This window comes from Nicotiana sylvestris, chromosome 11 (assembly GCF_000393655.2).
Source record: "Nicotiana sylvestris chromosome 11, ASM39365v2, whole genome shotgun sequence".
Classification (NCBI taxonomy): Eukaryota; Viridiplantae; Streptophyta; class Magnoliopsida; order Solanales; family Solanaceae; genus Nicotiana; species Nicotiana sylvestris.
This window is the reverse complement of record NC_091067.1, coordinates 161,779,327-161,840,184: the sequence shown is the minus strand read 5'-3', so window position 1 is coordinate 161,840,184 and position 60,858 is coordinate 161,779,327. Positions and strand designations below refer to the sequence as shown.

The window sequence follows — 60,858 nt, the reverse complement described above, 5'->3', positions numbered from 1 at the left end:
TAACGACTGAAAGATGGTAATGATGATTGTGTTATTCAATGCTTCATATGCACAAAATTTGAGGGGAAAGAATGGATTTTAACATATATTTGTAAGTAAAAGTGATTGTATTTGTTAAGTTGCATGTTTTTTTTTTGTCTATTAATAAAGATAAGATAAGCGCTAAAAATTTCAAGTACTTATTTTAGATAATATAATGTTGAAATTATAGTTCATTGTAAAGTTTAAGGGTTTCATCATATAGGTAGTTACATTCGAGCATACTAAATTGATCTCCACGGATTTATGCACTTCATGCTTAATTAAAAATAACATAAATATCCACAATCTACCACACATTAAAGCGTATTGTTACATATTCGAACTCAACCATTGAACAAAGATATATATGCAATCATGTTTTTCTTCTTATGTCCGAAATCATATGCATAACTAATCCACATTCGTACCGCGTACAACTGATTTGATAGATTTATCCAGTTGTTAACCTATTATATCAATATCAACCTCTACTTTATTCCTTTTCTTTCCTTTCTTTTTGGGTTTAAACATTAGTCTTACCCAAAAATCAAGGACCAAAACTGAGTTGTAGGAAAAATTGGGGGCTCAAATTGTACCCACTTTCTTGTGATTTTCCTTTTGCCAACTCATATTCTTTGCTACCAAAGCATGCAAATTTTGCTCGAGAAGTCCTCATCATATTAGAAAGTTCAATCCAGAACTTGGTCAGGAATTTGGACTTTGTATATTGACACACAATATACAAAAATAAAAATAAAAATGAAAATAGTAAACTTGAAAATAAAAGAAATTAATACCCACCTCTCGCTTTATCTCCTGTACTATATGTATACAACAAAACCAAAAACAGAAGTAGAGAACTACTTTTTCATCGACATTCACGCGTACACAGATCGTTTTCTCTTCAAACAAACCCTAGCACCAAAAATCTCCCCAAAAAAATTCCCCCTTTTGTTCCAATTTTTACTTCTTATTATTTTTTTTTGTTAATTAATTCAACCAAACTCCTTTTTTTTTTGGAATTTCTGAACCTAACTGATGATGTTGTTTAGGGTTTTGATGAAGAAAACACAGTGATGTACAATTCGGATTCGGGTTGTTGTTCGATTTATATGGGTAAAAAAGAATGCCGGAGTTGCGGAGTGGGGTTGTACGTAAGCGCAGTGGAGCTCAAGTAGCAGCGGCGAAAAAGAAAAGAGGCGGCGGTGGTGTTGGTGGTCGGAGTTATATTAAGACTCGGGCTGCGAAGGCCAAAGCAGCAGCAGCAGAAGCTAAAAAGGTGGTTGAGGTGAAGGAGAAGGAGAAGGAGAGAGTAGAGGTAGAAGAAGTTGAGGAGGAAGAGGAAAAGATGGGGGATGAGAGTGGTGGTTTGAGTGCTAATAATAATAACAATAATAAAGCGACTGCACAAGAAGATGAGAACGCTAATCTTTTTCCTGAACAGGTGCGTGATCATACATTTCTACCTCTGAATGTCCAGAGGTGGATCCAAAATTTCAACTTTATGGATTCCATTTGATTTACTGTGTTTGAAATATATTATTATTGCTTATTTAGTAAATTTTTTAACACATATACAAGGTTTGAGCTAGTGATGATTCGTACCCAACTTGTTTGGGATTGAGGCGGAGTTGCTGTATATACATGGTCTGAGCCAAAGTTATTGGTTTTAGATGAATCCATAACTTTAATACTACCTGCTCCTGGTTGGGGTTGGTTATATGAATTGCTTATATGCTTTATGCAGGCATCATTTTATACCCCTTATGATTTATGCGGGCATCATTTTATGTCCATTATGCTCTATGCGGGATGAGAAGTTCTAACACTTTTTTATTTGTACTTGCATAATATTGGCATGAGATGAGTTTAATTGGAGTAACATGGTTAGTGAGTATTCATGTAATTGACCCTAGTTGCGATGTAGTTGTTGTTGTTACGCTCTATGAGGTGTAGTGGTTGTTGTTATGCTCTATGAGGTGTAGTGGTTGTTGTTGTTATGCAGCTCTATTCGTGCATCATTTTGTTGAAATACTCAAGATTTGTCTTCTATACAACAAATGTCTGTCTAATTTATATATGTCGGATCTTCTTTGTTTTTTGTTCGTTTGAATAATTTTGATGTTGCAGCGTCTTGTGCATGTTTCAAGGGATTTTGTGTGTTTTGAAGCATGAAGTGACCTATTTCTCTGTTAATTTAGGACCATTATCGGGAAAAAGTAAAATTCGTATTTTGTAGACCTCGAGTGCATTGTTCTTGACTGCATAGATGTCATTGGTCCTACTCACATACATGTTTTGTATATATTTGGTCAGTAAGTACGTGAAGTAAATAAGGAGAACACTAGCATCCGAGCCCTAGAATTTATGAATCCTAACAAAAGGTACTTATTAGATCGAGTGTACCTGTGTAGTTATGCCTATTATATTAGGTGAAATTGCTTGATCCAGACCTAGGACGTGCATTTCCCTAGGATTTCCAAGTGATTCTCATACTCACTAATGCCTTCTTTGGCTGAAACATGACATGCGTGAAGCACTTCTACTACTTGCAAATTACACTGCTAGATATTGAGCTTCAATGTGGTTGTGCTGTAAGAATCATTTTTTGGTTTCTGCATGATTTCTGTCTTCAGGTGCAAGTAGGAGGATCACCCCTTTATAAGGTTGAAAGGAAGTTAGGTAAAGGTGGTTTTGGACAGGTGTTTTTGGGTCGCCGTCTTACTGGCGGGAATGAGCGTGGTAACGGTCCCTTGGCTATGGAGGTAATGTGGTTGCTTATGAATCCTCTAGATTTTTCCCTTCTTGGCATCCTTTTTGACAAGGCTAGTTTATCCGTCTACAAGTGATAATTGTGTAATCCACATTGGCTCTCTGTTATGGCTTTAGGTTGCGCTGAAGTTTGAGCATAGAAATAGCAAAGGCTGTAGCTATGGTCCTCCGTATGAGTGGCAAGTTTACAAGTAAGGATGTGATACTTTTGAAATTACTTTGTGCTTATGTTGAAATAAATTTGCAGGACTAAAACATGTGCTTTTTGTTGAGCAGTACTCTTGGTGGCAGCCATGGAGTGCCCAGAGTGCATTATAAAGGAAGGGCAGGAGACTATTATGTTATGGTATGTTTATGGAGGCAGATTTGCTATACTTATAGTAATTATGGAGGATAAAATAATTTGTTTTGTGGATATTCATTTTTAGGAGAAGCATTAGCATTGTGAGTGTGACAACAATTGCGACCTCTTTTGGCATTCTAATTTCAGCCTTCATAGAGAATTAAATATGCATAATATGCAGATGGCGTGATGTATTTCAAGTTATTAAGGCAGTCTCATTTCTGCGCTTTACTAAGCTAAGAATTAGCTTTACTGTTCAATGGGCGTCTTTAGTTTTTTTATTATTCACATATTCAGCCAGTTCTCTTTCAATTGAATGATCAAGACTGGTTTGGTAGTTACTTTCTTTCTTTTTGGGACTGAGTGGATTGGTCTCAGAATTTGTCTTTGAAGAATGTCCTCTCTTTTATTTACATTTGGTAGAAGTATCAATTTCCTTTAAAAATTTTACTCCGTTAATCCTATAATAGTCTCTTTATATTTTCTGTTCAATTTAAGAAAATTTGAAGCTTTTTCATGCTTATTCTTCTAATAGTCCTTGTGTAGTAAAATATCTGCTAGAATCGTCCATGCCTTTTAAAAAGTCATACCCATGTTCTTGCTGGTGAAGGTGGTTTTGGAAGAAAAAAGATTTAGTTCTTGAAATGGGATAAAATTTCTGGGACATGCCCAAAGAGAAAGAAGGATAAACATTTTCGGCTGGAGGAGTTACTAGCAAAGTTGTTGTTAATGATTAGGACCTTTTTAATGTGAGTGCAGGTCTATATGTTTTCCTGGAAAAGTGATTGCGGTTTTATATGTTACATGAGTGCTATGTACGATGATGTAAATTGACCATATTATCATGCATGCAGGTTATGGACATGCTAGGGCCTAGTTTATGGGATGTATGGAATTCCTCTGGACAATCGTAAGTAGCTAACACTATTATAATCATACTTGTTGAATAATTTTTTTTTGTTTTCCAATTGTCAGACCTCTTCACGGAAGTGCTGTTTTCACATTCTTTCAGTAATTAATTATTTTTATGATAGTAGAGATACCATAGTTCACTAAGTCACCAATTACTTAACATGAATTATGTAGTAATGCTAATATAGAACTTAACTCATAAACTGGTGTTTATGAAATGGACCTTGATATCCTCACACGCTGATGTTTTTCCTTGATAGCGATCAGCTCACATTGGTGTACAGTATAGATTCTGTTTTTCCGAGGTTTATTTCTAAGAACAGAAAAGATACTCGACAAACTTATTGTTGTCAATTAATCTTTTATAATTGTTCTCATGGAGTATTGGAGCATAAATTTTAAGACGTGCAACTCTAAACATGCTTCCATTGGTACTTCAACATTATAAAAAAAATGCTTCTGTTGATATTTAGTTAACTTAATTCTTAGGATGTGCAAATAGAAGATAAGCAGTGGGTGGTGACCGGAGTATGTCAAAGACTCATTAATTTATTAAATGAAGCATTCATAGTGTCATTCAATTGAGTAAACATCCTCTGTGCACCCAAAGGATCCGCTGTATCACTTCACTTCATTCCTATGTGTTTTTGTATAAGGTATAATTTTATTGATGCGGCAGACTTCGGGTAGACAAGTTGTGTACAAAAATAGAGATCTTACACCCTATCTGCCATTTCTTCTTACTATTAGAGCTCCAAAGTTAAACTAGAATTAAGTTAGTTTGTGAGATTATATGCCAACTTCAGAGCTCTGCTCATAAATCCTACTTTTGCAGAATGTCTGCAGAAATGGTGGCCTGTATTGCAGTTGAGTCTTTGTCAATTTTGGAAAAGCTGCACGCAAAAGGGTATGCACACACTCTTTTCCTTTCCTTTTCTTTTTGTTTTGGGGATAAGTAAGGCTATGAATGCGCTCTCCTTGCAATCATGTTGGTTCTTTCTGTTGCTGAAAAATTTGAACTACTTTTAATTTGAGATCCCTGTAGTTTTCGTTGAATTCTTCAAAGTGATTGTTTTTCTTGTCCTTAGATACGTGCACGGAGACGTAAAGCCAGAAAACTTTTTACTTGGCCAGCCATCAACGCCGCAAGAGAAGAAGTTGTTCCTTGTTGACTTGGGACTGGGTAAGAGAAGTTAGTTTTTGGTTTTTGTTCTGTTGATTTGATAATCCTTATTCCTGATTACTTTATCTACCAAGTACAGCCACAAAGTGGAGAGACACTTCAAAAGGGCAGCACGTCGGATATGATCAGCGTCCTGACACATTCAGGTGTTTCATGTTCTGCTATCCTCTGCCTTAGTTTTCTTACATATCTATCCAATATTAACTCCTATCTATCAATTTCAGAGGGACTGTCCGGTATGCAAGTGCGCATGCTCACTTGGGAAGGACTGCCAGTAGAAGAGATGACCTGGAATCACTTGCATACACACTAATTTTTCTTCACAGAGGGAGGCTGCCATGGCAGGGTTATCAGGTATCTGCTTCACCTGCTTCTGTCAAGTCGTTATACTGCAGACAGTTTGTTCCAGTCATATAGCTTTCCGGACATCTCTTTTTACAAGTTCATCTTTTGAGTTTCAGGGTGATAACAAATCATTTCTTGTCTGCAAAAAAAAGATGGCAACATCTCCGGAGATGCTGTGTTGCTTCTGCCCTGCACCTTTTAGAGAATTTCTTGATACAGTAATTAACCTGAAATTTGATGAAGAACCAAAATATTCAAAGTTAATCTCTCTATTTGGGAGCTTGCTTGGAGCTGATCCTGCTATAAGACCAATCAACACAGATGGTGCCCAAAAGGTAAGTACTCTAACTTTGATGTAAGCCGCAGTGTGTTAGAATTATATTACAGGCCATCCATTGGCTCATTATGTAATTATTACAGGTTATCCAGGTCGGCCAAAAGCGGGGGAGGCTGACTTTAAATGAGGAAGAAGAGCAGCCTCAGAAGAAGGTTCGCATGGGAGTTCCTGCGACACAATGGATATCAATTTACAATGCCAGAAAGCCTATGAAACAGAGGTAGCTATTTCACATGATTGGTCTCTTCTTGTAAAGCAGTTGATAAGTTTTTGTTGGCAGTGAACATTAATCCTTGAATTTTTCACCTCAAATGGGGGATGCGGGTTGGAGTTTTTTTTTTTGTCAAGTGAGTATTTTATGTAGTAGCACTGTAGAATAGAAATATTTTTGTATCTTAGGAAAATGAACAGAAACATTGTAGTATTGACCAAATTTGATATTTATGTGGAAAGGAGGAAATTTAAGCTTCTGCCAGTATGAATTTTGAACTCTTGGAAGGCTAGATATGGTGGTAGAAGAAATAAATATCCGCCAAACTTGCTACCTTAGTCAATTCACGTTGACATATTTTATTAAGAAGGATGAGTATCCTTTGCCTTCTAATGGCATAATCACTACATGATGAAAGATGATATTTTTTGTATTCATTTTTGCTCCATGGTATCAGGAGATAATCCTTTTTGATACAATTCATAATGGTGATTGAATAATCATCCTTTATTCACCACTTTCTTTACTTAATACACCATGACTTTTTTAGGTACCATTATAATGTAGCAGACCAAAGATTGGCACAACACGTGGAGAAAGGGTCTGTGGATGGTTTGTCTATAAGTTGTGTAGCATCGTGTTCCAGCTTATGGGCTATTATCATGGATGCTGGAACGAACTTCACCAGCCAAGTTTATGAGCTGTCGCCTTTCTTCTTGCACAAGGTAACTAGGAGTTTCATGTAGACTTCATGTCTGCTGAGCCATTTAACATCATGTGTAATTATCTTATCTTTCTAATGCATGCTTACAGGAGTGGATCATGGAGCAGTGGGAGAAGAACTATTATATTAGCTCTCTTGCAGGTGCCACCAATGGAAGCTCGTTAGTAGTAATGTCAAAAGGTGTGTTTTCTTTAACATGCTGTAGGTCAATTCTCTCTGCTTGTTTTGATCTTTTACCTGCCTTTAGACAATTTAGCTAGATATCTTTTCCCGCCTTATATTTTGAAATTGGTAATTTTGGTAGCTGATATAAACTTAGGTTCGTCTCACAGTTTTTCTACCATGCCGGGAATGTGCTTGAGACAAGAGTTATGGTATTGTGCCCTGTTGGAATCATATTAGTATTTGGTGTCTGTTTGTTTCTGCATTATTCTATTAAGTAGATATTTAGATTGCTTAGGTCACAGCATAATTTTCCATTGGGCTGTTTCTATTGCTGTGCCGGTTATACTTTCTGTTGGTTCGTTTTGTTTGGTCCCTTTGAAATTTTATCTTGCATTGAAAACTAACTCTACTGCTGGACCTAGATTTCATATCCTCCATTTTACCGATCAGACTATAACATGGATCTGTAACAAATTAAGTGTTTGCTGCTGGGGCAGTTGTTTTCTAGTGTAGTTCTGTTATCAAAAGCTTTTTATGTTCTCATAAGGCAAATCAGAAGGTATTAACTTTATTTTTATATATATAAAAGAAGGTATTAACTTTTTATCAGTTTGTATAATCCTTTCAGTCTGATGTGATTTTAGATGATGGATTACTTCTTTAGATGCTAAAACATTGCTCTACATGCAATGGAAATTTAGCCTTTTTCTCTTGCCAGTTTGAACTTTTTATTCAAGTCAAAACATTGCAAGATAACAATCATAGGGTGTTTTTGCTTCCTCTCTCAGGTTGTTACACCAACTAAAGTAGTTCAATTGAGATACACGAGTTTATTGCCTGAATCTGGAGGTTTTAGTTGGTGATATGTAGAAGCTATATCACTAAGTTGCATTATTTCATCTAATTGTTGTGGAGAGTATTTCTTCCTATGCAAAGGCAAATGCAGACTGTTATGCCAGCGTTGAGCTTTTTAGGTTGCAGCTCTAGGTTTTGGACTTTCTTTTATCTTTTGTATATCACAATTTTGACATTTTCTGCAGGCACACAGTTCACTCAACAGTCTTATAAAGTGAGCGAGTCGTTTCCCTTTAAGTGGATAAGCAAGAAATGGAAAGAAGGGTTCCACGTGACCTCCATGGCAACTGCTGGCTCTAGGTGGGCTGTTGTTATGTCACGCAATTCAGGCTTCAGTGACCAGGTTGTTCATCCCTCTCTTCTCTCTCTCTCTCTCACACACACACACACACCAAATTTTTTTTTTATCTAATATGGTTTCGTGATGTTATCTTGATCCCTTCTATCCCATGTCATCTTTTTTCAATATTTCCGTGCTGTTATAGCCTTGAAAAGTTGTTGAATAAATTTCCCACGAAGACAGACACTTGAAAGGAGAAGTGCAAATCTTCCAGTCAGGTTTTTTGATGTTAATAAAATTATAATTTATTGCTGGAGGAGCTAAAATGGTAGTCTCATTGAAGTTGTAATTTCTCGAAGGAAATGAAGTAGTTTTGTTTAATGTCCTCACTCATTCCTCTAAATATTTCGAAAAATATATAGTTCGTTTACGTTGGACCTTGCAGTTTTGTTGGATTAAGCTAATGCCTGGTTATGTATCGTAAACAAAGTGTTTGCATGGAGATCAAGTAATAGAAATGTTTCATTCCTTGACATATATGACAATTTAACTTAAATTTTATCCTATAAACTAATTGTTTGTTGTGCTTTTCCCACAATAGCAATAAAATTGCTGGTTTGTTAAAAACTAAAAACTAAAAACTAATTGTTTTTTTTAGAAGACATACAGAGAGTTAGGCAGCATACATATTCATTGATATATTAGGTAATCTTGATATCAAGTATGAACTTGTGAGGTTCTCATTGCTATATTCTGTCAAATGTGGCTGCCGGAATTGAACTTAAACATGGCACTTGGCATGTATAAATAGGTCATACTGAGTTAATACACAGTTTACACAGAGCGATAGTCCTCATCTGAAGTTGGGTGTCATAATTGGTGTCATACTATGGTTAGTTTCACTATCATTTAGATATGGTTAGAAGTAATTTTTTTTGGTTTCTATTTATCTTATCCATAATAAGGAGAAGATATTTAAAAGTGATTCGAGTATATTTCTGTTACGAATAATTATTTTGACAAGTGAAATATTATTCACATGAAAAGAGGAATGATAAGGTGGTGCACCACTGGCAAAGCGACCATAATTTTTAATCTGAAGATGACCTCGATTTGGCATTGAAAGAGTATAAACCTAACAACAGCTAATCCAAGTTACTCTCGGGAGTTGACTCTAGAATCTAAAGAGCCACTTTTGAAGATACATAACCTTTTCTTTTCTTTTCCCGGTTACCTCGAATAAGGTCAAAGTAAGCTGTTAAATGCAATGGTGGTTGTCATACTCGCTTGATTTGAATGTCAATGGATCATTGCATGACTTAGTTTCTCTTATAGTACCATTTGTTGTAGAGAACTTTGATCATCTGGTAAGACGTCCTATCTCCCAAATTAGTGCTAGCTTTAGTAACATTTAGATTGTTTATGTTTAATAGGTGGTAGAGCTCGATTTTCTTTATCCCAGTGAAGGCATTCACAAGCGGTGGGATAATGGTTATCGTATTACTGCAACAGCTGCCACGGCAGACCAAGCTGCCCTTATCCTGAGTGTGCCTCGCCGAAGACCTGGTGATGAGACTCAGGAAACTCTGCGAACATCTCAGTTTCCCAGCACACATGTCAAGGTAATTCTTTTGTGAAACTGTTTTCTCCTCTGCTTTGCCTAAATTGTTGATGAGCTAAGAAAAGAGTGAGCATTACTTGCTGGCTAATGCTATTTTAGCAGATTTTACCAGTATTATATTATCCATTATGAAGGTTTTTGTTATTCTTATTATGAACTTCCAGGAACTCTTTGTAAACATATCTTGAACTTTCATCCATGCCTCATTATAATATGTAGTATATCTTAATATTCTAGTTAATCATATATTGTAGACCTTTTGAGATCTTATGTTATTCAGAACTATACGGTAGGTTCTCAAAAGCTAGAGGTTCTCTCAGTCACTTTGTTATCCCTACCTGACCTGATATAAGTGTAACACCAGCACCTAGTCTTAGTTCGGACCAGTTTGTATTGCCTCTATGAATCTTTTGCTTTGATTAGGTTCTGTTGTTAGCAAGTCTGCAGTTCTCAGACTAATATACGATGAGACTTTATCATCTTCACTTTATTACGAGAAAGTTGATTTGTGTCAATTTTGGTTTTCATTGCAGGAAAAGTGGGGAAAGAATCTCTATCTTTCTTGTCTATGCTATGGGCGCACTGTATCTTGAAAAATTTGTGACCAATTGTTGTAAACCTGACAATGTATCTTATCTTCTCATTTTCTTTGTTTCATTGTCAATTGTAAAATCGATGGCTAGGTCAGATGCCTTTGAATGTCATGCACAGGGAATTTTAGTTATGTCCTAGCTGTTTATGTTAGCTGGCCTGTATAGCAGCTTTTTGCTATGATGTCTTTGATATCTAAAGTTACAAAAAAATTGTCCTTCGTGTGCTCGTATTGCTGGAAAAAGTATTGTATTTTAACCTATTGACTCTCTTGTTTGGTGGCATAGTAGTTTCCTGATAGTTTAAAAAAAGGTAGCTCAATTCAAAGAGGATAAGGATCTTATTGATAACAGGATCATTTCCCTAACGTAGTCATCGGCCTTTGTAAGAGGTGTGAAGGCGTATCCAATTTAGCAGGGTTAAGCTCCAAATGTGAAAATCTTCAGTTATATTGACATCTCCTTGATGTCTTATTTTTGTTTGTGTGACATTATAAGATTGAGAAGATAATAAATACTAAAAGAGTTAATATCCTAAAATCTTCCTAAATTGTCTGTTCCTTGCTTAAATTATTCGGTGTCCTCGAAAACCTCTTGAATTATATTGCCCTTCATATTAAAATTCTCTCCTTGCATTCTTAGAGGTGCGTCTAGTACGCGATCCTAATTGTCTAAAAACGTGCCATGTAGCACTACATGTGACTATTTAACTCGGTCTAAATGTCTAACTGTATTAACTGGTTTGTACAAAGTTTTTTATATAGTTTACTCATGATGTATTACTCTCGAATGATTGATTAATTCTAGGAGTTTTGGCCAAAATAATATATGTGTTAATTTTAGGTTTAATTGTAATTGTACTTTATGCTAGACTCCAATTGATAAGTCCTTATTTATATTCACTTTGTAGCGCAATAAAAATATAATATAAAGGCATATAATGTTGCATTCTTAAAAGTCATCTTATATTACATAAAAAAATTACACAAAATAAAATTTCGCAAATAAAACATTAATTGGCCAACAATTACATTCTCTAATTTTAGATTACATAAAGAAAGTTCAAGAGATTCAACTTTATTCTCTACAAGGTGTTGAGTTTAATAAGAAGATTTAAATTGATACTCTTCAAGAGAGGGATAAATTTTTCCAGAAGAAACCCATACGGAGAACTGAAAAAAGTTTAAAAAAAATGAAGAAGGTGAAAAATAAAGAAGAAAAGTGAAAAATAAGGAAGAATGGTGAAAAATGAGGAAGAAAAATGGATATAATTGAAATAAGGAGAATATTTATTAAAAAAATAAATTTGAAAGAGGGTTATGCTAATTAGCCATTATTTTCTGTCAGGTGGGGTATTTTGATGTTTTTTCCCCAGTTGTCATGCGCTCCTAAGCGAGTATTACACACGTTATGCTAGGTCAGCAACGAAGGGAGTTTTAATATAAAGGGCAGTATAGTTCAGGAGGATTTTGGGGACACCGAATAGTTTAAGTAGGAAACTAACAAAAATATATTAGTTTAAGGGGTTTTTAGGGTATTAACTTACACTAAAAGTATGCTGAAGTAAACAGCCTTAAGTAAACAAATTTTATTCGCTTAATCGCTCCTAATCCATAATTTTATTCTCTGAAATATAGCAGCGATAACAAAGAAAGTAACAATATCATTGTGCTACAAGTCTACAACTTTCATTATCATTAAAATTTTAAGGTAACTTAAAAGGTAATATTGGCCAACCAAACATATTATAAATGCCTAAAACGTTTTCTACCCAATTCATTAATATTTTTTCTAATACTAAAGACAATTACACAGTTATGACTTATGAGACTAAACTAAATTAAAAAGTATATTGAGAGAACTGACAGAAATGTAACATTTATTCTTTCTTTCAAGTGTATGAAACATACACGTAAATTAATCATTTGAGAATATAATCAGCTATTAACAATAAAGAACGACAATTATTTAATATTTGGGAGAGATATTTTTTTGTTATGGTTATTAAGGAAATATAGGAGTCAGCAATACAAATTGACATGCATCCTATGGTAAAGTTCATAAACAAGTTATTACTACTAGTAAATATTAGAGAATAGAGAGTTAGTAACTTAGCTTGAGAAAGTTTGAGAGTTTTGGGGAGAAATCAGTCATCTATCTAAACTTTAGGGGTGCCAAAAGGAATTAAAAATAACTTAAATACTCATAAAAAATTAGAGGATAAGAATCCATGTGGGAACATCCCTCTCTTTCATTCATAAAAATTAAAAACCAACAAAACCCAATATTTACCCATCTTGATACTATTTTTTTAGCTTTAAAATTTCAAATAACATCCCAAAAATCTTAATTACTCAAAGAGTATATATGTAGAAGTTGAGAGATAGAAAGAAAGAACAAAGAGAGATGGCTTCCCACCTCTCATTTCCCACTCCCTCAGCTCTCCACTGCTCCTATTTAAACTCCAAATCTTCTTCTTTATATCACTGTAAGTTGACGCACAGTTAGATTTTTAGTGTGAATTAGTTAAAGGTCATTTTTTTTGTTTTACTTTTCTTGGGATGTTTTGTTTAAAATTTGTAGTTTTCATGACCATAATACAGATGAAATCTCAATGTGGGGTTTTAGTTTCTATATGTTGTGTCTTGGTTTAAGGTCATTTTGGTTGAAATTTTATATTTTTTTCAAGACCCTTTTGAATTTATAGTGTGGAACTCCAGGTACTAAGCAGTTTAAGTTGATACACTGTTGAAATGAAATTGGGATATATATATATATATATTTTTTTTTGTTTGTTTCTTTTTGGGACTGGTTAATGTGATAATGTCATTCTTTTCTTGTTGAAAGTTAGCGTAGTACTTTTGAATACCCTTTTAGATTTTTGGCCTGAAATATATGTTGGGACTTGGGAATAATGTTTTTCTGGAATTGGCAGCCAATTTGAAGAAGAGGGTTGGGTTTCATGTGAGCTGCAGCTCAGAGAATGAGAGTTGTGCTTCATCTTCTTCTGATAATCCACAAGAACCTGTGGTTGAAAAGGTTTGTAATTTACAACAGCTTCTTGATGGGATGCTAATATTTTGAATTTAATGAATTATTGGTGATTTCTGGAAATTCAGCCTTTTTCCTTGGGTGCAAATTTTATTTCTTATTCCTCCATTAGTGGGAAGACCTGAAAATGGGAATTTGTATGTTATACATGCTTTGAAAATAGATTGCTTGTCAGTATTATTCAATTATATAATCAGTTATGGCTGAAATTCTGAGGACTTTAATAATCAATTATATCTCGGATACATCAATTTCCCTATAAGTTGCTGGCTCTAGCTTAGAATTTGGTTTGTTGATAAGCTTGATATTCGTGAACATTTATCAAGCATTTGAATGAGGACTTAAGGAGGAGTTGATTCTTACAAGGACATTTGATATTTTAACCAGAGTGGAAGTAGTTGCGGGTTCGGCTAAACCTAGTAAATTTGGTCCAAACCCTATATTTGTCTTAAGAAATCCATTGAATTATACACAAACAATTAATTTAGAACCCTGTAGCTTAAAAGAACTAAGAATTCAGAATACATAAGCTTCAAATCCTCGCTCCGCCTTAGGCCAACAACCAAATGGAGCTAGTTCTCAGTAGTAATACAATGGCGTAAATGATGTAAATCTTAATTTTCTTCTTGTCTATTGCTAAGCCCGATGTAGAGTGTTGGACTGTCTTGCTTAAGTTGTCGACGCGAAACTCGTGATGAAGAAGGCCTGCTTCCTTTAGCCCAACAATCACCTCATGAACTTACTACCAACATTAACTTCTTTAGTAGAGATTATAACCATTCACTTCTTTCAACTGGAGAATCTTGAACCTGGGAATATAATATGCTCTTCCTCATGAGGAGTAACCTTTAGAAGAATCTAGCCTATTATCATATTGTTGGGCTTTACGTCTCTAGCTAAATGGCAGTCTAGTCTTGTTCAATAATAGTTATGTTTCGAGCTGCCAGCTGCTCCAGAGTGAACCAGATTGAAAGTGCTTCCAGCTGTAGTTGGTTCACATTAGTGACAAATATGTGAAGGTGAAATCAACGTAGGAGAAGTCAGTTATAAGATCCATAATAAGGGACTTTCAAGGCGATACTGACTGGAGAGCTTGTGAGTAAACGGATGGCTGGTATTCAAACTGGCATTTTTGAGTGTGGTTTGTAAGGTGGCATTGCTCATTCAACTTTAGTTTCTTCGGGTTTCTATATGTCTTGTCATGAGGCCTATGCAATGCACCCATGTTATGATTGTTACTAGCCCATGAATGCAGATTTAAAGATACCAAACCTCTTCTGCCAGTGCTTTAGGTTAGTATAGAAGTACCAGTTCTAGCTGCATAAATTTTGTTCAATATGCTAAATAATCCCTTTCTTCTCCGGAAATTAATTAGTTGAACCACGTCTCAATAAAAATTTTCTGCGTCGAGCAATTGGCTCTTGGTGTGGAGAGAATCCGGACAAAACCAATGAAATGGAAAAATCCGAGTGAATGGAAAGGACAAAATATTGAATCATAAAAAATTTGGATCTGCAAACTAGACCCGCTTTTGAGGGGATTCATATTTGAGATTACTTTTATCCATTAGGAACTCTTTTATCATACTCCTGATTTCGTTACACTTTCTCATCTTTGCCTGGGTTTATGTACTCGTGACAACCTCCTTAGACCACAACTTCTCTTGTTTACTTTGGACAGCTGCACCTGTCCAAGATGAATGATGTGGTTTGAAGTACTTGGGTCAACCTCTCTAATCTTCGAGTCGATTTGGGCCGTTGATGTCTCCCTTCTCAGAAAACAGAAATTGTATATTCAGAAGCAGTTTAGAAATATACTTTAGAACAAAACTTCTAATTGAAATATTTAAAATGTTTTAGAATATTATAGTGAAAAAAAGACGTTGTTTGACTCTCCAAATAGTAATAGTATCATATATTATAGGACGCACTAACAACTTGTTTGGATGGTTGTTACATATCGTTTCAGAATGTATCATATCGTATTATATTATAGTATTATATTGTATTGTTTTGATGAATACACATTTGGAAAGATTGTATCGTTTGCCGTCGTTTCATGATGTCAACCACCAGTATGAAGAATAAATTTACAATAGTACAAAGAAAAAGTAGATACATGGTAGAATTATTGTATAAAAAGTTAGGATAAAGGATAAAATAAGATTAGATGGAAGAAGAAAATAAGGTAACGACGCGACCACACCAAATCGATCGTTACATAAAGTGATACTTTTCATCGTTACATAACAACGGATTTAACAAATACGATACAATAAAATTTAAATAACAATCAAAATAAACATTATATTTAAAGTAACAATATAATACATAGGTAACAACCACCCAAACAAGCTGTAACTGCTATTTTGTCTGTAACTGCTATTTTGTCTCAAATGGGGGACTGCATGTTAGGAATGATGCTACAATCACATTATACTGTTGATTCAAGATCTGTTGCTTGTCAAAACAGGGATCTCGGACGTCAATCTCACGGAGATGGTGTCTTACTTGCCTATGCTCAACTGGAGCTCTGATAAGCGCTTCTGGCCAGAAAGCAATTGCCTTAGATGGAAATGAGAGAGCTTCCTGTCGGAACTGTGGGGGTAGTGGCGCTATAATATGTACGTCTAGATTGTTTTACGTCTTGTCTACTTCATCACATATTAAAGATAGCTATTTGACAAAATGAATTGAAATGACTGTACTAAGGAAATATATGAAGTAAAATCTTGTCAGTTATGTTTTAAAATGATTTTAAATTTCAGATTTATACTAAAAGTTATAATTTTAAATATTTCCGGAGCTAGTTTTCTTTTACTAAGTTTTAATTGCTTATTCTTGATCACCAAAAATGCATTCATAACGTTTTTTAACAATTAATTTATCGGTTAACAGCTTTATTTATTGTTCTAGTATTGCCTTCTTAAAGAAAGAGTTTAAGTGCATGCCTTAGCACCTTTCGCCTATACTAAAGCGCCACTTAAGCAACGTGAAGCACTCAGCCTGGCTTTAACTGAGATTCCGGGCTTAAGCTCACCTTAAACGAGCCTTTAACAACGCTGACTATACATATATTATTTTGGTGCTATTCTACTTTAAGATGTTCATTTTTTTTCCGTATATAGGTGATATGTGTGGTGGTACAGGAAAATGGAAAGCTCTAAACAGAAAACGAGCCAAAGATGTTTACGAGTTCACTGAATGCCCCAATTGTTATGGTATGTCATTATATCTAACCTCTATATCTTGAAGCTATTCTCTCTATCTGTGAATGTATTTCTGGCTTTTTGAGAAATAAGTTCCTCTAAACATCTGATGCTTGTGTACCCATACCTTCGTTACACTTTATTCTTGCACTGTAAAATTTCAGTTTATCTCGCTTATCAATATATACCTGAATATTGTTGCAAGTCAGTCTGTGATGACAGCTTTACTGTTTTTTTTCCTTGGCTTTTAGATAAAATCTGTGACGACTACTTCATGCATGTTACAACATTTTCGTTATCTAGTTCAAAGTTCAAACAACATGATTTGGGGCAGTCTTTCCAAAGGCCCCTCAAATATCCTCTTCGAATTTGTTCTGAGTTTGCACGTCTTATAAAAAAAATATGGAATATTCTCTCACATTTCTCTTCTTGAAAATTTGACTGAGCATATTCTAATAGCTGGTATCAGGCAACAATTCTGTTAGTTCGTAACGTGAAAATGGTGGCTTGGTTGCAGCCTAAGTTGCTCCGACACGGCAATTTAGGTGCCGCACTGGTGTCGACACGACACTAGTATGGGTGTGGGTATGAGATCCGTATCGGATTTGGTCAAACAATTTTGGGTACTTTGACCACGACGGACGGAAAAATTCGAGACGATATATAATATGATTCCCGAAATTAGGACAAAAAATAGGGTAAATTTAAAGACAATAGCATATCTTATCTAGGAAATCAATCATTTACTTATCTAACTTGAGAATAAAAAAGAAATCCATACTTTACAAATTATACATTAGTATTCCACAAAACTTATCATAATTTAGAGATATTTTTATATTTTTATTTTTTTTGAATTATTTTTAGCCGGATCCCTGCACTCGTATCCTTACTAGGATCCATATTCCCGAATCTTAGAATTTACATCTCGAAGGATCCGACCTCTAGATCCGCACCCGTGTCGGACACCCGCACCCGTGTCGGACACCCGCACCCGTGTCTGAGAAACTTAGGTTGCAACATTTATTCAAACTTGATTCGACATCCATAGTCCGAGACAGGATGTTGGAAGTGAATTGAAAGGGAATGAAACTGCATAAAACCAAAATTTAAATATTGCATAAGATATAGGGTTTTCTTTGTTGAATCACAACCCAAGAACGGCTCCTTTGCAATTTAGTTCTTCGATATTACCCCAACAAACATACTATCAGTAGTTTTTCAATGGACAGTCTCTTTTACTTGATAATCATTCACGTTAAGATTTTTGCTTTCGAAATAATTCATCTTATCTATCTTGAACACTAACATAGCAATATTTTTCTCATTGACTATGCAGGGCGAGGAAAACTTGTATGTCCTGTATGCTTGGGAACTGGTCTACCAAATAATAAAGGTCTTCTTAGGCGTCCGGATGCAAGAAAGTTACTTGATAAGATGTATAATGGGCGGCTGTTGCCAAACTCCTAGGTTAGTCTGCAATTTTATCCTAATTCATTTCTACTCTTTTCAATCCTGCTTATCACCTTAGCCTTTGCTATTTGGTGTTCAAAATCAGTTTACATTCCAAGAAGATGTCAGATTGAACATTTTACGCATAGATTCTCAAGTTCTGCTTTTGTCTTTCAATGGTAAAGTCATCTGCTCTAACCTTGTGTTTTGATACCTTTCCTTATTTCCTCAGGTTGAAAATTGTAATTGGACAAGGACAATGACAGCAGATTAAATTAACTAAGGATGTCACAACTTCTCTATTGTCGCACATATATAGAGTGTACGTGTTAGAACTCTTGTTCTAGCTCCCAATTTATCTTTATACTTGATTATATCCACTTTTTTATGTGTATAGTACATGCTGATTTTGTAGAAGTTTTTGATGTACTCCGATTTATTTGAATTTTCGTAGGTCCATAGGAAACGACCTAGCGACCAATACTCATTGCTTTGCCATTACTTTCGAGTTCATTTTATGGTGTTTTGAGGTCATGCAACACGAATTTGTGATTATATCCACTTTTTCGTGTGTATTAGTACATGCTTCTAAAGAATTTTTATGACGGACGATTGACCTGAATTTTCGTAGGTTCATAGGAAATTGTCTAGTGACCAATACTCGTTGCTTCATCATAACTTCCGGGTTCAGATTATGGCATTCGAGGTCATGCAATACAAATTTGTGATTATATCCACTTTTTCGTATCGATTTTATAGAATTTTTTGACGGACTCCGATTGGTTTGAATTTTCGTAGGTCAATAGGAAACGACCTATTAACCAATACTCATTGCTTCGTTATGACTAACGTAGTTTTTTGGCGTTCCTGGTTCTTTTTTTGATGTTTCGGGGTCATGCAACATGCATTAATGATTGTATTCACATTTTTGAATGTATTAGTACATGTTGATCTTCTAGAACTTTTTTTTTGGTGGACTAATTGTCTTGAAATTTCGTAGGTCCATAGGAAACGATTAGCGACCAATACTCATTGCTTCGCCATGACTTTCAGATTTATTTTTTGGCGTTTCGTGGTCACGTAACACGAATTTGTGATTATATCCACTTTTTTGTGTGTATTGGTATATGCGTATTTTATATATTTTTTTTTGACGGATTCTAATTGGCCTGGTATTTTTGTAGATCAATATTCATTGCTTTGCCATGACTTTCGAGTTCATTTTATTGCGTTTCGAGGTCAGGCAAAACAAATTTGTGGTTATATCCACTTTTTTCGCGCATATTAGTACATGTTGACTTTGTATAAGTTTTTTGATGGACTTTGATTAGCCTATATTTTCATAGGTTTATAGGAAACGACCTAGTGTCATATATTCATTGCGTCACCATGACTTCGGGTTCATTTTATGGCGATTCATGGTCATGCAATACGAACTGATGATTATATCCACTTTTTTGTGGATATTAGTGCATGCTGATTTTGTAGAAGTTTTTTTGACGGACTCCGATTGGCTTGAATTTTTGCAGGTTTATAGGAAATGACATTGTGACCAATACTCATTGCTTTTCCATGACTTTCGGGTTCATTTTGTGTTGTTTCATGGTCATGTAATACGAATTTATGAATATATACATTTTTTCGTGTGTATACTATGCGATTTTGTTGAATTTTTTTGACGGACGTTGATTGACCTGAATTTCGTCGGTCCATAGAAAATGAGCTAGTGACAAAAACTCATTGCTTCGCTATTACTTTCGGGTTCATTTTATGGCGCTTTGAGGTCATGCAATATGAATTTGTAATTATATATATATATATATTTTGTGTGTATTAGTACATGCTAATTTTGTAGAATTTTTTTTGATAGACTCTGATTGGCCTGAAATTTTGTAGGTCTAAAGGAAATGACCAAGTGACAAATACTCATTGCTTCACCATGACTATCTAGTTCATTTTATGGCATTTCATAGTCATGCAATATGAGTTTGCAATTATATCCATTTTTTCGTGTGTATACTATGCGATTTTGTTGAATTTTTTTGACGGACGTTGATTGACCTGAATTTCGTCGGTTCATAGAAAATGACCTAGTGACAAAAACTCATTGCTTCGCTATTACTTTCGGGTTCATTTTGTGGCGCTTTCAGGTCATGCAATATGAATTTGTAATTATATATATATATATATTTCGTGTGTATTAGTACATGCTAATTTTGTAGAATTTTTTTGATAGACTCTGATTGGCCTGAAATTTTGTAGGTCCAAAGGAAATGACCAAGTGACAAATACTCATTGCTTCACCACGACTATCTAGTTCATTTTATGGCATTTCATAGTCATGCAATATGAGTTTGCGATTATATCCATTTTTCGTGTGTATTAGTACATGCTGAATTTGTAGAATTTTTTTGAGCGGCTCCTATCTGGTTGAAATTTCTTCGGTCCATATGACACGACCTAGTGACCAATACTCGTTGCTTCGCCATGATTCATTGCTTTTTGGAATTTTAGGTTCTTTTTTTGTGTTTTAGGATCATGCAACACGAATTTATAATTACATCCACTTTTTCGTGTGTATTAGTACATGTTGATTTCTAGAAATTTTGTTGGCGGGCTTTAATTGGCTTGAAATTTTGTAGATGTATAGGAAAAGGTTTAGTGACCAATACAGATCGCTTCGCCATGACTTTCAGATTTATTTTTTGGCGTTTCCTGGTCATGTAACATGCATTTGTGATTATATTCACTTTTCGTGTGTATTACTAAATGCTAATTTTGTAGATTTTTTTTGACAGACACTGGCATGAAATTTCGTACGTCCACAAGAAACGACTTAAGTGACCAATATTCATTGCTTCGCCATGACGTTCGAGTTGAACATGGGTGACTGGCTCCGAATCTCCATAAATTTTGCGGGCCCAACAGAAACGACTTAATGAACAACAATAATAACTTCTCCATGACCGTTCCTCGTTTTTTTAGTATTTTAAGGTCATAAAACAAGGATTCAAGACGATTTTCGATTTTTTGTGTGCTAGTCCATGCCATCTGTATGAATTTGGACGAACGACTCAGACTCGCCTAAATTTTACAGATGCATCAAAAATGACATAATGAAAAATAGTCGTTGCTTTGCTATGAACATTCCTCGTTTTTTGGCGTTTAGGGGCATAAAACAGAAATTTAGGACGATTTTCGATTTTTCATGTACTATAGTCCACGCTATCTGCATGATTTGGGCGAGCGACTCCGAATCACCTAAATTTTACAGACCCATCAAAAATGACATAATGAACAATAGTCATCGCTTCGCCATGACCGTTCCTCATATTTAGGCGTTTTAGGGCCATAAAAAAGGAACTTAGGATGATTTTTGATTTATTGTGTGCTATAGTCCACGTCATCTGGATAAACTCGAGCAATAATCTCTGAATCGCCTAAAATTTTGCGGGCCCATCAGAAACAACCTAATGAACAATATTCATCGCTTCGCCATGACCGTTCCTCGTTCTTAGCATTTTAGGGCCTTAAAATAGAAATTCTGGGCAATTTTCTAATTTTTATGTGCTATAGTCCTCGCCATCTGCATTAGCTCGGGTGATCGGTTCCAAATTGCCTAAAATTTTGAGGGCCCGTAAGAATAACCTAATGAACAATAGTCAGACCGTCCTCGATTTTTGACGTTTTAAGGCCATGAAACAAGAATTCAAGACGATTTTGATTTTATCCACGCTATCTGTATCAACTTGGGCAACCAACTCGGAATCGCCTAAAATTTTGCGTGCCTATAAAAAAAGACCTAATGAACAATAATTATCGCTTCGCCATGATCTTTCCGCGTTTTTTGGTGTTTTAAGGCTATAAAATAAGAATTCAGTACGATTTTTGATTTTTTGTGCAATAGTCTACGACATCTGCATGAACTCAGGCACTGGCTCCGAATTGCCTAAAACTTCATGCACTCATAAAAAATGACCTAATGAACAATAATTATTGTTTCGCCATAACCGTTTCTTATTTTTTGGTGTTTTAACGCTATAATATAGGAATTCATAACGATTTTCGATTTTTCGTGTGATATAATCCACACCATCTGCATGAACTCAGGTAACCGGCTCCAAATCACTTAAAATTTTGTGGGACCATTAGAAACACCTAATGAACAATAGTTATCGGTTCGCCATGGCCGTTAATCAATTTTTAGCGTTTTAGGGCCATAAAATAGGAATTTAAGTTGATTTTCTAGTTTTTCGTGTGCTATAGTCTACATCATCTGCATGAACTCGGGTGACCGACTCTGAATAACCTCAAATTTTTCGGGCCTATCAGAAGCGACTTAATGAACAATAGTCATCACTTCGCCATGACCGTTCGTCGTTTTTTGTGTTTGGAGCTATAAAATAGGAATTCAGGATGATTTTTGATTATTCGTGTTTTGGTTCACGCCATCCGCATGATTCGGGTGACCGACTACGAATTTCCTAAAATATTGCGGACCCATCAGAAATGATCTAATGAACCATAGTCATTGCTTCACCATGATTGTTCATCGTTTTTGTGTTTAGGGCTATAAAACCGAAATTTAGGACAATTTCTTGGCGTTTTAAGGCTATGAAACAGGAATTCAACACGTTTTATTTTTATTTTTTTGTGTTCTATAGTCCACGCCATCTGCATAAACTCGGGTGACCAGCTCTGAGTTACCTAAATTTTTTGCAAGCCCATTAGAAAAGACCTAATGAATAATAACTGTCGCTTCACCATGACTGCTCCTTAGTTTTTTGCCGTTTTAGGGTCTAAAGCAGGAATTTAGCATGATTTCCGATTTTTCGTGTGCATCCACGCCATCTGCATGAACTGGGGCGATTAGCTCCAAATCGCCTAAAGTTTTGCGGGCCCATAAAAATGACCCACTAAATAATATTCATTGCTTCGCCGTGACCGTTCCTCGTTTTTTGGAGTTTTAAGGCCATAAAACAAGGTTTCACAATGATTTCCAATTTTTCGTGTGGTATAGTCCACAACATCTGCATGAACTCAGGCGACCGACTCTGAATTGCCTAAAAATTTTCGGGCTTATCAGAAATGACATAATGAACAAAACTCATCGCTCCGCCTTGACCGTTACTCGTTTTTGGCATATTAGGGCCATATATTCCACGCCTGCCTGAACTCGGATGAACGGCTCCGAATCGCCTAAAATTTTGCGGGTCCATCAAAAATGACCTAATGAACAATAGTTATCGCTTTGCCATTAATCGTTTCTCGTTTTTTTCGTTTTAGGTACATAAAATAAAAATTCACCACAATTTCTGATTTTTCGTGTGCTAGAGTTTATGACATATGTATGAACTAGGGCGACCGAGTCGCTTCGCCACAACCGTTCCGTATTCTTTAGCGTTTTAGAGCCAAAAACAGGAATGCAGGACGATTTCAGATTTTTCGTATGCTATAGTTCACGCCATTTGCATGAATTTAGCAGACCGACTCTGATTTGCCTAAAATTTGCTGGATAATCAGATTCGACATAATTAACAATAGTTACCGCTTCGCCATGAACATCCCTCATTTTTTGGCATTTTAGGGCCATAAAACAGGAATTATGCACACTTTTTGATTTTTCATGTGCTATAGTCCTCAAGCAACCGGTTCAGAATCGCCTAAAATTTTGTGGGCCCATCAAAAATGACCTAATGAATAATAATCATCGCTTCGCCATGACCGTTCCTAATTTTTTGGCATTTTAGGGCCATAAAATAGGAATTAAGGACGATTTCCCAATCTTCGTGCGTTATAATCTATGCTAGTGCTAATTGCATGAACTCGCACAACCGACTTCGAATTTAGCCCGATTCCCATATTTTTGTGTGCTATAGTTCATCCTATTTGCATGGGTCCGGGCGTCCATACACGAATCACCTAAAATTTTGCCAGCCCATCAAAAACGACATAAGGAACATTAGTCATCGCCTTGCCATGACCGGTCCTAGTTTTTTGGCGTTTTAGGGTCATGAAACTGGAATTCTGCCCGATTTCCAAATTTTCGTGTGCTATAGCCCACGCCATCTGCATAGGTCTAGGACACCGTACTCGAATCACCTAAAATTTTGTCGGCCTATCAAAACGACCTAAGGAACATTAATCATCGCCTCGCCATGATTGTTCCTCATTTTTTGGCGTTTTAGGACCATAAAGTAGGAATTTCATCTGATTTTCAGATTTTCGTGTGCTAGCCTGTGCCATCTACATGGGTTCGGGCGTACGAACCCGAATAGCCTAAAATTTTGTCGGCCCATAAAAAACTACCTAAGGAACATTAGCCATCGCCTCTCCATGACCGTTCCTCATATTTGGGATAGGCAAAATAACTTAAATTCCACCCGATTTTTAGATTTTGTGTGCTATAGACCAGGCCATTTGCATGAGCCCGGGAGACCAGACTCGAATTGCCTAAAATTTTACCGGCCTATCAAAAACAACTTAAGGAACATTAGTCATCGCCTTGCCATGATCGTTCCCTATTCTTTAGCGTTTCAAGGTCATAAAACAAGAATTCTGCATGATTCCCAGATATTTGTGTGCTCTAGTCCACGCTATCTGCATGGGTCCGGGCATCTGCACCCAAATCGTCTAAAATTTTGCTGGCACATAAAAAAGGATCTAAGGAACATTAGTAATCGCCTCGCGCCGTTCCTCATTTTTGGTGTTTAGGGCCATAAAACTGAAATTCCGCCTGATTCCCAAATATTTGTGTGCTATAGCCCACACCATCTGCATGGATTGGGGCGACCGAATTTGGATCGCCTAAAATTTTGCCGGCCCATAAAAAATAACCTAAGGAACATTAGTCATCGCTTTTCCATGACCGTTCCTCGTTTTTGGGCGTTTTAAGGCCATAAAATAAAATTTCACCCAATTCTTAGATTTTCGTGTTCTATAGCCCACACAATTTGTATGATTCCGGGCGTCCGGGCGTGAATATCCCAAAAATTTTTCGGCCCTTCAAAAATGACCTGAGGAACATTAGTCGTCGCCTTGCCATGACCGTTCCTCTTTTTTTTTTTAGCATTTTAGGATCACAAAACTTGAATTTCGCCCAACTTCCAAATTTTCGTGTGCCATAGCTGTTACATCCCGCATTTTAGTATGTTAGAGTTTCGTCGAAAGTTAATCGACGTAAGATCGAGAATGAGATTATTTTGAGATTATAAACATCATGCTATTTCAAACAAGTGATGAGTAAATTTGTGAAGGTGAGAGGGGAAGCAAGTCAAAAAAAATAAATTTTCGTCCAAGTTTGGCATATATTGGGTTAAAATGCGGGCCGAGCGATAATACACGATATTTATGGACTAGTACCATACAAGGTACCATATAACATGATAGTAGGATGTATAAAGTGTATTGAAAATAATTAGAATTTTAAGTAATTTGAGACAATTCTTAATTATGCACATAATTGGTTAATTACTGGATAGCGAGATATTACCTAATTAGTTAATTAATTATGGGATAAGATCAAAATCCCCACCCCACCCCACGTGGCAGCAAGCCACTAAATCAAACAAATGACTCATGGTCATTTTTTATTAGGGGCCAAACTAATGCCTTAGTTACATAATACTCCATTTCTAACATTTTCAATACATTACAATCAGATGGGAGATTTGGCATATTACCAACGTGAATTCTTACAATTCCTACAAAACACTTCAATATGATTCATTTCTAACAATCAGACATGAGCTTTGCATATTAGCAACATGATTTCTTCAAGCAATTCCTACAAGTTTTTGACAGAACTTTTTGCAACCAAACGATTCCAACGAGAATTATTAGAACCTTAGCAACGTAAAATTTTGCGGTTTTAAGGAGTACGGTGCAACCTTTTCCAAGAATATCATACAGATTTTTCCCTACTCCATGTATGTTAAGGTTATCGCTTATTTCTTTTGGCATGATCTATACGACACAAACGAAACGAGAAAATGCACAACTTTCATAAATAACTCTATTCATAAAAGTATTAGAGGTGCCTATGTTCTTGAATTTCTATGTGTCCTATTATTTTATCATCTGTTCATGAGTATCGGAAAAATACATAAGTTGAAAAGGTTTACTTCATGATATTATTCAAAGGCATAATGGTCTTATGACATTCTGACATATTTTATTGACGTACTTCTCATGCATTGCATTCATTTACATGTACATTGACCCATGACCAGATGGTGTAATATACACATATATATGTATATTATATGTATATGGGATGTGAGAAAAGTAACGATGTTATGTACGCACCACCACCTGATCAGCTGGTATACATTGATGATTTTGCCAATAGTGGCCGAGATGATATGATGGGATGCCCTCAAAGGCCTGATGATGTTATGAAACATGTATCTATGCACGACATGACATTCATACGCATATGCATGACACTATAATTATTTCATGAATTACAGAGTTATCCAGACTTACAGGTTGAGTCATTTACTTTATATTTCTTCCATGTCTGTTATGTACTTATTTATGTGCCTTACATACTCGGTACATTATTCGTACTGACATCCCTTTTGCTTGGGGACGCTGTGTTTCATGCTCGCAGGTCCCGATAGACAGGTCGAGAGCCCTCCAAGTAGGCTATCAGCTCAACGGAAGATGTTGGTGCGCTCCATTTGCTTCGAAGTTGCTTGTTTGGTTAGTATGATTTAGACGTGCATTGTTTAGTATGGCGGGACTCTATCCCGACCTTTATGAAAATTATGTATTATTAGAGGCTTGTAGACATATGTCATCTACGTAAAAGATTGTATGGCCTTGTCGGTCTATGTTCAGTATACGAGTGGTTATTTTGGTCTTATAGGCCCATATGTCTTTTGTAAAAGTTGGTATCACATGTTGTATTCTACTAATCTCACGGCAGCATTCCAGCTCAGTTATCTATGATAGTATGACATGAAAAGATACGTTATGCTGATACTCGATTGAGTAAGGTACCGGGTGTCACACCTCCTTTTTCCGCACCCGAGAGGGTACAAGGGAGTTTTTCCAATTAAAGGACAATCGAAAGGGGATTTATTTGTTTATTTCAGAGTCGCCACTTGGGAGATTTAGGGTGTCCCAAGTCACCAATTTTAATCCCGAATCGAGGAAAAGAATGACTCCATATTACAGTCTGCGTACCAGAAATCCGGATAAGGAATTCTGTTAACCCGGGAGAAGGTGTTAGGCATTCCCGAGTTCCGTGGTTCTAGCACGGTCGCTCAACTGTTATATTTGGCTTGATTATCTGATTTTATACGAAATATGAACTTATGTGCAAATTTTATCTTTCAACCGCTTTTATCATTTACTGTTATTTTTATCAAGAATTGCAACGTTATAAAAATGTATCTCGAACCACGTTACAATCAATGTACCCGTGGTCGTCGACACACTTTGACTCCGTTGAGATTTGGATTTGGGTCACATCAATGTGCACCCGAGTTTAAGGAAATTAAATTATTAAAGGCGCGCCTAAAGCGACTAGCGTATTTATTTTGGGTAGGACCGTGGAATTTTGCTAAACGGTCCATCCCGAAATCTAAGCAATTTGAAAACAAATATTTACTGAGGGCCCCGCAATTTTGTATTTTTATTTGGCGAGGCTCATCTCATTCTTATTTTTTAAAATGAATTTGCAACGTCATGGACACGCATCTCGAACCACGTCACAATCAATGTACCCGTGATTAGAAACACATTTCGACTCCGTTGAGAATTGGATTTGGGTCACATAAATGTGCACCCGAGTTTAAGAAGGTAAGATTTATTAAGGCGCGTCCTAAAGAGTCTAACGTATTGTTATTTTAGGAAGAGGCCGTGAAGGTTCATTAAACGGCCAAATCCAAAGTCTAGTCAATGGTTATGTATTTTATTGAGGGCCCCGGCGGTTTGTGATTTATTTGGCGAGGCTCGTCTCATTTTTATTTTAAAGGATAAACCTATAGTGACTACATTTTTCTATTATGTTCGTCTCTAAAATAAAAGAAAAATCTCCTAATTATTTACATGATGAAAAACGCAAATTATTAGTTATTAAGTTACGGCTAATGTGAATGGAAAATTGCGATCGCGTTTGTACAAGGAAAAACTGCTTTCATTCCACATTTTATTATTTGCTAGAACATGAGATAAATACACAATAATATCAAAACAGATTAACTATTCTTCGATTAATGTAAACTAACATTATTAGATGAAGAAGTTATACATATGCGACATCATTGCTCATTTAATCAATCAACTACATTTTTATACCAAGAGAGGAAAATTAATATTCAAACACAAATCCAACAAGAGGAATTCAACAGGAACAAAGCCTGATTAATATTTCATTTTTCTCTTCAAGCCGAGAGTGTACAAATGTGTACCCGGAAACAACAATACAGGAACAAAAGAAGTAGGAGTCAGCAACAATAATACCACAACAACAGCAGATTCAGCAACACCGCAGAACCAATAACAACCAATAGAATAACCCAGTAACAGATTGAAAGCTCAACAATGCCAAAGTGCAATCGCAGTCAAAGCAGAAGAAAGAAAATATACGAGATGCAGTAGTTTCGGATTTTTGAATAACACTCGAGAAAAGACAAACGGAATTTATTCAAATAGAAGTTCAAGTTGTCTTTCTCTTTTACTCTCTAACACTCTTGAGATGTTTTCCAGAATCTATTACTCTCAAAAATGTTCTCCCAAATAATAATCTCTAAATCCTCTCAATAATATTCAACTCTTTTCTCCCAAAAAATCTTCTCAATGTTCAAGTTCTAAAAACTCTCTAAAAAAATCCTGCCTTTCAAGTCAAGAATGACTCTATATATAGCAAGACAAGTCTTCCATTCCCAACCCCAAAATTATTCCCCCAATGACATGCTTTGGCCCACTATTAAATGTCTTCTTTATTTTAAATTTTGTCTCCCATGCCTACATTAAATAAATACCACATTCCCAACCCATTACAATATGTTCCCCATGCCTACAATAAACAAGTACAAGATTTCTCCCCATTATGTTTTGTCTTGTCCCCCATTATATTAAACAAGTACATCAAAAACCCCACCCCATTATATTTGTTCCCCATGCTTAACATAAAGAATCAAAATAATTAATATACCCGTTCCTCGTTTTACATGCCCATCAAATTTTACAGGCGACCAGACCTGAAACTCCTAAAATTTTACATGCCCATCAAAAATGACCTAAGGAACATTAATCATCGCCTCACCATGACAGTTCCTCATTTTTGGTCGTTTAGGGCCATAAAACAAGAATTTTGCTAGATTCCTATATTTTTGTGTATTATAGCCCACGCCATTTGCATGGGTTCGGGCGACCGGACTCGTATCGGCTAAAATTTTACCGGCCCATCAAAAATGACCTAAGGAACATTAATTATCGTCTCACCATGATCGTTCCTCATTTTTTGGCCTTTAAGGCCCTAATACTAGAATTCTGCCCGATTTTCAAATTTTCATTTGCTATATCTCATACCATCTATATGGACACGAGCGACCAGACTCGAATCAAATAAAATTTTACTAGCCATAAAAACGACCTAAGGAACATTAGTGATCGCCTCGCCATGATCGTTCCTCATTTTTTGACGTTTTAGGGCCATAAAATTGAAATTTTACCTGATTCAAATGTTAGTGTGCTATAGCCTACGCCATCTGCATGGATCCGGGTGCTCATACTCGAATCGCATAAAATTTTGCTGGCCCATAAAAAACGACCTAAGGAACACGCCTTGATATGACCGTTATTCGTTTTTAGCATTTTAGGGCCATAAAACAGGAATCCGCCCGATTTTCATATTTTCTCGTTCTATTATAGCCCATGAAAACTACATGGGTCCGGGCAACCGGAGTCGATTCGGCTAAAATTTTTCCGTCCCATAAAAAATGCTCTTAGAAACATTAGTCATCGCCTCGCCATGACCGTTCCTCCTTTTCTGGCATTATAGGGCCAAAAAACTGAAATTCCGCCTCTCAGATTTTTGCGTGCTATAGCCCACGCTATCTGCATGGGCCCGGACATCCGTATCCAAATCTTCTAATATTTTGCCGGCCCATCAAAAATGACTTAAGGAATATTAGTCATCTCCTCTCCATGACCTTTCCTCATTTTTTGTGTTTTAGGGCCAAAAACTAGAGTTCTGCCTGATTCTCAAATTTTCGTATGCTATAGCAGCCATATGCGTGGGTCCGGGCGACGGGACTCGAATTGCCTAAAATTTAGCTAGTCCATCAAAAACAACCTAAGAAACATTAATCGTCACCTCGCCATGACTGTTCCTCGTTTTGGCATTTTAATGCTATAAATCAGGAATTCTACCCGATTCCTAGATATTCGTGTGCTATAGCACACTCCATCTGTATGGGTTTGGGCGACTAGACCCGAAACTCTTAAAATTTTGTCAACCCATAAAAACGACCTAAGGAACATTAGTCACGTCTTTCCATGATCGTTCCTCATTTTTTGGCATTTTAGGGCCATGAAACTAGAATTTCGCCTAATTCCTAGATTTTCGTGTGCTATAGACCATGCCATTTGTATGGGTTCGGATAGCCTAAAATTTTACGAACTCATCAAAATCGACCGAAGGAACATTAGTCATCACCTCGCCATAACCGTTCCTCATTTTTGGCGTTTTAAGACCAAAAAACTGGAATTCCACCCGATTCCCACATTTTCTTGTCCTATAGCCCATGCCATCTGCATGGGTCCGGAACCGAATCGCTTAAAATTTTTTCGGACCATAAAAACGACCTAAGAAACATTATTTATCGTCTCGCCGTGACCTTTCTTCATTTTAGGCGTTTTAAGGCCATAAACTTGGAATTTCTCCCGATTCTCAGATTTTCGTGTGCTATAGCCCACGTCATCTGCATAGATTCGGGCGGCTGGACCCGATTGCTTAAACCCGAACCTGGATTGCATAAAATTTTGTCGGCCTATCAAATACGACCTAAGGATCATTAGTCATTTTGCCATGACTGTTTCTCGTTTTTGGAGTTTTAGGGCCATAAATTCTACCATATTCCCAGATTTTTGTAAGCTAATGTCTATGCCATCTGCATGGGTCCGGTGACCAGATCCGGATCGCCTTGAATTTTGTCGGCCCATAAAAAACGACCTAAGGAACATTAGTCATCACCTAGCCATGACCGTTCCTTGTTTTTTGACATTTTAGGGCCATAAAATTGAAATTTCGCCACATTCCCAAATTTTCGTGTGCTATAACCCACAACATATGCATGGGTCGCGACGCCTGGACCCGAATCGCCAAAAATATTGTCGGACCGTCAAAAATGACTTAAATAACACTAGTCATCGTCTCGCCATGACCGTTCCTTATTTTTTTAACAATTTAGGGCCATAAAATTGGAATCCCACCCGATTCTTAGATTTTCATGTGCTATATGGCCTACGTCATCTGCAAGGGTCAACAACCAAACCCGAATCGCTTAAAATTCTGTAGGGCCATCAAAAATAGCCTAAGAAATATTAGTCATCGCCTCGCCATGACTGTTCTCGATTTTGGTGTTTTAAGGCCATAAAACTAAAATTCGGCCCAGTTTTCAGATTTTCGTGTGCTAGCCCATGTCATCTACCTGGGTCTCAGTGAGCAGACCCGAATTGCCTAAAATTTTGTCGACCTATAAAGAATGACCTTAGGAACATTGATAATCGCCTCACCATGATCGTTCCTCGTTTTTTGGCATTTCCGGACCATAAAATTGGTATTCCGCGCTATTCTTAGATTTTCGTGCGCTATAGCCTATGCCATCTACATGGGTCTGGGCAACTGGACCCGAATCGTCTAATATTTTGTCGTCCCATAAAAAAGAACCTAAGGAATATTAGTCATCTTCTCGCCATAACAGTTCCTCGTTTTTTGACATTTTAAGGCCATAAAATTAAAATTCTGCCCGATTACCAGATTTTCGTGTGCTATAACCCACACTATCTCTATGGGTCGGGGTGTCTCAACTTGAATCCTAAATTTTTGCCGTCTCATAAAAAAAGGACCTAAGGAACATTAGTCATCGTTCTCCAAAACTGTTCTTCATTTTTTGCCATTTTAGCACTTTAAAACTAGAATTTCACCGATTCCCAGATTTTCATATGCTATAACCCACGCCATCTGCATGAGACTCGGTGACTAGACCCGAATCGACTAAAATAATTTTGGCCCATAAAAAATGATCTTAGGAATTAGTTGTCGCCTCGTCATGACTGTTCCTCGTTTTTGTCATTTTAGGGCTGTAAATCTTAAATTTCGCTTGATTCCAAGATTTTGGTGTGCTATAGGCCTATAGCACACGCCATCTTCATGGGTCCAGGCGACCGGACCCGAATCACCTAAAATTTTGCGACCTATCAAAACGATCTAACTAACATTAATGATCGTTGTGCCATGACCGTTCCTCGTTTTTCTGCATTTTAAGGTCATAAAACTGAAATTTCGCCCTATTCCCAAATTTTTATATGCTATAGCACATGCCATCTGCATAGATCCGGGCGCCGAGACCCGAATCGCATAAATTTTTGCCGGCCCATAAAAAATGACCTAAGGAATATTACTCATCGCCTCGCCATGACCGTTCCTTGTTTTTTGGTGTTTTAGGGCCATAAAACTAGAATTCCGCGCGATTCCCAGATTTTCGTGTGCTATAGTCCATGCCATTTACATGGTCAGCGACCAGACCCGAATCGCCTAAAATTTTGCCAGCCAATCAAAAATGACATAAGGAATATTAATCATCGCCTCGCAAATTACCGTTCCTTATTTTTGGCGTATTAGGGCCATAAAACATGAATACCACACGATTCCCTGATTTTAATATGCTATAGTCCATACTATCTGCATGAACTCGGGCGACCAGTTCTGAATCACTTGCAGATCCAAGTATTGTTGATAGTGGTGGTTGCCAGTGAGTTGTATCTGGGGTTTCTTGGGTGTTTCGAGGTAGCACCGTTTGTAAGCACGTGATTTTTGACCCTCCCCGAAGATTTTCACATTTTTTAGCGTAAATATGTGAAATTGGGTCTAATTTAGCCATTTTAACTATTTTACTTTATTTTGTTGCAAAAAGAAAAAACCACAAAAATATATATATAAATTTTAGTTTATGTATTTCTCATAAACTTGAAAAATACAAAAATTGTACTTTATTTTGGTACTTTATAAATTCAAAAATTACAAAAAAATAATTCTATTAATGTTTTGTAGTCGTTTTAATTTTGGAAAAATACAAAAACAATATTACTTTATATTTTGTCTTTATTAAAAAAAAACGAAAATTACAAAAAAATAGTTTTATTAATATTTTATAGTCATTTTAACTTTGAAAAATACAAAAAATATTACTTCATATTTTATCTTAATATTTAAAAAACGAAAATTACAAAAAATTAGTTTTATTAATATTTTTGTAGCTATTTTAAATCTTGAAAAAATATTTAAAAAGATATAGTTTTGTTTAAATACTAGTCTTATTTTTTGTAGTTATTTTGCTTACATAGGACTAGTTAAGCAACGTGTTCCTATTTCTCAGGTCCGGGCAAAAGAATAAAATTCGGGTTCAAACTACCCGATTTTAGGCCTAATTTCGGACCTAGCCCATAATAAACCGAGTCCATGACGCATGGGGAACCCCACCACGCGTGGGGAACACAAGCCTCGAACCCCACCACGCGTGGGGCTCATTTTTCTGGGCAAAGACTATACAAATACACGGGCAAACTTTGAAAGAGGGAGGATTTTTGAAAAATTGGAGGGCACTGTAGCCTCGTCTTCTTCCTTTGAAAGAACCAAACAAAAACCTACTGTAAAAGATGTCCGACCACCCAAAACCCTCGTCAAACTGATCCAAAACCCCGTCTCCTCCCAACTCCATCATACCCGTCGCAACCCAAAACCAGTCGCGACGCCACCCCACGTCCGTCGACCACCAGTTCCCCCCCCTCCCGTTGTCACTGTACTCCAAAACCACCACCCACAACGCCATAACAGCTCCCTCTCCGCCCGGAACCACCAACAAACACACCCAAATGACACTGCCCAAAACCACCATTAACACCCCAAAACCACCACCAAACAGCCCAACTCCCTCCCCAGCAGACCCCTCTCCGTCACTACCACCAAACGACCAAACAACCCGTCACCTCCACGCCATAACCACCAACAACCCTACACCCAAAACCACCACTCCCTCACGTCCAAAACCAGCCGCGACACCCACTCCTTCGCGTCCGTCGACCACTGTTCGCCATCGTCTTCCTCATCGTCGCAACCTCAGCTCACGACCACTCCTCCATAACTGCCCAAGACACCACGACCAGCAGCTCCCCCCCTCCTTGTCGTCAGACAACCACTGCCTCCTCGACACCTTCCGAACACCACCCCGTCTCCTCCCAACTCCCTCACCATCGTCACTGCCCAAACAACCCTCCATAGCTGCTCCATACTCCCCGCCTCTCCACCCTACTGTCGAACACCAGCCCCGACGACACCAGCCCCCTCGTCATCATTTTCCGGTCGACAACCGCCCAACCCAGCTCCTTCCTCGCATCCAAACGACCCCTTTCTGTTGCATTTTCTCGAGATAGCCTGCTGCGTCGCAAAATCCAGTAGCAGCAACAGTTTTGGTCCAAGCTTTCTATTTCCATCGAGGTCGCCTCTGGTATGTAGAGGTCCGGTACGTTGAGTTTGACGTCGAGGTTCCGTCGTTCTGTTGTTGGAGAGGTTTCCGATAGTTGTCGGTCCAGTTGGTTGTTGTTCTTGCTTCAAACAGGTGCATACGCATTTTTAAACTTGTGATATTTGCTTAAATGGAATGAAACGATATGGATTTCCTATGCAGTGTTTGTGTATCATCTTTGTTGAATTGCTTTTCATTTTTACCATGGATATTATTAACTATTAGAATTTTTTTTTTGTTTAATCTCGGATGGCTTCACTAGTAGGAAATCGTAGTTGTTTTAAGTTTGCCTTTAATAGTAAAAATGAGACGAGCCTCGCAAAAAAAGAAAAAAGAAAAAAAAAGGGAAAAATGCACAAGACGCGGGGTCCTCTAAATGTATATATTAAATACTTAGATTCCGGGATAGGCCGTTTAGCAAATTTCACGGCCCTACCCAAAATAATAATGCGCTAGTTGCTTTAGGCGCGCCTTTAATAATATTATCTCCTTAAGCTCGGGTGCACATTTATGTGACCCAAATCCAAGTCTCAGCGAAATCGAAATGTGTCTCTAATCACGGGTACATTGATTGTGACGTGGTCTGAGATGCATTTCCACGACGTTGCAAATTCCTTTAAAAAAAATAAGAATGAGATGAGCCTCGCCGAATAAAAATACAAATTGCGGGGCCCTCAGTAAATACTTGTTTTAAATTACTTAGAATTCAGGAGGGCCGTTTAGCGAATTTCACGGCCTTCCCAAAATAATAACACGATAGTCTCTTTAGGTGCGTGTTTAATAATCTACTTTCTTAAACTCGGGTGTGCATTTCATGCGACCCAAATCCAAATCCTAAAACATTGAATAAAAATATGTTCCGGATCGTGGGTGCATTTCATGTGACGCGGTCCGAAGACATGTTTTAAGCGATGTTCACATTCCTTAATAATAATAATAATTATGAAAGCGGTAAAAAGTTAATATTTGCACATAAGTTCATATTTGTATAAAATCAGATAATCAAGCCGAATATAACAGTTGAGCGACCGTGCTAGAACCACGGAACTCGGGAATGCCTAACACCTTCTCCCGGGTTAACAGAATTCCTTATCCGGATTTCTGGTACGCAGACTGTAATATGGAGTCATTCATTTCCTCGATTCGGGATTAAAATTGGTGACTTGGGACACCCTAAATCTCCCAAGTGGCGACTCTGAAATAAACAAACAAATCCCGTTTCGATTGTCCTTTAATTGGAAAAAACTCCCTTGTACCCTCGCGGGTGCGGAAAAAGGAGGTGTGACAGCTCTGGCGACTCTGCTGGGGAAATCGACCCAGAACCACTGGTTCAGGGTTAGAAATTCAAGCTTAGAATAAATTGTTATGTTCAGCTTTATCTGATTTTGTTACATGATCTGTGCTTAATGTGCTAATTGGTTGCCTTTTACCGCTTTGATATTACGTGAACTGTATATGAACTGTGCCGAAACCCCTATCCTTTCTGAGTCTTCTAAATCATGAAGAAGGGTGTACTTCGTACGACTTCTTTTCTGTATAGTGTCAAATCCCAATTTAGAACGAGGTTCGGACAAGTTGCTAAGCCGGTGAAGCTTCTGTATTCCCGGTACGCTGCCCCCCTCGGCTCGAGCTGTCCGCTCGGGTAAGCCAGGTCTAGAACAAACACCCAGGTTCTGAACTTAGTATAACAAAGCCACATGCCGGATCCCTAGTAGGAACGTTTATTTGCATCATGTGCATTTGACTTAGGGGACTCAACACAGGGGTTGGGTCCGTCTAGGACAAGCAACCTGAAAATAATAGACCATCTTTTGGCATCCTATGTGCTACATGTTGTACTTATTCAAGGGTGAATTGTTATGTTGATCACGTTTAATAAGAAGGCCGCACGCTTTTCCAGCATGATCTTATTTTAATCAAAAACATGGTGAACATTTGCGGAATTCAAGAGGCCTTGGTATTCCATATGTCCCCCACGCTTTACATTTTGGGAAAAAGCACATGGGGAACCTTTGTGGAATCCAAGAAGTCTTGGAATTCCCTATGTCCCCCATGCTTCATTTTTGGGAAAAGCACATGGGGAACATTCGCGGAATCCAAGAAGTCTTGGAATTCCATACGTCCCCCATGCCACATTTTTGAAAAAATACCATAAATATAAAATATATATATATATATATATATAAAGAGCATGAAAATTCAAAAGATTTTGTATGTTGTCATTTTCCATAAATTAGAAAATCGTGAAAAAGAGGAGAAAATAACAGTGTAAAGATATAACTACTTATTTTTAGAAAAAAAGCAATGTCCAAGTAGTATCGAAACTCTGCCGAAATTTTGAGAAAATAAAAAAATGTCTTATTAGTTTGTTATATTAAAAGCAAAGGAAAAATAGAAAAAAAATCATCATTGTTCTGTCTTGTTTTTTTTCTTCCAAAAAGAAAATAGTTTGTTGTGCCATTAAATAGAAATAAAAAAAAAGTCTGGTTTTTAAAAAAAAAAAATGTTTTTTAATCTTATTTTGGTTGTCTATGAAAATGCCAAATAAAAATAAAAAGAGTCGGGCGTTAACGTGATTTTATTATCTGTTCCAAAATAAATATATATATAATCAAAAAAAATTCAAAAGAAAATTCAAAATTAAAAAAAAATCCGAAAACATTTTGATTCTTCTTTAAAATCCAAAATTCAAAAAAATATTTTTTAAGCAAGGTAAAAATTCCAAAAAAAAAATTTCTTTTTCTTTAGAATAAGAATAACAAAGGAAAAAGAAGGAATGTTTTATGTTTTTTATGCTTTTTTGTTAATTTGTTTGTTATGAATGAAAAATAATAGTCTATTTGATTGTTGTGGAAAAATATAATAAACATAGAAAATGGAAAAGGGTCTTCTCCAAGTTAGTTTATAACCCGAACTACGCGGGTTTGATTCTCACCGGATGTGAGATACGTAGGCAACCCTCATCGGGTCCAACCCCACCTTTTGCTAAAAAGCCAAAAACAAATTAATAATAATAAACAAAAAATATATGTCAAACTTTAATTTTGTCATAAAGAAGTTGGGTGACGCTGCTTCATCAAGACATAGCCGAATGTTCCCGAAAGGGACGCCGGAAGGCTGACTTTGCATAAACAGCCACCTTTGGGTCATTTTTTAAGACTTGGTCCAGTTGACCCCCACAGCCTAAAAATCTTCGTCCCCGAGACGTTGAAAGGCCGTGTTTGCAATATTGACTTTTCTAATTTGAAAAACGATAAAAAAGAGTTATAAATAAGTCAGGTGATGCTGTTTTGTCATAAATAGCCAAATGTTCCCGAAAGGGACGCCGGAAGGCTGATTTGGCATAAACAGCCACCTTTGGGTCATTTTGAGATATGGACCCACACAGCCTTAAAAATCTTCGTCCCCGAGGCGCTGAAGGGCCGTGTTTGCAATACCAGGTTTTATTATAATTTGAAAAGAAAAAAAATACCGTTTGAATTTTGTCATAATATGCCGAGCCAGCCTCGGCCGCGTCTTAAACCGTTCTTGCCGAAATAGCCTTAGAGTATCTTTCAGTTGTCGAAAGGTTATTTTCATAAAAGAACGGACAAGTTTGTAAGGTGTCATAAAATAATCCTCCCCGGCCTCAAAATTCATGTGAAATTTGGAAGAGGCCACATTTACAAAAATAGCCGTTTGGTTGCATTTGTCAAACAGGGAAAGAAACTGGCCGTTTGTAAATCTTTTGATTAGAATATGCGGGTGTTTGATTTTCGAGTTTGTAGGTCATCTTCAAACCTTTGAAACCCGGTCTGTTTTAATATGAAAATTGAAAAAATGTTTATTATTGTTTATCTCTTATTGGTCCGAACTACGCAAGGTCTGATTCATGCGGGGTCATGATACGTAGGCAATCTCCATAAGATTCTACCACAACAAAAAGAAAAGCAAAAAAATAAAAAGAAATGTAAAAGAGAATGAAAAAAGAATGAAAGGAAAAAAGGAAAAGAGAAAAGAGAAAAGAGAAAAATGGCAAGCTGGGAATGAGGAATGAGTTTTTATTTTATTTTACTCTATTTTCAAAAAAAAAGAAAAAAATAAATAAAATAAAATAATAAACTAGTTAGTTTATAACCCGAACTACGTTGGTTTGATTCTCACCGGATTTGAGATACGTAGGCAACCCTCATCGGGTCCAACTCCCTTTTTCATTTTACCAAAAATGATACACCATAAAGCATATATGTATATATATATATATACATATGTATATAAATACATATATTGTTTGTTTTTGTGTTCAAAGATTTTTTGTTTAGAGTCAAAATAAAGGTTTTTGTTTTCGCCTAAAAGGTCACCTTAATAAATGTGCAGGATGAGCACAGAGCAAAATGAACCATTCTCGGCCCTCAGCGAGGTCCCTCTACAACTCCACATGTGGTGGAATGACTTGGAAGCCGATAGCAAAGGGGTAGTAGGAAGAATATTGGGAGGTTTTGTAAATTTGTTGGGTGTTAGGCCGAGGACAGATATTCTTGAAGCTCTAATACCATTTTGGGACCCAACCCGCAATGTATTCCGTTTTGTTGACTTTGAACTTTCACCGACACTTGAGGAAGTTGCCGGATATGCGGGATTGAATGAGAGGTTAAGAGGGCAATATTTGCTTTCGCCAAGGCCAGTGTCTCCGCATGCGTTTCTGGATCTACTAAGCATTAGTCGGAAGGTACAACATGACGATTTATCGAGAGGATATTGTGATCTCCATTTCTTGTATCAGCGGTACGGAACCCCGCAGGGTTTCGAGGAACCGAACCTTGGGCTAACTCACGGCGGGAACAGAAACAAATGGGAAGCAAGACGTACTTTGGCTTTTATCACAGCATTCTTGGGAGTCATGGTCTGTCCAAGGAAGGATAAAAAGATAGAGATAGGTCTGGTAGGGATGGCCGACGTGGCAATCAAAAGAACCAATAGTACTGTGGTTCCTTTGATTTTGTCCGAAATCTACCGGGCTCTGACTATATGCCGAGAAGGAGGCAAGTTCTTCCAAGGTTGCAACCTGTTACTTCAGCTATGGATGCAGGAACATCTCCATCACCGAGTAGGATACATGAACCACGGGTTGACCGAGAGGAATTGTATCAGCGGAATTCAAGAAGCGCATGACAGGCGCCAGATTTCCTGAAGGTGTCGAAGCATGGTTTACACGGTTAAGGTCAACAACAGCTGACCAAATTGAATGGGCATTCGGTTGGTTGACTGATACTGAGGTGATCTACATGTCGGCTGAAGAATGTCATGTTCTCTTAATGGGGCTTCGCAGCATCCAGCCATATGCCCCTCATCGGGTATTACGACAACTGGGCAGGTTTCAAGTAGTCCCTACTGATGAAGATCTGAGCAAGCATGCCTTGGAATTAAGCCCGGGAGTCATATTCCCCGAGGGGAAGATTAGAAAACTGTGGCATGAATGTAGATTCTTGGAGCCCAAGACCATGGTGCGAGAACTAGCTAAAGGTGAGGTAGACCCAAAGTACGATGCTTGGTTCGAAAGAAGGTTTCAGATTTGGCAAAGACCTGCTAAAAGGGCCCACGTCCAACACTTCACAGATGATTCACAAGAGCAATGGGGATGGTTAAAAAGGGAGGAAGGTTACCGGGTTGAAATCGGGAAGCTAAAGCAACAAGTCGAAAGGCTTGTATTTGAGAACAATGTGCAAGTCGCTTCGGAGCAGGCTGAAAGAAACAAGCTAGCCCAAGAAAACCAAACCTTGAAGGCCCGCCTTCGCCAAGCCAGTAAGAGTAACGTTGACCGACAGAAGCGTCGCTCTGATGAAAGATTGATAGCAAGTTTGAGAAGTCAGGTCATCCAGAGCCAAGAAGAATTAGAACAATCAGAAGCTTGCATAGCAAGGATGAAAGTCAGATGGGCAAAGTACACAATGTCCCGGAAGCAGCGTTTGCAACAGGTCATAAGGGATTATGAAATGAGTGTCAGAATATTAAGGGAGACGAACTCCACTCTACATGATCGGATCGTCAAACAAGCACGAGACGCCCAGGCCGACAGAAGACGGTGCTACGATGCAATGGCCTGCATGGAAAGACAAATGGAGTTGTTCCAGGATCGACTTGCCGACAATGCTCAGGCACTGGGGTTAAAGAACCGACAAATCAGGCAGCTGTTCAGCGAAAGGGATAACATTCGAGCAAGGATTGACGAAATCGGACATTACATCTACATGAAATGCCTGGCATGTGAGCGAACACCTCGGAAGACCCTCCTTGTTTCCATCATGGGCTGCGTCCACCGGATTATGAACGAGTTGAAGAGCCTGCAAAGAGACCTCACACCTAGAGCCGCGGAGAGGCCGAATAATGCCTCGCGGGCCCTTAAGTTGGAAAATTAGTTTTTGGTCAAGTCCTGTTTAATTGGCTTTTGTTGTTTTCCCATATGTTGTTTTCTTTTCTTCAAACCAGGTTTAAAACCGTGGAGTCTGTGTTGTTGCTATTTTGTTTGAAACAATGTGTAATAGCAAATTTTGATAATGAAATTAAGTGACTCCAGAAGAATTTCTATGTGTCTTTACTTTGAGGCAGAACTACGCCTGGTCTGATTCACGCGGGGACGTGATACGTAGGCAATCCCCATAAGATTCGACCGCTTTTAATAAAGAAAGAAAAGAAAATACAAAATAAAATAAAACACAGGGTTTCCCAAAGTACTTTAAAAGGGGACGAATGAGCAAACCGGGATGACGCATGTTGTTTGAAGCAAAGCATGTAGAAACGATTAACTGCCTAGGTGCATTGCATCCTCTATGTGTTATGATCAAATCTGTTAAACTCTAACGCTAACAAAGTTTGTTGTTGTCTGAATCAAACAAATTAGTTGTTAAAGAACTCTGGCAACACACTCCTATCAAACCAGATCCAAAGGACCGATAGCAACCAGCATGACTACTTCAGAGAATAGTAATGAGGAAGAGAGGCCGATGAGCCAGTTGCTAAAAGAAGCGATGGAAAAGATTGAAAGGATGGGACTAGAGATGAATGCAATGCAGCTAGCCATAGCCAAAACACAAAAGAGCCCTGAAACACTGGGACACATGCCGGAATACCCTCACTCTGGCCCTTCCACAAGCCGCCCAAATCCCCTTTATCATCAAGAAAGAAGCCCTCATGATTCCCAAGCTCCACCACCCCATCAACCTCTCCCAACACCCAATATTCCCATTTTTGTGGGACCAACATCAGCCCCTTTGCAAAGAACGACCAGTGAGCCATTGTTTCAGGCTCACGATACACAATACTACCCCCCCGAGCCTACGTTTCATGCCCCCGAACCACAGGCTTACAATCCACATTTGGAAGTGCCGGCAGAGATTGAGAAGCCGGCTAAGGCCCCTGAACAGGATGAAGTATTGAGAAAGTTCAAAAGCCTGGAGCAGTCCTTCAGGAACTTGCACGGGCTGGGCAATCAAGTCAGCGTAGCATACAAAGATCTGTGCCCTTTCCCAGACGTCCAACTCCCGGCTGGGTTCAAGATGCCTAAGTTTGATTTATATGAAGGGCACGGTGATCCCATGGCACATTTGCGGGGATTCTGTAGCAAAATGAGAGGGGCAGGCGGCAAGGATGAGCTGCTGATAGCTTATTTCGGCCAAAGTCTGAGCGGATCTGCACTAGAATGGTATACCAGGCAGGATTCCAGCAGGTGGTACACGTGGGATGATCTGGCGCAGGCTTTTGCAGGTCATTTCCAGTACAATCTCGAGATAGTCCCTGACCGTCTCACATTATTGAGAACTGGGAAGAAACCCGGGGAAAGTTTTCGCGAGTTCGGGTTCCGCTGGAGAGAACAAGCAGCTAGAGTCGATCCTCCCATGAGAGAGGGAGAGATGGTGGACTATTTCTTGCAGACACTGGATCCAACCTACTTTGGTCACTTGGTGACAACAGTTGGAAAATCTTTCAACGAGGTGGTCAAGATAGGGGTCATGATAGAAGAGGGTCTGAGGTCTGACAAAATCTTGAACTATTCGGCACTCAAAGCCACAACCCAGGCTATTCAAAGCGGCACGGGAGGTGCGCTGAGAAGAAAGAAAGAAGAGGTTGCCACGATCGAGGCAGGCAGTTGGTCCAGGGCTGGCAGGCCGCACTACAACCAACCCAGACCTCACAGGTCAAACTACCCATACAACCCACCACAAAATTTCTATCCACCTCGAGAACCACATTGTTCCGTACACCAGGCCCAAGCATACACTCAGCCTCCGGTTCGCCCACAATGGCGCGCGCCGGCTCCCCAGAACATATATGCACCACCACAAAACACCTATCCTCCACCGAGGGCGTATAGAAACCCTTCAGGGGCAGGCTTCCGGGGAAATCCAGATGCTAGGAATGACAGGTTGCGGAAGCAGAGAACTTTCACGGAGTTGGGAGAAACCTACACCGCTTTGTTCCACAAGCTGAGGCAATTGGGTTTGGTTAGTCCTGTCTAGACTCGAGAACCAAATCCCCCACCTCAGAATTTGGATCGATCAATAAGTTGTGAATACTGCTCAGGGATGCTCGGGCATGACACCGAGAAGTGTTGGAAGTTAAGGCATGCCATACAGGATCTTATCGACACCAATAAGATCGAGGTCCAGACACCAGAAGCTCCTAACATCAACCAAAACCCACTGCCAGCGCACCACGAAACTCACATGATTGAGTTGGTGTGTGAGGGAGGAGAGTTGAGAAAACCCTCACAAACAGTGATGATGATCCAAGCCGCCCCGAAAGAAGTCTCGACCAGTGGAGGGACGAGTGTAGAGTCGCAGGGAGAAGGCGTCAAGCCGGTAGTGATATTGGGAAAGAGCCCGTCCACCATAACAAGCAAACCCGAGCCAAGCAAGTTGGTAATATCAGGAATCCCGCCCACACCGGCAGTCGTGTTAAAAGGGGTATGTAGAGAACTGGTGACCATAAAGCCTGTGGTCCAGCTGCCGATGATTGACAGCAGGGCTGTGCCTTGGAAATATGAAAAGGCGGTGGTGATGTACAAAGGAAAACAGGTGGAAGAAGTCAGTTGTGAAGCGCAAGGGCTGACTCGATCAGGTCGATGTTTTGCTCCGGTGGAGCTAAGAAGAACCAACCCAGTTGCAACCAAGAAACCTGTGTCCGAAGAAGAGGCTGAAGAGTTCCTGAGGAAGATGAAAGTACAAGACTATTCTGTGGTCGAACAGCTGAGAAAAACACCGGCCCAGATCTCACTGTTGTCATTACTGATCCATTCTGAGGAGCATCGTCGGGCCCTGTTGAAGATATTGAACGAAGCTCATGTACCCAGTGAGATTTCTGTAAACCACCTGGAAACCATTGCCAACAAGATTTTCGAGGTGAACAGGGTAACATTTTCAGACGATGACCTGCCGATGGAAGGTACGGAGCATAACAAAGCTCTATACCTAGCTGTCAAATGTGAAGACTCGGTGGTAACTCGAGTATTGGTGGATAACGGCTCAAGCGCCAATATTTGTCCATTATCCACTCTGGACCAGTTAAAGATCGACCGCGGAAGAATCCGCAAGAATAGCATCTGTGTCCGAGGGTTTGACGGAAACGGAACAGCCACTGTAGGGGATGTTGTACTTGAACTGACCATTGGTCCAGTCCTGTTTACCATGGAATTCCAGGTGTTAGATGCCACAGTTTCTTATAACCTGCTGTTAGGACGACCCTGGATTCATGCAGCCAAAGCGGTGCCTTCCACCCTACATCAGATGGTGAAGTTCGAGTGGGAAAGACAAGAGGTCGTGTTACACGGCGAGGATACAACGTGCACCATGGGCGGAACCATTGTACCTTTCATAGAGACCGCTGATGACAAAGGTCCTTGGGTCTACCAGATTTTCGATACAGGGTCGGCCAACAAAATCTCTGAAGGAGAGATCATCCCACACCCTAGGGTAGCGGCCGCAACGGTCATGATGGTCTCAGAAATGCTGGGTAATGGATTTGTACCAGGAAAAGGCCTGGGAGTCGAGCTTCAAGGGATTGTCCAACCTGTCTCCCTTCCTAAAAATCTGGAAAATTTTGGATTGGGGTTCAAACCAACCGCAGCAGATAGGAAGCGAGCGCAAAAAATGAAGAAGAGGGTTTGGGTTTTGCCTAAACCAGTACCGCGTCTCTCACGGTCTTTTGTCAAAGCAAGTGCCAGGGGGTCACCGGTCCCGAAGATTCTAGGACCATTGATCGGTATAAATGAGGACCTGAATCAGAGTTTTGAGAGGCTCTTCGCTGATGTCAGCGTGGTAGAAGCTGGGGAAGGTTCCAGCAGAACAGAGATACAGTTTGTGGGACCTGAGGCCAAGACCAACAATTGGACAGTTACTCCTCTTCCTGTCCGAGGGGAGTCTTGGTAGTAGGCTTTGATTTATGTTTTGTGTGTTTTGTTTTGTTCGGATTATCCCAGGGTGTAATCCAAATTTTACTTTCGTTTTTGTAAAAGTGTGAACCCTTTTATCCCGCAAGTTTAATAAAATTCTCTTCTTTTGCCCATTTTAATTTTGTTTCGTTCTTTTGTCTTTCTGAACAGTTCTCTTTTTACTGGTTCTAATGACATGGCATGCACAGCGGATCTTCGACCTAGTCTAATAAATCAATCTGAATCTGACTCAATGATGCAAGAGGTCGTTTGTGATGATGAATCTGAATGTGATGAAGGTGAAGCCTTCGAAGAGATAAACCGAGAATTATGCCAATTTGAAGAAAAACCCAAGCCTAACCTAAATGACACTGAGGCTGTAAACCTAGGAGACGCTGATAACGTCCAAGAAACCAAAATCAGCATCCACATTGAGCCGAATGTCAGGGAAGAATTGATCAGAACCCTCATGGAATTCAAAGATGTTTTTGCATGGTCCTATGACGATATGCCTGGATTAAGCACAAATTTAGTGGTTCACAAATTGCCCACTGACCCGGCATACCCTCCGGTCAAGCAAAAACTAAGGAAATTTAAAACAGAAATGAGTGTAAAAATCAAAGAAGAGGTGATTAAGCAGTTGCAGGCAAAGGTCATTCGGGTCACTCGATATCCCGAGTGGTTGGCCAATGTGGTACCAGTCCCAAAGAAGGATGGAAAAATCAGGGTGTGCGTCGACTACCGCAACCTCAACAAAGCAAGTCCCAAGGACAATTTTCCGTTACCCAACATTCATATCCTGATCGATAATTGCGCTGGGCGCGAGATCGGATCCTTTGTGGATTGCTATGCGGGTTATCATCAGATCCTAATGGACGAGGAGGATGCTGAGAAGACAGCGTTTATTACGCCATGGGGAACCTACTGCTATCGGGTAATGCCGTTCGGGTTAAAGAACGTCGGGGCAACGTACATGCGAGCAATGACTGCCGTGTTTCATGACATGATACACAAAGAAATCGAGGTGTACGTCGATGATGTGATCATCAAATCTTGGCGTCAGGAGGACCATGTGGCAGACCTAAGGAGATTTTTCCAAAGACTCCGAAGGTATGATATCAAGCTTAACCCGGCCAAATGCGCATTCGGGGTTCCATCAGGAAAGTTGCTAGGATTCATCGTCAGTCGACGGGGGATTGAGTTAGACCCATCCAAAATTGAATCCATCCGAGATTTGCCACCGCCAAGGAACAAAACAGAGGTAATGAGTTTGCTGGGTAGACTCAATTACATCAGCAGGTTCATCGCTCAACTCACAGCAACTTGTGAGCCCATATTTCGGCTGCTGAGAAAGGATGCTGCGGTAGGTTGGACGGCAGAGTGTCAGGAGGCTTTCGACCAAATCAAAGGGTATCTGTCTAATCCACCCGTATTGGTCCCGCCTAAGCCCGGGAAGCCCCTAATTCTTTACCTGACGGTCTTGGAAAATTCATTTGGTTGTGTATTGGGGCAACATGATGACACAGGAAGGAAGGAGCAAGCCATCTACTATCTTAGCAAGAAATTCACAGTACATGAGGTCAAGTACACTCAACTCGAGAAAACATGTTGCGCCCTAACTTGGGTAGCTCAGAAGTTGAAACACTACCTGTCTTCGTATACTACTTATCTCATATCCCGTTTGGACCCATTGAAGTATATCTTTCAGAAACCTATGCCCACGGGAAGGTTGGCAAAATGGCAAATTCTGCTCACAGAGTTTGATATCGTCTATGTAACGAGGACGGCCATGAAAGCCCAGGCGCTGGCAGACCATTTGGCAGAGAATCCCGTTGATGAAAAATACGAGCCCTTAAGAACGTATTTTCCTGACGAAGAGGTAATGCATACAAATGAGTTGGAATTGCCTGAGGAACCGGGTTGGAAGCTTTTCTTCGATGGAGCTGCAAACGCGAAAGGGGTTGGAATAGGAGCAGTACTCATTTCTGAAACAGGACGGCATTATCCTGTTACGGCTCAACTACGCTTCTATTGCACCAACAATATGGCCGAGTATGAGGCTTGCATTCTGGGTCTGCGCTTGGCTGCTGACATGGATGTCCAAGACGTCTTGGTCTTGGGAGACTCGGACCTCTTGGTACATCAAATTCAGGGTGAATGGGAAACACGAGATCTAAAGCTCATACCATACCGACAATGCTTGCATGATCTGAGCAAGCAATTTCGATCGGTGAAGTTCAAACACATCCCGAGAGTTCACAATGAGGTTGCGGATGCCTTGGCCACCTTAGCATCAATGCTGCACCACCCTGACAAAATGTATGTTGATCCTCTACACATCCAGGTCCGTGATCAGCACGCCTACTGCAATGCCATAGAAGAAGAAGCAGATGGCGAACCCTGGTTTCATGATATCAAGGAATACCTCAGAATGGGGATATATCCAGAACATGCCTCTGGAGACCAAAAAAGAGCCCTTCGGCGTTTGTCGAATGGTTTCTTCCTCAGTGGAGGAGTATTGTACAAAAGAACCCCGGATTTGGGATTGTTGAGATGCATAGATGCCAGTCAAGCAACGACGGTTATGGCAGAGGTACATGCTGGAGTTTGTGGGCCACACATGAGCGGATATGTATTGGCAAGAAAGATCCTTCGAACAGGGTGTTATTGGCTCACCATGGAACACGACTGTATCACTTTCGTGAGGAAATGCCATCAGTGCCAGATACATGGAGATTTGATTCATTCTCCGCCAACAGAGTTACATACGATGTCAGCACCCTGGCCGTTTGTGGCATGGGGCATGGATGTCATTGGGCCCATCGAGCCGTCAGCATCCAACGGTCATAGGTTCATTCTAGTGACCATTGATTACTTCACCAAATGGGTTGAGGCTAAAACCTTCAAATCGGTAACCAAAAAGGCAGTGGTGGACTTTGTTCATTCCCATATCATCTGCAGATTTGGGATCCCAAAAGTGATCATCACGGATAACGGTGCGAATCTTAATAGCAGTTTGATGAGAGAGGTATGCCAACAATTCAAGATTACACACCGCAATTCCACCCCATATCGTCCCAAGGCGAATGGAGCAGTCGAAGCAGCCAATAAGAATATCAAGAAGATACTGCGAAAAATGGTGGAAGGGTCCAGACAATGGCACGAGAGATTACCCTTTGCTTTGTTGGGTTACCGCACTACCGTCCGAACTTCCATAGGCACAACTCCTTATTTGTTGGTGTACGGAACTGAGGCCGTAATACCAGCGGAAGTCGAAATTCCGTCCCTCCGAATTGTCGCTGAAGCCGGGATTAATGATGATGAATGGGTCAAAGCTCGATTGGAACAGTTGAGCCTGATAGATGAGAAAAGATTGGCAGCAGTGTGCCATGGTCAGCTGTACCAGAAGAGAATGGCAAGAACATATAATAAGAAGGTGCGCCCCAGGAAGTTTGAAGTAGGGCAGCAGGTATTGAAGAAGATCCTCCCACATCAGGTCGAGGCAAAAGGCAAATTCGCCCCAAATTGGCAAGGGCCTTATATCGTGACCAGAGTATTGTCCAACGGTGCTTTGTGTTTGACAGATGTCGAGGGGAGATGTGTCGACATGGCTATCAATTCAGATGCAGTCAAGAGATATTATGCGTAATTTCTTTAATTATGGCAATTGTTGGTTTATTTGTTTGTATTTGGCATTTATTGGATAATGAGATGACGGAGGCAATTCTTTCTTCTATCCAAACACTTTTTAACCCTTGCTTCCCCCTTTGAGCCTTAAGTTATTCTTTCATACCCCTCTTATTGGAATCACTAATGGAAAAGACATGAAAAAAAGAGAGAAGAAAAGAAAAAGAAAAATGAAAAGAAGGAAAAAGAAAAAAGGAAGATAAAATCATAAGAAATACAAAACCGTTGGGAACTACGTTTGACCTGATTCCTCAAAGAGGATACGTAGGCGCCTCACGGCTCGGTCATAGTATGCATCATAGTAAATATAGGATGCATAATGTACATAGTGTGCATAATAGGCACAGTGTGCGTAACGCACATAGCGCAACATAAGTGTAAAAAATAAATTCCCCAAGCAAGAAAACTGGGGCAGAGGTTATGTTTTAAGTTCCAACAAAGGTTTGATTCCAAAAGTTGTAGCACATCACCCATCAAATTATTTTCATTTTTATAGCCTTTCTTTAACCCCACACCAGTGCCAACATCAACGTCCAAAAGACCTCCCGATCAATGTCCAAGAGATGCCAAGTCAGGCAAATAAGACCGAGAATAATACACCGATCCCCAGCAAAGAAGAGGATCGTAAGATTGGGAATGAATCGATGATCAAAGGAATCTCCAGAAGAGAGGGTCGTATCTACAACACCCCGATTCCTCGAAAGAAATAAAAGGAGAGAGTCTTATCGGTGAAAACCTTCACAGGCACCGAGAGGCGATGTAAGATGAGGAATATGAAATGAGAGAGTCTTATTGGTGAAAACCTTCACAGGCACCATAAGGCGCCGGGAGATGAGAGAAAAGAGAGAGTCTTATTGGTGAAAACCTTCACAGGCACCATAAGGCGCCGGGAGATGAGAGAAAAGAGAGAGTCTCATTAGTGAAAACCCCTCGAAGGGCACTATGAGGCGACAAGACAAATCAACAAAAGCTACCACATTCGCAACGAAATGGACACTCATTTATCATCCCCAGCAAGTCAGACCATCAGGCAAATCGAATTGATACAAATAGACTGGGTCGGGAATCTATGGTGCACGACATGATCACGAGGACCAGTCATGTCCTCCAGATAAGTTCTTCTGAGTTTCTTCTCCCACCAAATATTGGTTCAGAAAGATTTTCTCCTTTTCTATCTTTTATTTTCTCTTCCTAAAAATTTGTCTTGAAAAGGATTTTTCAAAGCTCACTACTAGAGACCGAAGGGGAGTTCATCCAATGCAGGATAACACAAACAGTCTTAAAAGCCGGCCCTAGGCAATGCAATAATCGTGCCTCGCAGTTTTGGAGGAAGTAAGCTCCAAAGGGAATGGTTTCAGGAGTAAAAGCAGATTCCCACAGTATGTGCTTAAAGAAAAGCAGAAAAGGGAACAAATTGAAAACCAGCCCCAGCAGGCTAGAGACCCCCAGTAGGCAATTTTGTCCACTAACCAATTATGAGGACATAGAACGCAAAAGGGGAAGAGAGGAAAAATCATCCGCCGGAAAGGCACCCTCTACCACCACGATTAAAACTAATTAAATCCTTTTGTCTGCTGCAGGAAAACAAAGGATTTATGATGGCAGCGAGAGGCAACGCCAGGGAAGTCACCAAAAAACCGGGGCAGAAAATTTTCTACCGATTGTCAAAATTTTCTCGGAAGAACGGGGAAACAATTTCAATTACTTTTAAGTTCTAGGTCGCCCACCAGTATAATGCGGGAATACATTTAAGTTCTAGGCCGCCCACCAGTATAATGCGGGAATACTTTTAAGTTCTAGGTCGCCCACCAGTATAATGCGGGAATACATTTAAGTTCTAGGCCGCCCACCAGTATAATGCGGGAATACTTTTAAGTTCTAGGTCGCCCACCAGTATAATGCGGGAATACATTTAAGTTCTAGGTCGCCCACCAGTAAAATGCGGGAATACTTTTAAGTTCTAGGTCGCCCACCAGTATAATGCGGGAATACATTTAAGTTCTAGGTCGCCCACCAGTATAATGCGGGAATACTTTTGAGTTCTAGGCCACCCACCAGTATAATGCGGGAATACTTTTAAGTTCTAGGTCGCCCACCAGTAAAATGCGGGAATACATTTAAGTTCTAGGTCGCCCACCAGTAAAATGCGGGAATACATTTAAGTTCTAGGTCGCCCACCAGTAAAATGCGGGAATACTTTTAAGTTCTAGGTCGCCCACCAGTAAAATGCGGGAATACTTTTAAGTTCTAGGTCGCCCACCAGTAAAATGCGGGAATACATTTAAGTTCTAGGTCGCCCACCAGTAAAATGCGGGAATACATTTAAGTTCTAGGTCGCCCACCAGTAAAATGCGGGAATACATTTAAGTTCTAGGTCGCCCACCAGTATAATGCGGGAATACATTTAAGTTCTAGGTCGCCCACCAGTATAATGCGGGAATACATTTAAGTTCTAGGTCGCAGAAAAGAAGAAATCAGGCGTCCTCCTGGAGAACAAGGACAAAGAAAAGAAGAAATCAGACGTCCACTTGGAGAACAAGGACAAAGCAAAGAAAAATCAGGCGTCCACCTGGAGAATAAGGACAAAGGAAGGAAGAAATCAGGCGTCCACCTGGAGAACAAGGACAAAGAAAAGAAGAAATCAGGCGTCCACCTGGAGAACAAGGACAAAGAAAAATAGAAATCAGGCGTCCACCTGGAGAACAAGGACAAAGAAAAGAAGTAATCAGGCGTCCACCGGGAGAATAAGGACAAAGGAAGGAAGAAATCAGGCGTCCACATGGAGAACAAGGATAAAAGAAATAGAAATCAGGCACCCACCTGGAGAATAAGGGAATACAATTGAAGTATTGAAGTCAAAAGCCCGCTCATATGAGAAAGGAGCACACTTAGAATCAATGAAGCAGAGGAATACAACAGGAATCTCCAGCAGGAAGCAATAAAATCCCCAGCATTCACAAAAGGCTGGTCAAGAAAAGACAACAAAGACAACAAGAAAACAAGAGGGGAAAAGAACCCAAGGTACGGAAGTGGAGAACAGATGTGGTCCGCTCAAGAACTAGCACCTACAACTAGTAGTATCAAGGTTCAAATCTGAAGTCTGTATGAAGCACCATTCAAGACTCAAGACCAAGTTTCAGAAGACTTACAGATAGGAATCCCTGTAACTAGTAGCTGATAGGATTAGTTAGTCTTTTTCAGTCTTCATTTTTTGTTGTAACGACAGGACCGCGGACCGTAACCTCAACGGAACGGCACCTCGATCGGCTCCTCACCTCGGTACACTCTACCATCTCTCTCATTTTCGAACTACACGGGGCCTGATTCCTGTATAACCAAGGATATGTAGGCAGCTCAGATACCAGGGCTCGGTCACATTCCTTTCCTTTCCGTAGTGTAGTCCCCTCCAAATAATGGTTGGGTCAAAAAACACGTCTAGTCGTTCTTTGTCGGAAAACTCTTCGTGTTTCCAGTCAAAGAGGGCAGCTGTAAGCACGTGATTTTTGACCCTCCCGAAGATTTTCACATTTTTTAGCGTGAATATGTGAAATTGGGTCTAATATAGCCATTTTAACTATTTTACTTTATTTTGTTGCAAAAAGAAAAAACCACAAAAATATATATATAAATTTTAGTTTATGTATTTCTCATAAACTTGAAAAATACAAAAATTGTACTTTATTTTGGTACTTTATAAATTCGAAAATTACAAAAAAATATAATTCTATTAATGTTTTGTAGTCGTTTTAATTTTGGAAAAATACAAAAAAAATATTACTTTATATTTTGTCTTTATTAAAAACGAAAAAATTACAAAAAATAGTTTTATTAATATTTTATAGTCATTTTAACTTTGAAAAATACAAAAAATATTACTTCATATTTTATCTTAATATTTAAAAAACGAAAATTACAAAAAAATAGTTTTATTAATATTTTTGTAGCTATTTTAAATCTTGAAAAAATATTTAAAAAGATATAGTTTTGTTTAATTACTAGTCTTATTTTTGGTAGTTATTTTGCTTACATAGGACTAGTTAAGCAACGTGTTCCTATTTCTCGGGTCCGGGCAAAAGAATAAAATTCGGGTTCAAACTACCCGGTTTTAGGCCTAATTTCGGATCTAGCCCATAATAAACCGAGTCCATGACGCATGGGGAACCCCACCACGCGTGGGGAACACAAGCCTCGAACCCCACCACGCGTGGGGCTCATTTTTCTGGGCAAAGACTATACAAATACACGGGCAAACTTTGAAAGAGGGAGGATTTTTGAAAAATTGGAGGGCACTGTAGCCTCGTCTTCTTCCTTTGAAAGAACCAAACAAAAACCTACTGTAAAAGATGTCCGACCACCCAAAACCCTCGTCAAACTGATCCAAAACCCCGTCTCCTCCCAACTCCATCATACCCGTCGCAACCCAAAACCAGTCGCGACGCCACCCCACGTCCGTCGACCACCAGTCCCCCCCCCCGTTGTCACTGTACTCCAAAACCACCACCCACAACGCCATAACAGCTCCCTCTCCGCCCGGAACCACCAACAAACACACCCAAACGACACTGCCCAAAACCACCATTAACACCCCAAAACCACCACCAAACAGCCCAACTCCCTCCCCAGCAGACCCCTCTCCGTCACTACCACCAAACGACCAAACAACCCGTCACCTCCACGCCATAACCACCAACAACCCTACACCCAAAACCACCACTCCCTCACGTCCAAAACCAGCCGCGACACCCACTCCTTCGCGTCCGTCGACCACTGTTCGCCATCGTCTTCCTCATCGTCACAACCTCAGCTCACGACCACTCCTCCATAACTGCCCAAGACACCACGACCAACAGCTCCCCCCTCCTTGTCGTCAGACAACCACTGCCTCCTCGACACCTTCCGAACACCACCCCGTCTCCTCCCAACTCCCTCACCATCGTCACTGCCCAAACAACCCTCCATAGCTGCTCCATCCTCCCCGCCTCTCCACCCTACTGTTGAACACCTGCCCCGACGACACCAGCCCCCTCGTCATCATTTTCCGGTCGACAACCGCCCAACCCAGCTCCTTCCTCGCATCCAAACGACCCCTTTCTGTTGCATTTTCTCGAGATAGCCTGCTGCGTCGCAAAATCCAGTAGCAGCAACAGTTTTGGTCCAAGCTTTCTATTTCCATCGAGGTCGCCTCTGGTTCGTCGAGGTCCGGTACGTTGAGTTTGACGTCGAGGTTCCGTCGTTCTGTTGTTGGAGAGGTTTCCGATAGTTGTCGGTCCAGTTGGTTGTTGTTCTTGCTTCAAACAGGTGCATACGCATTTTTAAACTTGTGATATTTGCTTAAATGGAATGAAACGATATGGATTTCCTATGCAGTGTTTGTGTATCATCTTTGTTGAATTGCTTTTCATTTTTACCATGGATATTATTAACTATTAGAATTTTTTTTTTGTTTAATCTCGGATGGCTTCACTAGTAGGAAATCGTAGTTGTTTTAAGTTTGCCTTTAATAGTAAAAATGAGACGAGCCTCGCAAAAAAAGAAAAAAGAAAAAAAAGGGAAAAATGCACAAGCCGCGGGGCCCTCTAAATGTATATATTAAATACTTAGATTCCGGGATAGGCCGTTTAGCAAATTTCACGGCCCTACCCAAAATAATAATGCGCTAGTTGCTTTAGGCGCGCCTTTAATAATATTATCTCCTTAAGCTCGGGTGCACATTTATGTGACCCAAATCCAAGTCTCAACGAAATCGAAATGTGTCTCTAATCACGGGTACATTGATTGTGACGTGGTCTGAGATGCATTTCCACGACGTTGCAAATTCCTTTAAAAAAAAATAAGAATGAGATGAGCCTCGCCGAATAAAAATACAAATTGCGGGGCCCTCAGTAAATACTTGTTTTAAATTACTTAGAATTCAGGAGGGCCGTTTAGCGAATTTCACGGCCTTCCCAAAATAATAACACGATAGTCTCTTTAGGTGCGTGTTTAATAATCTACTTTCTTAAACTCGGGTGTGCATTTCATGCGACCCAAATCCAAATCCTAAAACATTGAATAAAAATATGTTCCGGATCGTGGGTGCATTTCATGTGACGCGGTCCGAAGACATGTTTTAAGCGATGTTCACATTCCTTAATAATAATAATTATGAAAGCGGTAAAAAGTTAAAATTTGCACATAAGTTCATATTTGTATAAAATCAGATAATCAAGCCGAATATAACAGTTGAGCGACCGTGCTAGAACCACGGAACTCGGGAATGCCTAACACCTTCTCCCGGGTTAACAGAATTCCTTATCCGGATTTCTGGTACGCAGACTGTAATATGGAGTCATTCATTTCCTCGATTCGGGATTAAAATTGGTGACTTGGGACACCCTAAATCTCCCAAGTGGCGACTCTGAAATAAACAAACAAATCCCGTTTCGATTGTCCTTTAATTGGAAAAAACTCCCTTGTACCCTCGCGGGTGCGGAAAAAGGAGGTGTGACACCGTTGATTCGTTCACAGGACTTGAAGTCCCCTCTTTTATCTTATGTTCTTACTATTCAGTCTTATATACAGTTTTGTATTTTGGTCAGACTTTGTATTTGGTATTCTATAGAGGTCATGCACTCGGTGACACCATATTTTGGGATAGTTGTCTGTGTTTCGCTATTTTGAATTCAATTATTTATAATATTCCCCATTTGAGATATTTAGTATTTTTATTAGATTTTATTTATGCATATTGTGTTGCTTGCCTAACAAGCAGCGTTAGGCGCTATCACAATATAGGTGGGAATCTGAGTTGCGACAGGTGTATTTGTATCTGCTGATTTTATATAAAAAATTTGACGGACTCTGATTTGGCCTGAAATAGGTTCATAAGGAACGACCTAATGACCAATACTCATTGCTTCGGCATGACTTTCAAGTTTATTTTATGGCGTTTCGAGGTCATACAACATAAGTTTATGATTATATCCACTTTTTCCTGTATAGTGATCCATGTTGATTATTATAAAAAAATTAATGGCCTCTGATTGGCTTGAATTTACACAGGTCGATAGAAAACGACATAGTGACCAATACTCATTGCTTCGCCATGACTTTCCGGTTCATTTTATGGAATTTCGTGATCATGCAATACAAATTAGTACATGCTGATTTTATAAAATAAAAAAATTGACAGACTCTGATTAGCCTGAAATTTCGTAGGTACATAGGAAACGGCCTAGTGACCAATACTTATTGCTTTGCTAGTTTATTTTATGGCATTTCGAGGTCATGCAACATGAATTTATAATTATATTCACTTTTTTGTCTATATTAGTACGTGCTGATTTTATAGAATTTTTTTTACGGACTCCGGTCGATTTGAAATGTCTTAGGTCCATAGGAAACGACCTAATGACCAATACTCATTGCTTTGCCATGACTAATGTTGTTTTTTGGCATTTAGAGTTTATTTTTTGGTGTTTCGAGGTCATGCAATACGAATTTATAACTATATTCACTTTTTTGTATGTATTAGTACATGTTGATTTTATAGAAATTTTTTATTTCAGTTGCTAACTAGCCCCTCCCGTCCTCATATATACCCCGCCCCTTCTCTTATTATTATTATTATTATTATTATTATTATTATTATTATTATTATTATTATTATTATTATTATTATTATTATTATTGTTGTTGTTATTTTGGTTTGAAAAAATGGGATGTATTAGTTTATCATACTTTTGGTATTCCACCAGCAAAAAGACTCCTGTAAAGCTATACATTGAAAAAACTACACATAATAGGAATTCGAAAGCCAATAGCCGTAAAAAGCCAAGGTAGCTTACTTCGCTATTTTTGTATGTTTATAGAATTGATCTGATTGAAGGCAGAAATCATTTCTCTTGGGAAGAATTTTGCATCAATATCTTTGTTTACTTCATAAAAAACATAGGAAAAAAAATAATCATGTCAAGAGAGCGATGGTAAAATTCAATGACACTGCTTCAAGAACGGAGCTTGGGCTCTAGCTTATGGAAATTTCATCATGATTCTGCTTTGGGAGTTACTAAAGATGCTACTGGTTTATATAAATCCTTCATGAAAGCACAATACCTTAGATATGTATGACCTCCTAGCTTGATACATAGATATCAGAAAGAGAATAACTTTACTTCAATTACGCTTCTGCTAGATGCGCAATACTTTAAATATCTATCACTTCTTTTATGAGTAATGTTAGAAATATAGACATGACTCTAGTATCAGTAGAGAAAGAGTTAAAATCCTTACCAGAACCCATAGAATGGAGGGCTATATAAAAACAGTAAAACTAAGAAGTGAGTCATGTAAGAAGCAATGGTGATTAAAAAAGAAACGAAATTAAGCAGAAAACTCAAAGTAACTAAAAATTGGTTATCTCCTAGGCAAACATGTTGCAGGAAGATCATCAATATAGGTAGTGAAGATGAGACTACCTGTTGTGCATGAGTAGAAAGTTGTAGTTTATGATTTTGCTTGAATCATCACCTAACCACATATTCCCTCTACCTCGACAGGGAATATTTTGAATGGGAATTGAGTTCTTCACAACCTAATTCAAACTTGACAAATTCGCAAAGGGGAAAAAATACAAAAGGAGATTCACAACACTCATACAAACACACAAAGGAACACAAAGATTATCCGACACTGGAAGCTCCTATGCTGCTCCTTATTGTAGACTTTAAAAATCACTATTACATATCCCTGTACAGATAAGTCACCTAAAGGCTAAAGGTATATATGTAACTTTGCTAGGCAGGACTAAGCCATGTATATACAGATGACCACATATGGTCAGATGACACCAATAGCCAAGACTTTTAAGTTATTTTTCCAGAAATGCATAATGAAGTTTACTGAGATTAGTAATATCCAGAGAAAGTAACTAAATACTAAGAGTATGAAAAATAAGAAATGTGATTGGCTCAAACGTCTCGAAGATATCCGGGCAGCTTGTGTCTACAAGAGCAATTTGTAAAGCTGATGATAATCTTTAAGGATGAAACATAAAGCAACTTCAGGGCCCATGTTTCAAAAAGACAACAGATTTGTGAATTGAATATTTTTGATTTTTTCATTTGATAACCAATTGGCATAACTTCTCAGTCCCATCATCACCTTTGAACAATTTACCAGCTCATATAAGCTTGATCGTTTCAAAACGTGATCTATTTGCAACTTCTTCTCTTATGCTACTGAAGAAATATGAAGCAAAGTAAATAAAAAGAATGGTCGGTACAATGATGGAGTGAGTTTCACCCGAAGTATTTATATTGCCAAAAAACAAAACTATTGAGAGAAATCGAGAAGCAAAGGAGAAGATACAGAAGTTAACAGAAGTACTGATATTAACAAAAGTATTGATATTAACAAAAGTACTGATATTCACAGAGCAGAATAAAAGGCGGATGAAATTCCATGAAAAGAAATGAAAAATATTTGTTCATTATAATATAGTTTCAATATTTCACTATGACAAAAAGTATCGCAAAATAAATATTTAGTTAAGTTTAAAAAAACTAAAAAGGATCGAGAAAGAGCAAGAAGGTTAATAACAATTTGAAGGCACTGTAAAAATAATATGGGAAAAAGAAAGTTTAGATTTATAATCAAATATACTGACCTCGTATCGCTGTGACATATTCCGAGTATAGGAGCATCCAGAAAGCAAGGGCAAAAGTGGTTTTAACTGCATTCGAAAAGAGCAATACTAATACAGGATATTAAGATAATTCGTATAGTAAATTTTATCCAAGAAGACAACAACATACATGTTCCAACGATAAAATTTGATCAGCATGCATGTATGGAGATTGGGCAAATCATAACGAGAAATGCCATCTTTTTTGTTAGCTTGACATTTCTGGAACCTCTTCATATTAAATTATACTTGCTTCATTCTTTGAAGTTATGTTAAAATCTTCTTCAGATATTTCCATAAAATAGTTGATTCCTTTTGTCAATAAGTTATACCTTCTTCTTTATTTTTTTAAACCAAAAATCACCTGAAAGAAAGAAGCAAAACAATAGACACTTTTAAATGGTAGCAGCCTTCATGAATCTTTAACAGATTCAATTTGGAAAGAGCAAAAAGGCAAAGTAATTTAAGAGAGTAAAGCATAAGGGAGCATGTCAAATATACTATCAGAACCTTTTCTGAGTATTTAACTCAATTAATTCTGTAAGATCAATAGTTTCACCGAATTTAACAATGCTTGGACAACGGAAGATATAACTCATTCCTTCTTATAACAAGATCTGCAAATAGGTTAAATAATGTAGTGAAATTGCTCAAACTAAATCTTGATAGATGAAAATAAAAAACTTTATATGAAAAAGAGTAGAAAGGAGTAATTTTTTTCCCTTTTTTAACTTCTTGTGTTGAATACAAAAAATTATGTCAGTATACTTAATGCATGCAAGTGTAATATATTTATGAAAGTTTTTTCTTCTAAAAGCGGGATTGAGGATTGCAGCACAAGAATCTTCTATTCCACTCGGCCTTCTTCTTCCCGTGGAATCAATCTCAATATCGTCTCATGGTAGCCATAGAAACCACCACATAAAGGTCATTTTGCTTTCTTTCTTTTCTTAACATCTATACACAATAGCTAAAGACGGAAATAACATTAATTACTTCTTTTAAAAATCCAGCAAATTGAGTCATTTCCCCCGGTTAAAACAACTCTTCAATAATCCAAAATCACCCCAAAAACATCACCCATCAACAACCAAGAACCAGAAAAAAATCACTGTCAAACTTGCCCCAAAAACTGCCCAAAAAAGGTCACGAAATCCAGATGAAAGCAGGCGAAAACATCACCAAATTCACTCCAAAAAAGGCTGAAAAACGCAGCCAAAAATCAGCTTCATCTCCGGCCCAAAAACATCCTGAAACTGTCCAAAAACACCTGAAAATCTAGTCTAAAACCAACCTACTTCACCCTTAAACAGACCACCAACCCAGCTTCAAAACAGTCCCAAAAAAAGGCAATAAAAACGCAGCTGCCTCAAGCGGGAAAAAACGCAGCAGATGTTGTTGTCTTCTTCCTCTAAAAAACTATCTCAAATCACTGAGTAAAAGAGATTTATTGAAGGAAATAACAAAGAGAAAAAAGTTTAAGCTTTTGCACTACCCTAGGTCTACCCAAACTATTTTTCATCAAAGGTTACCATCATAAAAGTTAGGATTGTTGAAGTTGTCAAAGTCCCACATCGGTGGGCGACAATTTTGGATGAGAATTTTTCCCTATAAAAGGAGGCCTAATGTTTAGGATTAAAACACACATCTCATTTGCCTTCTTATCTTCTTAAGACATTTGTATCTTCTCTCTTTAGTATTATTTCACTTGTATTTTTGGAGTGGAATAAAATATTGGTTGTGCCCGAGGAAGTAGGCAAAATTGGCCGAACCTCGTAACTTCTGGTGTTCCTTTTATTGTTGTTTTATTGTCTTATTTATTATTTGGTGGCTGTCATAATTTTTGGTATAGTAGTTGTGACTCATTCACACTATATATATTTGGCTTCCGCAACAACAATGACATATAAAAATTGGCAGCAAAAACTAAAAACATGACATCTATTCCACTAATGTCAGGTGGAATTAAGTACGCTTTACAAGATCATAACTGCAACGAAATCAAAATTAAGTTCAAGCATGGAAAAGACCTTATTAAAAACACAACCTCAATTCCAATATTAGATTTATTGGTGACAATCACGTCCAAATAACAATTCATGGCACAACTTGTATAGTATTAGCTTTCAACAAAATTCATCCCACATTCTGTGAGAGTCCCTAAGAAATGCAACGAAGGACCAAAAGAACTGCTCAATTCATCAAATAGTCATTCAAATGACAGAGAAAAAATAGAGTAGAACTATAATAAAAGAAACTATAGTAGTCAAAAGCA

The 60,858-nt window shown here is 38.7% G+C and overlaps 2 protein-coding genes across 5 annotated transcripts; both read left to right on the top strand.

Annotated features, from left to right (window-relative positions):
• Positions 1 to 839: 839 nt before the first annotated feature.
• LOC104230221 (casein kinase 1-like protein HD16) lies at positions 840 to 10,622 on the top strand. Its single transcript, XM_009782959.2, has 16 exons — positions 840 to 1,465; positions 2,658 to 2,786; positions 2,911 to 2,984; positions 3,070 to 3,139; positions 3,991 to 4,046; positions 4,884 to 4,955; positions 5,137 to 5,231; positions 5,311 to 5,377; positions 5,456 to 5,585; positions 5,693 to 5,911; positions 5,997 to 6,133; positions 6,675 to 6,849; positions 6,938 to 7,028; positions 8,054 to 8,211; positions 9,582 to 9,770; positions 10,303 to 10,622. Exons 1-16 carry the CDS (start codon positions 1,148 to 1,150, stop codon positions 10,360 to 10,362), a joined length of 2,040 nt encoding a protein of 679 aa, XP_009781261.1. The 5' UTR covers positions 840 to 1,147; the 3' UTR covers positions 10,363 to 10,622.
• Positions 10,623 to 12,612: 1,990 nt separating this feature from the next.
• On the top strand, positions 12,613 to 21,213 carry LOC104230219 (protein PHOTOSYSTEM I ASSEMBLY 2, chloroplastic). Of its 4 annotated transcripts, none has more exons than XR_011403938.1 (7): positions 12,613 to 12,847; positions 13,295 to 13,398; positions 15,883 to 16,033; positions 16,538 to 16,630; positions 17,958 to 18,088; positions 18,303 to 18,392; positions 20,869 to 21,213. XR_011403938.1 is itself a non-coding variant. In XM_009782958.2 (6 exons), exons 1-5 carry the CDS (start codon positions 12,766 to 12,768, stop codon positions 18,086 to 18,088), a joined length of 561 nt encoding a protein of 186 aa, XP_009781260.1. In that variant the 5' UTR covers positions 12,613 to 12,765; the 3' UTR covers positions 18,303 to 18,571. The 4 variants fall into 4 exon arrangements, 1 of the variants encoding a protein (XP_009781260.1); XR_711824.2 differs by lacking the exon at positions 20,869 to 21,213 and adding an exon at positions 19,600 to 19,937; XR_711825.2 differs by lacking the exon at positions 20,869 to 21,213 and adding an exon at positions 18,525 to 18,571.
• Positions 21,214 to 60,858: the final 39,645 nt, after the last annotated feature.

Excerpts from the sequence above, each read along its gene's own strand:
- LOC104230221 (XM_009782959.2), top strand. The coding sequence starts at position 1,148 with ATGCCGGAGTTGCGGAGTGGGGTTGTACGTAAGCGCAGTGGAGCTCAA. Across the intron at positions 2,985-3,069 it reads TATGAGTGGCAAGTTTACAA|TACTCTTGGTGGCAGCCATG; the intron begins GTAAGGATGTGA and ends TTTGTTGAGCAG. Across the intron at positions 3,140-3,990 it reads CAGGAGACTATTATGTTATG|GTTATGGACATGCTAGGGCC; the intron begins GTATGTTTATGG and ends TCATGCATGCAG.
- LOC104230219 (XM_009782958.2), top strand. The coding sequence starts at position 12,766 with ATGGCTTCCCACCTCTCATTTCCCACTCCCTCAGCTCTCCACTGCTCC. Across the intron at positions 16,034-16,537 it reads GGGTAGTGGCGCTATAATAT|GTGATATGTGTGGTGGTACA; the intron begins GTACGTCTAGAT and ends TTCCGTATATAG. Across the intron at positions 16,631-17,957 it reads TGAATGCCCCAATTGTTATG|GGCGAGGAAAACTTGTATGT; the intron begins GTATGTCATTAT and ends TTGACTATGCAG.